A 72,089-nucleotide genomic window follows, 5' to 3' on the forward strand; every position below is an offset into this window, starting at 1 on the left:
GTTATAGTTCGTGCGCGCGAGCGTGTGAGTACGTTCTAAAGGGGTGAGCTAGTAAAACATTTCACGTTTCTGAATCAATGTCCTTGATAATCTATCTATCTATCTTTATACGTCTCTGTATATGTGTGCGCATGCGTGTGCATGTGCGTGTGGGTGTCTCTTTGCATGTCCATGCATTGTAATTTTTCTTCCACTACACTCAAAAGATGCGCGCTGGAACTTGCTCCTATTTTTACCAAACTCTGTAATCTCTCACTCTACGGAGATATACCCTGATATTTATACGTGCATTTCACTATGTTCCATTTCAAAGAAACACAATTCTGACCCAACCAACTGTCGCCATATTGCTTTCACCTCTGAGATTTCTGAGACAGCCAGTAACAACGACATTCTCTAATATCTTGGACAGCTCTCTCCTCAATGAACATCAGAGCTGGATTTACTAGAGACCTATTCACTTAAGTCACTCACCAGTGGGCTCTCGCTTAAAGGAAGTTTGGTGAAAGTAATGGTGTTAATGTAGATATCAGCAAAATTCAGTATACAAATCTATCAAATCTTCCTGCATATAGGTTCCACCAATCGCTCATCTCTCTTCTCTTGGTTCGGTTGCTTCCTATCTGATTGTGTTGAGCTAGCTGTCTCTGCGGCGGACTCAATCAACTCTGATTGTCCCCAGGGTTCGGTTTTGTCTACCACTTTTTCTTTCTATGCATCAATGACTTACTCGCTGTAACAACGCCCATTCTTATGCAAGTGACATAACCTTTCCGTTCTCCCTAGCTTTCTCCAACAATGCATCGTCCACGCACAGCCTAGACACTGCACGCCTAACCTGAACTGGGTCCATAAACGGGGATCTTGAGAACGTTATTCAGTGGGGCAATGCCAACCCTGTTTATTTTAACAGCAAGAAAACTCAATCACAACTCATTTTAAGAAAACATTACTGTATCACATCCCCATTAAACATGAGAGACATTCAGCTATAGTCATAACTGTCGTTGAATATGTTGGGCCTCACTGATACTAAGGATCTTTCCCAGTGAAAGCACATCCTTATCATTGCTAGAAATGCATACCAAAGGCTAGTTCTTCCCTTCAATTCTAGAAAATATTTCAGCACCCACAACACAGCTGACGCTCTACAAGGTGCAAGTGATGCCCACATTGAGGTACTGTCCCACATCTGGGACGGTGCTGTTTCAACGCACATTATCATTCAGGATCGCCACTTGACAAATAGAATTTCAGTCACTGACAGGCACGCTCCGACCTCCTTTAACATATATATGTGCTTTCTCTCTTTCCCGTTACCCTCTATCTCTGTCTCTGCCTGCCTGTCTCTCTCTCTCTCTCTCTCTCTCTCTCTCTCTCTCTCTCTCTCTCTCTCTCTCTCTCTCTCTCTCTCTCTTCTCCCGCTACTATGATAGTCCTTGTTCTTCAGAGTTTGTTGGCCTCATATCTCCATCACGCAGGCACTATCGACCCACTCGCCTTCTTATATCCCATCATTCTTGGTGCGTCCAAACTGCTCGGTCCCTTAGTAACCATTTATGCCACTATGTTTTTCACAGAACCTCGGCCCTATGAACTCTTCTCCCTACTCATGTCTTTCCTGCATGTATTAACCTGAAACAGTTTAAAAGGAACATTAATTGCATTAAATTCACTAACCTCGGAAGATTAGTGAACCCCTTTCTCATTCGTTCGACAAAATTCAGTGCTCTGGGTATTAGAATGAGGCGTTAAGAAATAATGGGTTTTCCGATAAGATTAGATATATAAAAACCTGGGAGTGCACAGCATAAAGATAGGAATAGAAAAATAATTTTATTGTTGAACTCAATATTTAACCTAATATTAATATAGCTCGGGAATTCCTTAGTTTAATAGATAACTATTTTCCGCCAGGGCATAAGTATAGGAAGATATTAAATAAGAATTGTGTTAAAGTTAGTCCTTCAACTTATATGAATTCCAATTGTCATATAAGCTGCAATGCTGAATGGAAAAGAGAGGCAAATAGTTAGCCATCGAAGATCATGCAGCTTTAGAATTCATCAGAACTGCCCGCTAGATGGTAACTGTCTGGCAAAGGCAGAGACGAACAGCAGAGATAAACCTAAAATCTATATTGGGGTATAATTCACTTGTCAGTCCTATCAAAATACACTTCAGCTATGTCGAAATTTATATCGTTCTTGCATGAACTCAGATGTATCTCACGAACTCAGATGTATCTCACGAACTCAGATGTATCCAGTCGATTGTAGATAGGGCACAGCCATATATAAGAACAGTAGCTTCAAATAGAAAATGCAATATAACATTTGTTAAAGCGAAAAATTAAGAATTTTGACTCAAAGCAGTAGCAACTTGAACAAAAGAACGGAACTGTTAACAGCTTGTATGCATAGATCAAAGTATCTCTTATGTAAATGCAGCTTCCTTGAACTTCGTCCTGGATTGGAAAAAAGTTTGATATACGTATATGTAACTAAGTACGTGGAGGCGCAATGGCCCAGTGGTTAGGGCAGCGGACTCGCGGTCATAGGATCGCGGTTTCGATTTCCAGACCGGGCGTTGTGAGTGTTTATTGAGCAAAAACACATAAAGCTCCACGAGGCTCCGGCAGGGGATGGTGGTAAACCCTGCTATACTCTTTCACCACTTTCTCTCACTCTTACTTCCTCTTTCTGTTGTGCCTGTAATTCAAAGGGTTAGCCTTGTCACACTGTGTCACGCTGAATATCCCCGAGAACTACGTTAAGGGTACACGTGTCTGTGGAGTGCTCAGCCACTTGCACGTTAGTTTCACGAGCAGGCTGTTCCGTTGATCGGATCAACTGGAACCCTCGACGTCGTAAGCGACGGAGTGCCAACAACAACATAACCAAGTACATATGTATGTCTGCGTGTGCATGAATGCGAGTGTGTGTGTGTGTGTGTGTGTGTGTGTGTGTGTGTGTGTGTGTGTGTGTGTGTGTATATATAAGCGTATCTATTCAATTTGCATATATATTTATATATATATATATATATGCAAATTGAATATATACGCTTATATAACTCTGTATGTATATGTACATAAAAGAGAGAGAGAGGGGGAGAGACAGTGCGTGTGTGCGTGTGTGTGCTTATGTGTGTACATATACATGTGTATAGGTCTATATGTATATTCACATGCAGCTGTAAAACGCACATTCGATGTTTTAAAAATATTATTTAAAAGTATTAATTTAAGATATTACACAACAACGCATTTTCATGAAGGAAGTCGTTAGAGTGACTCTTGGTCCAGATGTAAGCGGCTCCACGGTTTTTCTGGTAACATCCATGGGTGAACTGGAGGCTTAGATGGCTGCCTTTGATGTTCGTTACACGAATCACATCGTCGACTGGCTATCTCTATAGCAGCATCGATACCAGGCCAATAAACAGCAGTTCTTGCTAGTTATTTCATGCGTTCCATGCCAAAATGTCCAAGATGCAGAAGATTGAGGATCTTTGGCTGCAAGCTATGTGGAATCACAACTCTAGATCCATGTATAAGGCATCCATGACAGATACTAAGTGAGTTTGATAACTTACGGAACTTGTTGACTTCGTCATTGATCTCCATGTTCTTTGGTGGCCAGCCTTCACGGACGTAGCGCATCACTGTAGATATCACTGGATCTTTCCCTGACTCTTGACGGAGGACGTTAGCATCCACAGGTTGGACTTGAATACTAAGAGCTTTGATGGCACACACCATGTCTATGTCTTCACCATTTTCCTTTCTGTCAAAGTCGTTGTCATCACCGAATGGCAAGCGATTGAGGGCATCAGCATTGCCATGATCTGCTGATTTCCGATATTCAATGGTGTAGTCAAACTGGTTCAGCCACAGGGCCCATCGTGCTAGTCTGTTAGCAGCGAGAAGTGGCGTCCCTTTCCTCGGACTGAATAGTGATGTCAGTGGCTTGTGGTCAGTCACGAGTACGAATTTACAACCGTACAAATATTGGTAAAACTTCTGCAAGCCAAATATGATAGCTAGGGCTTCCTTTTGAATTTGACTGTAGTTACGCTGTGCAGAAGTGAGAGTCTTGGACATATTGGATATTGGGCGCTCGCTTCCATCAGGATAGCGGTGAAACAGGACTGCTCCAATACCAACGTTTGATGCGTCGCAAGCCAGTCCCAAAGTTTTGTTTGGATCGAAGTGTATCAGAACTTGACTTGATGAAAGTACATTTTTCAAGTGATCAAAAACTGACTGTTCCTCATCTCCCCACTTCCAAATAGTTGACTTTTTTGTAAGGCAATAGAGTGGCTCTGCTATACTGGCTAAGTTTGGGATAAACTTTCCATAAAACTGAACTGAACCTAGGAAAGATTTCAAGCTTGATTCGTTCGTTGGAGATGGCATCTTTAAGACTGCTTCGACTTTGGATCCCTTAGTGATCCCTTCAGCCGACAAAATGTGTCCAAGGTATTCTACACTGGGTAGTGCAAACTGGCACTTTTCACGGCGACATCTGAGTCCATTGTCGCTTAGACGTGTGAGCAGACACTTTAGGTTGTTTAAGTGACTGTTTGCATCTTTCCCACTGACGAGCATGTCATCCTGGAAGACGGCCACTCCAGGTAGATCATGGGTCAGGTTTTCCATGATCTCCTGAAAGTAACCAGGTGCTGACTTAATTCCGAAAGGGAGTCGTTGTTGCAGGAGTACTCCACGGTGAGTGCTGAGTGCGAGTCTGCGTTGACTTTCTGGAGCCAGTTTGATCTGATTATAGGCATCAGCAAGGTCTATCTTTGTATATCCGAATCCACCTCCGAGTTTCTGCATCAGTTCAGCAGGGAGTGGCATTGGATGACGGTGATCAGCAAGTTGGTCATTAATTCCCACAGAGTAGTCACCACAAATCCGTAGTTTGGGCTTCAGGTTGCTTGAAGCGTGTGCTTTACGAATCGGTACCACTGGCGTTCCGTATTCATTGAATTGAACAGGCTTCCAGATTCCCTTGGCGATGCCTTCTTCGTAACCTTTGGCCAGGTCATCACGAAGAGCAAATGGGACCGGACGTGCCTTGTGAAAGACTGGTGTTGCGTCCGATTTGAACTTCACTTCCAGTTCAAAGTTCTTGAGACATCCCAATTCTTGCTTGAAAAGATCTGGAAATTCATCACACATGTTGTGACAATCTTGCTGCAGGGAAACATAGGGCTCGCTTGAGGTCTTTGGATACATCCCTTCTGCACCTTCCCTCTTAGCTTGGTTGTCTATGCTTTTCAAACCTAGAGCAGTGTCTACGGAAATTCCCAGAGTCTGGATAGCATTCCGACCCAGCAAATTAAGATCAGAGATCTTGGTGACTATGTAAGGTATAAGATCCTGCTTACCAGTTGTTGGATCCTTGGTTTGGCCCATGAAAGTTCCTAGAACAGGCAGGTTGTGCTTGCTGGCAGATTCATAGCGATGCTTGACATCTTGCAGCTTTGGTCTTCCAAGTTGTTTCCAGACTGACAAGGAAACAAAATTGCCTGTAGTAGCAGTGTCCAATTCCATTGTGAACAGTCTGTTCTGGATTGTTACTGGCACAATTAAACTATGAGTGTCTCGGGAAACTTCACCTAGGATCGCCTTGACTAGCTCAGCTTTTGTGATTCTTTTCACGGGAGTTTGTGAATGACCATTGCGTTGCTGATGTTGTTTTTTCCTACACACCGCTTGCAAATGACCCTTTTTGTCACAAAAATGACATTTGGTTTCCCTGAAAGGACAGTCTGTTGCTTTGTGGGCCTTTCCACATCGGTAGCATTTCTCCTGGTTTGTGGAATAAGACTGCTGATGTTTCTTTTGAGGACTCTTATTCCTGTTCTGCTGGACCTTGTACACCTGCTTGGTTTTGGAACCGTATACAGTTTCTTTTGCAACCCTTGCTGCGTCTTCAGTCTCAATGGCAACCTGGACAGCACGGGCAAAATCTAGTTCTGAGTCTTTTATCTTAAAAAGCGCCTTCAGAACCGCTTCATTGTTAACCGAACATATGAATCTCTGTCTCAGAGCTTCATCCTGTGGGTTGGTGATCGCTGGAAAATCACAGGTAGCTGCATCCTGGCGTATACGTGCTGCCAGCTCCTGGAGAGTTTCGCCTGGCTTCCGCTGCATATCACTCCAAAACTTGAAACGCTCTCTCACAATGAAAAGTTTAGGGTCGAACTGTTCCTTCATGAAGTCAACGATTTCGTCCATTATCAAGTTGTTGATATCTTTAGGCGGATTTTGTTGGGTAGCCAGATTAGCAAGTTGTTTGTAAACAGTAGCAGTCTGATTGGTCAGGAACACTTGTGCCATGCGTTTTTCAGGTACAGCATTAGCAGCCACAAACGTACGGAATCTTGACCAGTAATCAGGCCATAGTTCTGTCGCTGAATCAAATGCAGTAAATGGTGGAATCGACACTGTTGTTGAAGCAGCTGAAAAATAGCCACTAGAATCGCCTTCAACTTGTCGAGCACCAAACAGTTTTAACAGAGCGTCCATATCTCTCTGATGTTGTTGCATTTGCTTGTCCATTTGTTCCCTAAACAATTTAATAAGTTCTACTGTCTGTTTTTCAGCCATTGTTATTACGATGAATAATTTTACGGTAAAGTAAGCATGTATCCTATCGGCGACGCCAATAAACTCTGTTATGTTTCCCTCGGGTGACTCGCAGAGATAACATAACGAGTTATACAATTTAATTATTACATTTATTGTTCAATTACATACAAAGAACGCACTCACCCAATGTTTGTTATGAATAAACAAAAGTCATGTCCGCCATATATATATCAATGACATTATACTACGACAGTCCCACAAGACAACAACAATGAAACAATGAACTCAGACGAACCACATGACACACGGAACGTCAGACGAATTACATATCTAACAGTCCATATAACATGAAGCTTAATGAGAGTGGGATATTCCTACGAGTGCCAGAAATAAAATGAAAAGCGTGAGCTTTAAGCAACTGTTTTTTTGTGTGTCAGTCGCAAGGATTTTTATTTTTAAAGGGCATAAAAATAAGCATTTTCTTCATAACCTTCATATATTATTTCAAAAATACATTAAGACTATTTTAAAAGGAAAAGCAGGCTCGGATTACCAGCTGAATGATTGGAAACGTCTAAATCAGAGTACTGGAATTCGGAGCTTTTCTGTTATAATGTATGTATGTATGTATGTATGTATGTATGTATGTATTTGTATATATCAGTAGTTCCCAACTTTTTCACTATCAAGGACCTCTTTTATTTAAATGAGTTTTCCCGCAGACCCCTTTTAATATGCTTATCCTTATGTATATATATATATATATATATATATATATATATATATATATAGGAAATTTTGAATTTAGTCCACGGACCACCAGTACTACCTTTGTAGACCACCATAGATCCGTGGACCATAGGTTGGGAACCACAAGTGTATATATATATATATATATATATATATATATATATATATATATATATATATATATACACACATATATATATTCATATACACACATGTATATTTATATATAGTTCAGATTTATAGAAAAACAAAGACGAAGAGAGATATAGGAACAAGTGTATTAGTTTGACGCTCGGGAAAAATGGAAAAATTTTTTACGTTTCGAGTCTACGTTATTCGACAGAAAGGAATAAGAGGATATAAATAGAAAGAAAATGAAAAAAAACGTGTTGAGTTCAATGGCCCAACATGGTGAATGATTGGAAGAAAAGACGTTGAATGAAAGAGAGATAATAATAGAGAGAGGTTGAATGAAGGAGGGATAATTCATGGTGATCCCAACAGGATGAGGTGCGCAAACGTGTGTGTGAGTGTGTAAGTGCATATGTGTGAATGGGGGCGTATGAGTTTGACGTGTGTGTGTGTGTGTTGTGCGTAGCAGTTGATGTGTGCCTTTACACGTGGTGTGTGCACACATGTATGTATGTGTGTGAATGTGTGTGTGTGTCACTGTGACCAAATAGTGTCTATGCGTATTGTGTATGAATGTGGGCGAAAGTTATCTTCGTCTATGTGTGTTGCATGTGTTTATGCGTGTTGCGTGCGTGTGTATGTGTGCATGTGTATATATTATCTGTGTTCAAGTATTATGTGCTTGTGTGGGTTAGGGAGTATATATTGTCTGTGTTCATGTATTGTGTGCTTGTGTGGGTGTGGGAGTGTGCATGATGGTGTGTGCTGTGTGCACTGAGTTAAACAGTGTGTGTGGCTGCTCATATAATGATATGTGTGGTGACGCTATTGAAGATTGTGTGCTTCTGTGGATGATGGTGTGTTGTATGGGTGCTGAGAAGTGTGTGGAATGGGAGCGTGTTGTTAGTGTGGATGTAATGGTGTGTGACGTAAATGACGGGTTGAACAGTGCGTATGGGTGTGCGTATGGGTGTGCGTATTGTGGCGCGTGTAGGTAAGGGTACCGAGGTGGGCGGTATGCAGGTGTGTATGTGAAGGGTGTGGGGCGTGAGTGGGAATTCGTGTGGGATTGGTGTCAAATGAAGAGAAGAGGCGAGGTTGGTGTCAAATGAAGAGAGGAGACGAGGTTGGTGTCAAATGAAGAGAGGAAGTGAGTTGAGCCCATGTAGCGCAAAGGAACGAAGAGAGAAGTTAATTCCGGTTCACTGCGAAGGTGGGAGTGCGGGTAGTCCCTGTGCAGAGACAGTCTGAATACATACAGATGTTGTAGCGAATGCCTATTAGAACGGAAATGGCGCGAGACCGGGGTATCATTGCTGAGTGTGATGTCCCGGAGATGCTCCGAGAACCGGTCAGCCAAGCGGCGTCCCGTTTGACCAATGTACAGGGAAGGACACAGAGAGCAGGAGATGCGTAAGTGACATTACTAGAAGTGACGTGATAGGGACGGTGATGGGTGCCTGTGAGGATGGTAGTATTGGGCAGGTGTGACAGGGTGGGCAGGAGCTGGAGAAGGAACCAGGCTGGGAAGCGAGGGTACGGAAGAAATTGTGAACCAGAACATGCATCACCTCGTTTGAAGGAGGGATGGGTTAGGTTAGGGAAGATGTGAGAGGTGGAGTGGTCGCTGGAAGGCTCGGAGACTGGTGCGTTGGAGGGGTAGAATGGCGAGGTGGTAGGTGAGAGGAAACGAAACACGGATAAGGGTTGGATGGGTACTAGGAGAAAGAGCAGAGGTACGGTCTACAGATCGTGCCCGGGAAAGAGCAGTATGAATAATGGCGAGGGGATATCCACGTAGGATGATGTGGTGAGCCATGAGTTGAGACTGAATCTCAAAGTCACGGTCGTCACTGCAGAGCCTGCGTAGACGGAGAAATTGGGAGTAGGGGTTGGAGATCTTGGTGTATGTAGGGGTGGGAGGAGGAAAAGTTAAGGTAGGAGTGTGAGTGAGTGTGTTTTTAGTGGATGGAAGTAGTGAGAGCGGAATGGCGGATGCTGACAGAAATGTCGGGAAATTCGATGGAAGAGTTAGAGACAGTGCAGGAGAATTCGAGGAGAGGATGGAAGGATTAGATAAAGGAGAGGAATGAGTCTAGTTGTTCGCGGGAGAGTGAGGTCGCGCCGATAGTCATTGGTATAACGACCGTATAAGCTCGGAGGTGGGACCAGTTAATTGTGAGAATATTTGAGCCTCAACGAAGCCAACGAACAGGTTCGCATTGTTGGGGCCCATTCTCGCCCACATGGCCATTCCCGAGACGTGTTGGTAAAACTCTTCCGTGAACGAGAAGCAGTTGAAGGAGAGGGCAAGTTCGGCCCGACGAAGAAGTGTGGAGGTATCAGGTTGAGGGTCAGACCGAAGGTCTAGAAAGTGTTTAAACGCAAGAAATGCTTCGTTGTGTGGGATCACGGTATATAAACTCTTGATATGAAGAGTGAACAGAAGTTGAGAGGGGCCAAAAGGGAAGGAGAAAGAGTCAGATAGACGGAGAGCATAGTTGGTGTCATGGATGTGGGAGGGGAGGAAAGCCACTAGGAGGGCAAGGACACGGTCGAGGTATTTGGAAATCATTTCCGTGGGACAGTTGCAGGAGGAGACGATGGGGCGGCCAGGGTCGTTGATCTTGTGGATTTTTGAAAGGAAATAAATAGTGGGGGTGCGTGGAGTACGAACAATCAGATTGGAGGCGGTGGGAGGGAGACGGGAGGAGAAAATGAAGTCCTGGCATATTCCAAGTTAACCAATATTCACGCGCGCGCGCACATACATACATATATATATATATATATATATATATATATATATATATATAGTTATCTTTCGAGATGATCATAGGTCATAAACAAAGAAAGAATGATCATCCCGAAATAAAACAATATTTGTTTCAATGCACGATTTCACATCAGGAATCTTGCAAAACAAGATGTATAAACGTATATATATATAAAACAAATAATAAATGAGTATATGCATATATACGTACAAGTATGTGCATACTTACATCTACCTGTATACATAGGTGCATATCTGGGTACAGGACGTTGCAAACAAAACGTAGACCAAAAAATAATAATAACCAGAGTACAGAAAACACACAGGCCACATAGAGAACATTTTCCTTCATCAGCTGCCACCATTCTAACACAGGCGTTTCGAAGAGTTAGGGCAGATAGCTTAAAAGCCGTGCTAAGCCGCCTTGTCGAGCAGCTTTTAAGCTAGCTCCTTTGAAGGGCTCTTCATTGGGCCTTGGACATTGGGCCTTGAGTACATATTAAATTCTAAACTTGACCAATATTTTTCAAGCAATGAACAATTTTCATCAGGACAATGATATAGTTTGTCGACTTGGAACTTATCGCAAAGCTGCATGATAAACAACATTTTTGTCTTCCCATTCGAGGGTCAGTACAACTTTTTCTTATGCCTACTATTACTCTCATCCTCAACATGAGGAATAGTAGAAGTGTCACTGAATAGTGTGTGTCACTGAAAGTGTGACACATTGACACACAGAAATTCATTTTGGCATTTATTAAAGATGTGTGTGTGTGTGTGTGTGTGTGTGTGTGTGTGTGTGTGTGTGTGTGTGTGTGTGTGTGTGTGTGTGTGTGTGTGTGTGTGTGTGAGCATTTGCGTTTACGTTGTATCACTTTTTATCGCATATACTGGCAGTTCAACGATCAGGATCCGATAAAAAGTAATAAGTAGCTGAGTCAATAGCAGAGCCAGTATGATCGAATAAAACTCTTGATGGTAGACCTGAAGACTCCTTGCATTCTCTCTCTCACTAGCCAGTGAGTTGGCTTAGACAAGGACTCGCTGCGATACTGGGCAATTACTTAAGCATTTCTCGAGCATATTGTCGCATTTGCTGAGTTCTGAGGTGCTCGTTTCTTTCTCTTTCTCTTTCTCTCTCTCTCTCTCTCACTCATTCACTCTCTTGGTAACAGGAGGTGGGATTTGAACTCAAAGCCACACAACTGAAACATTTGTCTCCATTTATCATAAGGTATCTCGTTTATAACTTTAATATGGCACCAATTAACCGCCCTCGATTGGTTTATTTTTTTATACGAAAGGATAGAAAGTAAAGTTGACCTGAATTTTAAAAAAACGAAATGAATACCGCATAGTATATGAACCAATGCTCTGCCTACTCATCTAAAAGATAGTATACATACATACATACATACATACATACATACATACATACATACATACATACATACATGTAATATGATATATATATATGCAGTGGCGGATTGGCCAGGTTGCCAGCTTGCCCGATGGCAAGTGGGCACCTGCGCCATTAGAATCCATATATGGGGCGCCATGTTAGTATCTCAGGGGCCCATCCCCTCAACTTTGAGAATTTTTTATTCACTCCTGGAAGAATGCATTAGTTATTTCAGCCTAGCTGTGTTTGTAGAGAGTTGAAAAGAATACTTTTAACAAAATAGATAAATAAATAAATAAATGATAGCATTGTAGTTGCGGGTGGGCCCCCTTAGTCTTCTGGCAACCAACATTTTTGGACCCAGTCCGCCACTGTATATAAGTATGTATGTATATATGTATGTGCATATATATATATATATATATATATATATATATATATATATATATATATATATATATATATATATATATATATATTTACACACATACATATATATACATATATGCATATATATGTATGCGTATACATGTATACATATGTGAGCACGCGCGCGTGTGTGTGTGTGAGCGCACATACACATTACACTGGGTCGAGTAGCCACATACATATATGCATCCAATTCTTTGAAGTTTGAAACCGTCGTATACGTCTGCACACGCTATATATGAAAAGCAAGGCAATACACATATGTTCAATGAGGCGTAAAGAGACTCATTCATCGGGCATTTAGGTATAGTTTCATTAACAGTTACATGAAAATCCTACACATGCAGATTAAATTATGAATACGTATAAAATTGTATAATCAAACTGATATATATATACAATATAGGCTAGATTACTCACACATACATGCACAATGATTCACACTTATTTAACAATATATTTAATTTCATACTCAGGAAACATAATCCAAAACGTCTGGTAGTGACTTACGTTGGCAAAACCTGAATTTGTTGGTTTGAAATACATACATACATACATACATACATACATACATACATACATAGGAGTGTAGTGTAGTTCGCTTGAAGCATTGTGTATTGTTTGTAAAGAATAAAAAGTTTAGAATGGTACAACAATGCACTATAGAACAAAAAATGTACTATATACCTGTTGTAATTTGGTCATCTATAGTCCGATGATATTTCGGAATTACAATTTCTTCTTCAGATCTTAGTTTTTTTTTTGTTTTTTTATTTTAGAGAAGTCCTGAGGTCGCAGTTCAATGACTGAAATACGTAAAATATATATACATATCCATTACACACACACACACACACACACACACACACACACATATATATATATATATATATATATATATATATATATATATATAGGTTCAAAAAAACACAAAAAACAATAACAAAAAAACAACAAAGTGAGGGCGTGATACGGATAGTGTTATTGGACGCTCGGGAAAGAAGGAGAGAGAGTATGACGTTTCGGGCGGAGCCCTTCGTCGGAAAGACAGAAAGTTCGAAGAATGGAAAAACGGAAGAAGAGGAAGATGGCACCGATGCCCACGAGGTTACATTGTGAAAGGACCGGAAGAGGAGGTGGTGGGGGAAAAGTTCTTTCTAAGACAGGAGAGTGAAAAAGGGAGGTGAATATGTGCGCGCGAGAGAGTCTGCGAGTGTGTGTGTGTAATAACAGAACGTGTGTGTGCGTATGTATGTGTGTGTGTTTGTGTGCATGGTTTGGTGGTTTGTCTGTTAGTGTGTATGTGTGTTTGTGTGTGTGTGTGTGTGTGTGTGTGTGTGACGTAGTGGAAGGAATTAGTAGCAGGAATAGTTAGTGGGTGCTTATGGACAATGGTTAGTGGAAGGTCTGCAGGCAGTTTTTGAGTATGTGTGTGTTCGTGTGTGTGTTTGTGTGGGGTTGTAGGTGTTGGGTACGTGTGCGTGTGTGTGTGTGTATTTTGTACGTGCGCGTGTGTGTATGTGTATGTTTTTGTGCGTGTTTGTGTGTATGTGTATGTTGTGTATATGTGCGTTGCTGTGTACGTGTGTGTACGTGCGTTTGCTATTGTATGTGCGTGTTGTTTATGCCCATGTGTGTGTGATTGTATGCGTGTTTGTGTGAGTGTGTTGTGTTGGTGAGAAGTGTGTGCGTGTGTGTGTGTATGTGTGTGGATGTGCGTGTGTGTGTGGGATTGTGATGTGTGTGGGATTGTGATGTGTGTGGGGCTCTGAGTGTTAGGTACGGGTGCGTGTGTGTGTATGCGCGTGTGTGTTTATGTGTGTCTGTATGTGTGTGTGCGTGTGCGTGTGTGCGCGTGTGTGTATATTTTTTGTGCGTGCGTGTATGTGTATATTGTGTATGTTTTCGTGCGTGCGTGTGTTGTGTATGTGAGTGAGTATTGTGTATGTGAGAGGTGTGTGTGCGTGTGTGCATGTGTGTATATGTGTATGTGTGTACGTGTATGTGTGTGTATGTGTGTGTTTGTGTATGTGAGAGGTGTGTGTGCGTGTGTGTATGTGTATGTGTGTGTTTATGTGTGTGTGCGTGCGTATGTGTGTGAGAGCGTAAGGATGTGTGCCAGGTATGTGTTATTTTGTGTGTGCACTCCTGTGTGTGTGTGTGTGCATGTGTATGCGGCTGTGTATGTACGTGTATGTAGGCATGCGCGTATATATGGGTGTGTGTGTTATTTCTTTACTACCCACAAGGGGCTACACACAGAGGGGACAAACAAAGACAGACAAACGGATTAAGTCGATTATATCGACCCCAGTGCGTAACTGGTACTTATTTAATCGACCCCGAAAGGATGAAAGGCAAAGTCGACCTCGGCGGAATTTCAACTCAGAACGTAGCGGCAGACGAAATACCGCTAAGCATTTCGCCCGACGTGCTAACGTTTCTGCGTGCTAACGTTTCTGCGTGCTAACGTTTCTGCGTGCTAACGTTTCTCTGTGTGTGTCTGTGTGTGTATAGGGCTGTGTAAGGTGTGTGTCTCTACCACTGTGCGTGTGTGTGTGTGTGTGTGTATATATATGTGCGTTCGTCTATATGAGTGTGTGAGGGCGCGCATGTATGTTTGTCATGTGTGTGGGCGGTATATATGTAAGGTGTGTGGGAGGTGTGTGTGTTAGGTGTATGGGAGGTATGTGAGGTATGTGTGAATAGGGGTATGTATGGGTTGTCAGGTGTGTGGGAGGTATGTGTGAATGGGGGTATATATGGGTTATGTGTGCAAGGGTGTGTATGCTTGGGTGTGTGTGTGTATGTTTGCGTGATTGTTAGCGTGTGTGTGTATGCGCAAGTGTGCGTGTGTATGTGCGTTTGTATAAGTGTGTGGGCGAGTCTGAGTGTGTAAGTGCATGCATATGTGTTGTGTGTGTGTGGTGTGTTGGGGTAGGTGTGCTTACATGTGTGTGTATGGGTGCGTGTATTTTTTGTGTGCGGGTATGTGTGCGTGTAGGAAGGGATGAAATAAATTGTAGAAAATTGTAGTGATTGTAATAAAAAAGTGAATAATGGATATAATGTAAAGTGGATGAGGGGGTGGGGTAAAAAAAAAGAATAATAAATAAAGAAAAGTGTTGCATTGTCGTAAAGGGGAGAGTCATAAGGAAGAGGGGGGCTGTGTTGAGTCCGAAGGGGAAAGATGATCTAAGGTTAAAAATATAGCGCTGTTCCAAGTGGAGTCGCGAGGGAGTGGACCCATGGTGCAGGGTGAGGCCAAAAACGGAGATTTTAGAGGGGGAGTGGTTGGCCAAGTGGAAGTGACGGGCGAGTCCGAACCTAGCCGAACGTCCCTTAGGTGTTCGGTGAAACGGTCGGCCAGCCGGCGGCCCGTCTGCCCCACGTAAAGTTGGTTGCATAGGTTGCATTTGATGCAGTAAATTAGGTTGGAGGAGGTGCAGGTGATAACATAGGCATGGGCTGTTGCCAATTTTATCGGCCCTGAAGGATGAAAGACAAACTCACATCTTGCTGACGACCAGTTCTTTCTGGTGGCACAAACGGCAAAGTGTAAGAATAAATACTGCTTTCCTTTTGCTCAACGTTCAAATCCTGTTGAGTTGATTCTGTCTTTTACTTTCGCGAGAGAAAGAATTGAATCGACCTCCATACCTAATGGCTGCTCATACGTAGCAATTGGACACACACACACACACACACTATAGATAGATAGATAGATAGATAGATAGATAGATAGATAGATAGATAGATAGATAGATAGATAGATAGATAGATAGATTAGTGACTTCTTACTTTAGCACAAAGTCCACAGGGCCCAGTGTATTCATTTATACAGTATAATACTGGTACTTTTCTATTTAATCAATTTCAGAGAAACGAAAGTCCAAAGTTCAATTTGGGCAGGATTTGAACACACAATACGTGGGAATGTTACTTAATACCGCAGGCTAATTAACTTTGTCACTCGACCACTCTTATCGTATAAAAAATACAAGTCAATGAGAGAGACCCTCAATATGATCGTTCGATCTGTTAAAATTAGCAGCCGAATCTCTCTTAAATTACACCCCATTGCTTTGGGGAAATGAAAGAATATTCTGCATAATGTAGTCTTACATACACTTAAACAAACAGGATGGTCATGATGGTAATGTGTTTGATTTTACCAATAGCTTATACAATTAGGGTTCACCTGAGTCTAAGCAACAATAGCAAGGGGCTAATATGATGTCAAATAAATTAAAGAAATATTAAAAGCTTAAAAGCTTGCTCTGGAACCACCTGGCTTCGAGTTCAGTCTCACTACGTGACACCTTAGGTAAATGTCTTGTATTATAGCCCCGGGCGACCAACGCCTTATGAGTGAATTTGACAGAAATTGTGTGGAAGACCATCGTGTGTATATATATATATATATATATATATATATATATATATATATATATATATATATATGCGTGTGTGTTTCCCCAACCCATTGACTGACAACTGAAGTTGATTTGTTTATGTTCCTTAACTTAGCAGTTCGGCAAACGAGAACGTTAGAATAAGCTTTTCACAAAGAAAAAGATATCACCAAAAATTTGAACAATTTAAAATATTTCTTTTGTTTCTTATTTGTTTCAGTCATTGGACTACGGTCATGCAGGAGCACCAACTTGAAAAGTTTAGTTGAACAAATCAACACCAACACTTATTTTTTAGTGAAATCTTTTTCTTTGTGAAAAGCTTCCTGAAATATAAAACCCACAACTTTGTTTATATTTCGTCATCTCTATTTCAAAGATATTTAATTAAATCTGTCTACCCGGTTTACACGTTTTTATTGTTGTTTACTGTCAAACTATGTTGAATCTTACTGAGTGTCTGTTTATGTGTTGCTTTCAATTAATGCAGTGTTTTACCGTGTTTGACATCTTATATGTACTAAGTTCGAAAGATAACCAAAAATGCATGTAAAGAAAAAGTTGTTTATATATTTTAGCTAATATATCTTACCATAATGGGTGTTATTTCAGTCTGTTTGTTCTCTCTTCACGATCAAACGGGTGGATCAATGGTCACGATGTATTTCGGGATTACGAAGGAGATAATCAGGAAGGTTTTTAGCGAAAAAAATGTGAAAAAGTATGATTATTTCGTGGATATTGAGTTGTTTTGTATTAATAAATCACCTTTGATTTTTTTTTTTAATTCCGGCGACAAGGATTAACTCTGGATTCCCCACCCCGTATTGTTCGTGAATTTAAAGAGTTTAGATTTGTGATACTACCCCTCTATTTCCCATTGTAGATGGGCAGATTTGTTATCTTACTATAGTGGGCGTCATGTCCGTCTGTCCGTCTCTTTTTCACGGCCAGATGGCTGGACCAATGGTTACGATATTTTTTGGGATTACAGGAAAGTTTTTAGCACTAAAAAAATCAGAAAGTATGGTTATTACGTGGATATGGATTTTTGAATTGATAAACGACCTTCGCATTTTTATTAAAAATTCACCGACCACGATTAACTCTGGATTTTCATTGGATAGCTTGTGGGCCCATCGTATATATGAAGAGGGTCGTGAGGACGGTTAATAGCGAAAATAAAATGGAAAAAGTGTCTGTCAGTATATTGTGTGTGTGATTATTTAGCGGTTATTGAAGTGTGTCGGTGTCTAGCAGGATTCGAAACAGCTAACCGAAGCGGCTGTTGTTTACATCTCAGTTTTGTCAATCAAAATAATCCATGGTACCAGAACATAAAGACATTATTCGTATAAAGTAGTAAAGTGGCGAGCTGGCAGAAACGTTAGCACGGCAGAAACGTTAGCACGCCAGTCGAACTGCTTAGCGATATAACGGCTCTGTGAATTATTGTGAAAACTGCTGTGTTACTCTGTGAACTACTGTAAGTTGTCTATGAATAATTGTGATTTTTGTGGAATTGTTGTTGTTACGTTTCACGCAAGCCGCTGGTTTTTTTGTGTGTTTTTTTGCCCCAGCTGTGGCGAGTGGTAGTGTCTCCAGTATGGAGAGCTACGCCAGGGCCACTGCGGCGAAGAAGCCAGTGCCGCTGGAAACCAAGTTGATCAAGTTGGATATGGGGGAGGTGAGCAGAAGCAGAAATTTGATAGAAGTAGAGGGAGACTCATTCAAATTGTCCCCCCAAAAGAGACTAAAGAAGACAAAATTCTGAGGACAGTTGTGTATCGTACACAGGCTGTCGAAACCTGTAAAATTGAAATAGTGACGGAAGAAGAAATCGAGGAGTGCCTGGGTGAAATTGTGAATGAAGCCACGTACATCAGCAGAGGAAGAAAGTTCGGTACGGTAGAGGTGAGTTTCGCCACTATAGAAGAGGCAACCAAGCATGCGACCAACATTTTAAGAAATACAAAAATAGCATTACTACCAAGTTATAGAGGAAGAAGAAGTGTGAGAATACGTATTCCCAGAGTTCCACTAGAAATTAAACTGGAGTGGTTGGTTGCAACAGTGCTGGCTGCAACCAAGGAGAATCCGGAATTGGGACCAGTGGTGGAATCAAAAGTGCACAACTGGTGGAGATTTGGACTCGAAATGTGGCTTTTTGCAACGCAATACGTCCAGTTGTTGCTGGCCCACCGTGTGGAGAGATACTGAGCTTCATGGGCCGAAATCTTGTCGAAGCACGGCACTCAGCTGATAATTGCAGCCGGACGAGAAATGGAGCTCTGGGACACACCAGTGTACCGCGGAGAACCGTTTGGAAACCTGTGTAGTAGGTGCAGTAGGGTTTATTTGAAAGAGATCTGATATCTATTTCCAGCAAGTCGAGTGACTATATAGTGTCCTCACATAGTCTTTTACTTTAGTGGTTTTCCAGGCTATTTGTTTGTACCTTCCTGAATGTAAAAATATATTTACATTTTTTTTATTTGGACTTTCTGCTCTATTTTTCTTTCTTTCTTTGAATACGTGTTCATAAGGTTTCGAATGAGTGGAGTAGTTATAAAATTCAATTGACTTCACGGTGGTGTTTATTCCAGCTTTTGCCCGTGAGTTCAAAATCCTACTGAGGTCAACATTCCGTGTACAGATACAGTTAAAACTCAAGTCTAGCACTGGGTTCTATTCTTCTTCCTTTTAACTCAATTATGCTCTTCATACCGCCTACCGGGTTCGATAAAATACGTATAGTATCAAGTATTGGCCTTATGTCCTGTGCAATATTTATTTCTCCCGAGAGTAGTAGATAGTCACACTACTAAATGCCTTTCAATTTTTACCCTCCTCTTTCTTTGTTCTGAGTTCAAATTGTACTTAGGTAGACTCATCTATTCGAGGTCTGTAAAAAAAAAGACCCTAAGAAAGTTGCTCGCTTACGCCAATTTTAGAAATCACTTCTGATTTCTCCGGTGGACACATGGACCTCATCTCAATAGAACCGAAGAAATTATGTTCTTCAGAGAAATTAGCAACGAAAGTGAAATGCCGATGCTACAGGCTGGAATCGAAATCAAGTTCCGATCTCAGCTTAGCGAGAGCTTACCTTTGTCGTATGTGAGGTGTTTTTTGGTTATTGTCTGGGTATGAATGATAAACAACACGCACGAACAATTAACAGAAATTTTATTTACTGAGCATAGTACTTACTGTGTTTGATCCTTGAATGAAGAATAGAAACAACTACTTACACACACTGGGAGAGACAAACTCTGTAGTTTATGACAAAATAGCTGCTACGAATAGGTCTGTGGATCTTTTTTAAAACGGGGGGGGCCACATTTTTCATTAACGAAACACTTTGAAACTTGGAACACTGGTAGAATGTGTCATATAAAACATCTTTTTCTCTTAGTCTTCTTAAAAAAAAAAGAAATCCCTAAGTTATTCCACGTTAAAGTTGTCGTATTTCTGTAATTTCAACCAATCACTGACGTCCATTCAGCCGATATACATTAAGTGCCGACTACATAAACAAACGATTCTGAAACAATTCTATCGGTGATAGGGTTAGGGTTAGGGTAAAACAGCAAATTTAAAAAGAAAAAAGCAAATAAAACGAAGAAAAAAAAAGAAAATGAAAAAAACAAATTTAAAATGAAAAAAGCAAATAAAACGAAGCTATGGCTTAATCAGCCAAAGGAGTAAATGTAAACAACTGAATATTTGTCAGTGATTGGTTGAAATTATCGAAATAAGACAATTTTTTACATGAAATAAATTCGAATACAAAAATATTTTTCTGTTCTATAACACAAAATAGATAAGTATACGAAGTTTGAAAGTCTTTCGGTACCAAAAACACTACGTAAAACATTAATGAAAAATGTGGCCCCGTTTTGAACAAGATCCAGGTCTGTGACTAACTACGCTGTCACAACTGGAGAAATATCGTGCTAAATCCATGACGATAAATTTGTACCTTCTGTCTGCTCGGCTGGAGAATGGAACATGAGTATGGAGTTGTTAAAACAACAGTTCAGTATTCTGTATCTGAAAACGGCTGGTAAATGAGAATGGAGTTGTCACCGCAGCAACCTCAAAATTCTGAAATTTGCGCCAAAACTTCGCCTATTTATAAGCCTTGTTAGAAAATTCTTGAAGGTTGAATCACGTGATGGCTCGATACTGATAAGTTCGTTAATCAGCCGATCACGTGAACTGACTATGACTAAGCCGTGATGCTTATTCGGCTATACAGCGACTCGGTTTCGAATCTGCTACACTTTTATTCTACGGTATTAATTGCACTCAGAAAATATGTCTGTAGAGGGAAGTTGAGTGTTAACTCTTGAGTACAAGGCCACAAAGATTTTGAAGGAGAGAACATTCAGTTAAACTGGCCTTAATAACTGAGTGGTAATTATTTTATAAACCCTGGAGGGATGAAAAGGAGAATCGATTTTGCAGATTCACCGCCCAATCAGAATGTAAAAATAAGAATACAAATAATTCACTTCCAACTATTCTATAATGTTATTCAAGTTCATCTTACAATCAGGAGATTCCTCTTTCAGCTGTACTGCTGCGTATCTTGGACAAGCTTCTTTGTGTGTGTGTGTGTTTTAATTATTATTATTTTCGATCTAGCAAAACCTTTTGAATAAAACCGGGTTGAAGGAAACTGTCCGGAAACCCGTCGGATGGATTTTATCGGGAATTCAAGGGGACAGTCTTGACGTACATCACCACGCGGACTATTCCTGAGATTTACGTTAAAGATATAGAAGTCTGTGGAATACTTAATCTCTTTCGCGTAAATCCAATGAGTAGCCCGTTCTATTGATTGAACTGCCGATTGCTCATCGTCGAAATTGACTGAGATCCATTTACACCATGTATCCACTCACTGTTACACCAAGCTCACTATCTATTTACTCTTCCTACACCGACAAACATAAAAATTGCAATCCAAATTAGAATTTACTGTAAACGGTATAATTAAATCCTTTGCTCTTAGATACCGCTTTACCTTCTCCTTGAACCTGTCTCTTCCACCACCTCCAGTTACACGGTAAGACACCTCTACTTATCGGTGAACTAAGGAGACAGACCCCTTCAACGAGAAATATCTAGGTGAATTTTAGGTTATAGAAAGGTCAGTGAGACAGTTTCAGTAAGACGGCGCCTTTTAGTTTTATTTATTACATCTCTCCTTTGAGAATCATAACAAAAGAGTTATTTTATAATAGTAGTACTTAATTCTGTTCCTTTATGAAGTCTGTCTGGATTGAAAATTTTTCATTACACAGTAAAATCACTCAAAAATAGTTTCAGTCAACAGAGGACTCGACACGCTATATATAGCAACTGAATCTTTCTCAAATCACATTCTACTGTCTTAAATACTAGTAATACATATTAGAGAAAGTGATTCCAGACATGACCATCTCATCATTTTTGGAGACAAAATGGATCTTTTCTGTTTGGTTGCGCCTGTGGAAATTTTAAAGTTTAGTGAAAATTTTAAAATTTGGTGTATTGATGTAATTTTCCTCACTGAGTCTCTTTTTCCAGAATATATATATTTTTTTTTAAGTTACAGGGATTTAAAGTTTGATTATTTTTACTCAGTTAGAAAACATGATTTGGAAGCTGTCCTTGTGTGCAGGACAGCACATGTTGTCAACTGTAAACAAATGAAATATTGGCGGAATTCTGCTTTACGCACGCCATATAACTCCTCATAACTTTGTTTTATTTGGGGGAATTTTCGGAAAATTTTTGCGAATTTGTATTCTGCACACGGAAATTTATACGATTGTGAGGGGGAAAAAATCGTACGTGATTTAAGGCCTATTTAGCTGTTATTTTTAGCACACCACACACCCCATGTGTTTTAAGCATTTAATAAGCGACAAAAAGAACACGTGGTAAGTAGCTTGGTAACAGCTTGGTAACAGCTTGGCTTGTTACTATGGCACCTATATCTCTGTGGCTTTCAACTGGCTAAAATTACTCAGAATTTACAAACTTTAAAAGCTATTAACTTTTTATTTATTGATTTATGGCGAAAATGAATTTCATGTCAATGGCTATTTTACAAAACTACACCAGTACATCAAATATGAAATTTATTGGAACAAAAATTTAAGAAATTGAAAAGTGACAACCAAACAGAAGAGATCCGTGTTTTCTTTTTCTTCTTCTTCTTCTTCTTCTTCTTCTTCTACTTCTTCTTCTTCTTCTTCTTCTTCTTCTTCTTCTTACTTAAATTTGGAAAATGCACAAAATTTCTCATCATTACTTCGATATGTACGACGAAGACAATGATAAAAATAAACTAAAGCATGACTGGAGTTGTTTCCTGTGCCTAGTCATTGACTAATATTAAATTTCCACAGGCGCAGCTAAACAGAAAAGATCTGAAAACACTTTAGACCGTGACCTAGAGTGGTATATAAAACAATGAAATATTAAGGGAAGACTTAAGACTTAAGACTTGGGAAAAAAATGCATGTACTTGACTAAATTATTACGCTGTTTGGTTTGTAAACAGAGAACGCAGATACTAAAACTAGCAAGATGAATTTGTTGATATGTATGTTAATTTTCACGCTAAATCAATGCTTAAAAATAGGACTCCCAGTGACTATTGCAACAATGTAAATAATACAAGCAGAAAGATATATTTTTTTCAACGCGTAAATACTGACAGAACAGTATACATGGGATAATATCCCTTACAGAGCAGAAAAATATGTCAGCAACCAGCCATGACTGGTTGCTGACATATTTTTCTGCTCTCTAAGGGATATTATCCCATGTATTGATTGCTGACAGATTTTTCTGCTCTGTAAGGGATATTATCCCATGTATACTGTTCTATCAGTATTTACGCGTTGAAAAAAATATACCTTTCTACTTGTACTACAATACATTTCAGCGCTTCAAAAACAAACGGAAGTTTGTTTACATATGACGTATTGTAAATAACGTCACCAAATACTTCAAGCGTAGTGTAGAGGTTGAACAATTCTTCTTTACATTTCCAAGTTCGTAAATGATCGAAGTTGGTTTCAGCTATTCAAATTCAGTTGTAACAAAAACGATGACATGACTGAACCCGTTAGAACATGTAGATTACAAATAAACTACCATGTTTTTTCAATCAAATATCAATAGTCTTGCTAAGACACATCATACATACCCTTCCTATTAATGCCAGCTAATTCAATAAATTTAATTTTTATGTATTTAATATTACTTACATTATTAGCACGCCGGTTAAAATGCTGAGCAACATATCGTCAGTTTTTACATTCTGAGTTCAAATTCCGCCGAGGTCGACTTTGCCTTTCATCCTTTCGGAGTCGATAAAATAAGTACCTCTACTCCGAAGCCTTGTGCCAGAATTTGAAACCAATATTACCTACATTGTTTATGTAATATTTTCCCTCTCAGTGATATTGTAATTATTGTTTATAATTATCAGTATTAGTTTCATTATTTTAGATATCAAGGATTCCATGAAGGGAGCGATAAAAAAAAAATTCTAAGAGCCCTATTTTAAATTAATCCTTCTTACAATAGGCACAAGACCTGAAATTTTGGGTAAGAGAGTTAGTCGATTACATCGACTCCAGTATTCAACTGGCACTTATTTTATCGACTCCGAAAGAATGAAAGGCAAAGTCGACTTCTAAGGGGTTTGAACTCAGAGTGTAAAGACGGACGAAAATACCTCTAAGCATTTTGCCCGGCGTAGAGAGAAAAATGCTAAGAGGCATTTTCGTCTGTCTTTACCTTTGTTTTAAAAGAATCCAATGACTATTAAAAAGCCAACTAGAATTATTTAATGCGGATTGTGTCTTTGAATAATTTATGGTCTAAACAATTCTGTTTTCTTACGACAACCAATGAACAAATCTGGTACCTTTATTTAGTGATTCTTTCATCACCAAGTACGGTGAAGGCTTTACTTCACCGATGAAATCAGTGTTAAAACCCAATCATGCTTGAACGTGTCTGGTGTACTTGCTGAAAACATAAATATATATATATATATATATATATATATATATATATATATATATATATATATATATATATATATATATATATATATATATATATATATATATATATATGTATGTATGTATGTATGTATGTATGTATGTATGTATGTATGTATGTATGTATGTATATATATATATAGCCACTGATTAATTACATGTGTGTCCTGGAGGGATATCTCTTTAGTTCACAATTATTTCTAGCTTGCTAGAATATGTTAATACTAAAATTTTATTCAACATAATTGACTTAGTTAAGTGAGATAGCAATATTTTCTTGCTATGCTTTCTTCCTATTCCAGTATTAAAAAATAAGAAGAAATAATAGACATTGCAGTGAATTGGTTGAGTTGTTAGAGCATCTGACTGTATGTCTTATGGCATTCGTTCCAATTAAATGTTTTATGAGATCAGGTTAAGCTTGCTTTTTCATTCGTTCAAGGTCGATAAATAATGTACAATCGCAGTGCTAAGATCAAGTCTTCTCTATCTGTCTTCCTCGCAGGGAAAAATAGGGTGATGCAAAGAACAGGACGAGTCAGATGATTGCTTTACGAGAGCCTTTATTCTGCCAGGAACCCGTACAAATCATCATCAATCATCATCATCATCATCATTATCATTACTACTACTACTACTATTGCTACTACTGCTGCTGCTGCTATTATTAAGCTGACGGGCTGGTAGAATCGTTAGCACGCCGATCAAAATGCTTAGCAATATTTCGTCCGTCTTTATGTTCTGAGTTCAAATTCCGCCGAAGTCGACTTTAGCTTTCATCCTTTTGAGGACGATAAATTAAGTACCAGTCAAGTACTGGGTCGATGTAACCGACTATACTCCCTCCCACAAAACTGTTGCTCTTGTGGCAAAATTTGAGACTATTATTATTATTATTATTATTATTGTTCAGTAGTTTTATTTTTATAACGTGCTTTCACTTCACTACCGAGCGCAGCTCTGTGCGCCTTGGGTATGTGCTGTGGTTTGCTGTGGTGCTCTTATGTTTACTGTATTGAAAGTGTTTTGCGTAGAGTGTGTGCAGTACCCAGTAGTGCAATTTTCTGTATGTTGTATATATTTGTAAGATTATTATTATTATTATTATTATTATTATTATTATTATTATTATTATTATTATTATTATTATTATTATTATTGTTGTTGTTGTTGTTGTTGTTGTTATTATTAAGGCGACGAGCTGGCAGAATCGTTAGCACGCCGAACAAAATACTTAGCAATATTTCATTCGTCTCTACGTTCAGAGTTCAAATTCCGCCGAGGTTGACTCTGCCTTTCATCTTTTCGGAGTCGATGTAAACGACTAGTCCACTGCCCCAAAGTTTCAAGCCTTATGCCTTTAGCAGAAAGGATAATTTTCATTATTAAGGCGGCGAGCTGGCAGAATCGTTAGCGCGCAGGGTAAAATGCTTAGCGGTATTTCGCCTGTCGCTATGTTCTGAGTTCAAATTCCGCCGAGGTCGACTTTGCCTTTCATCCTTTCGGAGTCGATAAATTAAGTACCAGTTGCATACTGGAGTAGATCTAGTCGACTAGTCCTCTCCCCGGAAATTTCAGGCCTTGTGCCTATCGTAGAAAGGATTATTATTATTATTATTATTATTACTATTAAATTTTCCGAAGAAAGCTACATTTGTCCGGCACAATTTGAACTTTTATCATAAAGTTATGAAATTGAATATAATAAACGATTTAATCTACTGTTTCTCTGGCAATCAATGAGAAACGCCGACGTTCTTGCAAATCCTCCAATCTACCGCGCTAGATTGGTGTTTTGTTTTATCGACCGCGAATGGATATGGAAGTGCGATAAACGTGTTAAATGATTGATTTCAGTGCAACTGCATTTCGCAAATAAAACTTAACCTAATTCACTCATTATTTTGGGGGTTTTATATCCATTGCCCTCTTTTGGTCACCCCGTTATCGTCCAACTTTTCTTCAACGCACCCCATTGGATCTTTCCACCACCTACTTTGGGAACCAGTGTTCAAGATCGTTATATAAGCTTCATTCCAAACTAAACCTAGTTACTATTTTACTAAACTCTCATGAACTTGAGCCATTTTATGAAACTACCATCCATAATCAGGAGAGCATTTATTATTTTCACCAGTGTTGTTAATTACGCGCGCGCGCACACACACGCACTCTCTCTCTCTCTCTCTCTCTCTCTTTCTCTTTCACACACACACACATGCAGAAGCACACACGCCGCCATGTACTTACTCTTATATTTACATATACGTATTCATACATGCAGACATATACGAACATACACATACACGTTATAATTCATTGCTACTTGATAAGCCGACTTAATCAGGAATGTTATAATATGGTTGTCAAAGCCTGTCTAGGTCAACCTGTTCTTTCGCCCCACCATGAGAAAAAAGTCATGCAGACAGTTTTCAAGTCGGTAAAGAATCAATCAACCGAGTAAAGAACACTTAGTTCGTATCTCAACACAATATGACTAAGGGTCACGAACGCCAATTAGCTACTCATTCATTCTGTCGCTTGTCAAACACACATACATCATGCGTATACGGGCGCGCACGCGCAAGCATGTGTACGTGTGAGGAGAGAGAGAAAAAGAAAGAGCGGAGAGAGAAAATACTTATACACTTGGTGAATGTAGCCTTGACTAGCAGTTGATACCATTAGACACTGTCCAACGCTGAATGAGAGCTTCGACCTCGAACCGTATAATATAGTACAATAAATATAACCTAATGTAATAATCCTATCTACTAAAAGCACAAGGCCTGAAATCTGGCAGGAAGAGAGAAAGTCGATCACTGGTACTTAATTTATCGACGTCGAAAGGATGAAAGGCAAAGTCGACCCCGTTCGATTTTGAACTGAGAACGTAAAGACGGACGAAATACCGCTAAACATTTCGCCCGGCGTGCTAACGATTCTGCCAGCTCACCGCCTTATAACCTAATGTAATAATACAATATGATATACCTATCCATCTGTGTGTGTGTGTGTGTGTGTGTGTGTGTGTGTGTGTGTGTGTGTGTGTGTGTGTGTGTGTGTGTGTGTGTGTGTGTGTGTGTGTGTGCGCGCGCGCTTTATATACAGCTTTAGCGATCACACTAGCGTGAAACTCCGAGGTGGTATGGCATGAATCATCATTACACATTAAAACAATATGTATTACTATCTTATCTGCGATATCTATATAAGTAGCGTTATATGAAATAGTAGCGTTATGTCTTCTACAAAAAGTACGCAAATGACATCACGGCGTTTTGAAAAAGAATGAATATCGTGTATCAAAGTCTACATAATCTAATTTGAGCTTTATTTTATCGAAAGGAAGAAAGACAAAGTTGGCTCTACAGGGATTTGGGTTCAGATCCTTAGAGAAAAAGTACTGCAAGAAGTTCAGTCTTTCATTGTAATGATTCTGCCAATGATTTACCATTCTAATGCATCATAATAACTGCGGACCTTTGTGATTTGACGGGCAACATTTTTTTATGTAGTGTTTTTGGTACCGAAACACTTTCAAACCTCGTATACTTGTATATTTTGTGGTATAGAACAGATAAAAAATTTTGTATTCGAAGTTATTTCACGTTAAAAAATTGTCTTATTTCGATAATTTCAACTAATTACTGACGTCTATTCAGTTGAATACAGTAACTGCTGTGACGGTGTATATGGTATTAATCCCCGTTAGTTCTGACATTTCCGATTAACTAGACTGTTCGTCAACTAAGGGGGAAAAGCCATCAAAATACTTGAATAGTGCCTGCACTTGTTATTGGAGCTACCAGAATTATTAATGCACCTCCACCAAGTGCTTCATTTCCTAGAAATAGCAGCCAAATCTTCTTCAAATCAAACTCTAGTTTAGGATTAGGGTTTGGGTTTTAGGGTTAGAGTTATGAGTGAGGTTATGGGAAAAATATACACACACAGATACGTACAGCGTAATTTATTATATAAACAATATATACGTATAAATTATGATTAAACCCGATGAAATATGTCACAGGGAATAACATTTTTATGACCGGCCAGTACTGACTGTATTCAGCTGAATAGACGTCAGTGATTGGTTGAAATTACAGAAATACGACAACTTTAACATGAAATAACTTGCGATGTACATTTTTTTGTTAAGAAGTTGTTTTGTATGACACATTCCACCAGTGTCCCAAGTTTGAAAGTGTTTCGTTAAGAAAACAAGTGTTGCCCGTCAATTCACAAAGATCCAAACTGCTTCTAATTTTGGTAAATGTTAATAATGATCTCTCACATAGGCATAAAGCCAGAAACTCTTTTGTGGGAGTGCTGTCGATTAAATTAATTCCAGAACTTGATTAGTACTGTAAGGCAGGATTCATGCCAGATGGACTGTAGACAGAATCTGTGGGCATGGCAAACTTTTACCATCGCTTCATCCCTTCTGTAGCTAGAGTGATGAGACCCCTATACAAGGCACCGTTAAAAGATGATTCAAAAGGACAGGGGGAGTGGGGGTGCAATAAACTCAGCCTTCGAATCCACAAAACAGGCCCTGGCTAAGCAACCATGCTGTCCCATCCTCATATGTCAGCTTGGACTGCACTCACAGTTGATGCATCTGACACAGCCATTGGGGGCGTTTTGGAACAATGCATCAACAGTCAGTGGCGACCACTCGCCTTCTTCAGTCGACAGCTACCTAACAGAAATACAGTGCTTTTGACAGGGAACTACTGGCTGTCCATCTAGGTGTCCGCCACTTTCGCTATTTCCTTGAAGGCCGTACGTTTAGTGTTCACAGACCACAAACCACTCACCTTTGCTATGAGCAAGCTCTCAGAGCCTTTATCTGCACGCCAGCAACGGCAGCTATCAGCCATTTCTGAGTACACCACGGACATCCAACACATTGCCGGCAAGGGCAACCCAATCGCCTACGCACTCTGTCGTGCTCCTACCTGCTGTCACACCTACCTAGCCCCAATAACGGAAGGCCTGAATTACTAGGCTATGGCTGCAGCCTAACAGACAGATGATGAGATCAGGGCCTATCGCACTGCCACCGCATCACTTTCCTTGCAGGATGTGCACTTTGGCTCCAACAGCACAACCCTATTGTGTGATGTATCCACTGGGATCCCACACCGATCGTCCTATCAGCCTGGCGCAAGAAAGTTTTCGACGTCATTCACGGACTGTCCCACCCAAGTACTAAAGCCAAACGGCACCAGCTGTCAAGAAAATTTATCTAGCAGGGTATAGCTAAGCAAATTGGAGAGTGGACCAGGACATAACGACATCAACATCGACTTTGTCGGTACCCTACCACTTTCACAGGGTTGCTCGTATCTGCTGACCTTGGTAGACCGCTACACCCATTGGCCTGAGGATATTCCTCTCCGCAGCATGGAAACACAAGAAGTCATCCGAGCCTTCATCACGAACTCGGTCGCCCGTTTCGGTATCCCAGACAGCATCTCATCCGATCGGGGTCCACAATTCACCTCAAAGCTGTGGAATGACATATGTGACCTTTCTGGAATCACAATGAACCGCACAACAGCCTACCATCCATAGGCCAACGGATTAGTGGAGAGATTTCACTGCAGCCTGAAGGAATTCCTGACAACCAGACTTAACGGGCCCAATTGGATTGTTCAACTACCATGGGTGATGCTGGGAATCCGCACCGCCCCAAAAGAAAATTTCAACACTTCCGCTGCGGAAATGGTGTATGGTGCCCTTCTTACAGTGCCAGATGTCTTCCTTCCGAATACGAAGTCAGACCCGGATGTCAAAAGATACCTCGCTCAACTGAGAGACAGCGTGGGCCAGTTGCGCCCTATTCCCATATCAACACACGGTGCACCCAGTTCATCCATACCGAACGACCTCTGCACGGCTAACTTTGTGTTCGTTCGAGGTGACACACGACGAAAACCCCTCCAGTCATCCTACGATGGTCCATATGAAGTCATACATCCGGGAGACAAATCATTTCAACTCCTAATTGGTGGACAAAAAGACACAGTCTCCATCGATAGGTTGAAACCGGCCCATCTCGATATTGACAGCCCCGTTTAGGTAGCTCAACCACCAAACAGGAGCCGTTCCAGGAAGACCACACCAACCTATGACAAGGAACAGTCACCAAAGTGCCGAGTAAACACACGCACGGGCAGAACAATTAAAACGCCTTCCCGGTTCCAATGGCAGTCAACAGTTCTAGCGGGAAGTTATGTGGGGTAGAATTCATGACAGATGAACTGTTGACAGGAACTTCGCTGTGGGCTAGCTTGGGAGCTGGTCTGCAGCGAAGTGGACTTCTGGTTGAGAAGTAGAAGCAAAATAATATAAGCAGTAAACGTTAAATGAATATGAATTATTTAAACAGAAGTAACTGGCGGCTATTGCTCTGATGTACTTACAGGAATAAACCTTTGATAAACACATTCTCATCTCCACGAGTTTGTGTACAGCTTAACAAAGCCATAGTACCTTATTTTATCGATCCTGAAAGTATGAAATACAAAGCTGATCTCATTGTCTATAATAAGCATAATGATTGTTGTGGACAGGATTTAGGACGTCAAATGTTAACTACTCCTCAAGTGTTACTACTATTCAGGCGAGTCAACAAGAGAACCTCTACGTGGTCGCTAGAAATGGCAGCCAAATCCATATCAAAGTACACCCTACCGTCTTAGAAAAGAAAAACAAAGATACATTGAATTATGCAGTTCTATATAGATAGACTGCGTTTCAAAAAAAAAAAGAGAGAGAAAAATAAGAAAAATAGCAAACGGACAATCATAGCTGTAATACTTTTTAATTATAGATCTGCTAGGTCAGAATTGAACTGGGACTAAATAATAATATGAGCAGGATGTAGGAGTGTTGTATACGATTACTTGAGTGAATGACACGAAATAATTTACTCCACGTCCTCTATTAGAAGTACTTCTCTATTTTGATGGCAATTGATTGGTTGCTTATCCAGCTATTCAGGTCAACAATGTTACATTGTCCTTTGTATACGTAACATTGGTTTCTCTGATATCATCGCTGTGGTTTTGTGATCAAATATTCTAAAAGTTTTAAGCAGATGAAATTATTTCCCTTATCTTCCATCAAAGAAACGCTAACTCGTTTTCTACTCATTAAATGGTTTAATTTCATTGGTTATACATTTTTTTTGTGTCACTACACTATGTATGCTATCCCCCACTTAACTGCATGCATTTCGTGCAAAAGACAAAGAAATTTTTTCCGTTGTCAAAGATTCTAAAAAAAGTATTTGTAACGTTCACAGTCAACACACTCCCTTCAGAGTGGGGAAATTAAATAACACATATCTGTCTGAAACTTATATCGGAGCCTCAACGTTGTCGCACGTGCAAGAAAAGTAGCCTAATCTTCATAAAACCACACTTTACTATCTTAAATAGAAAGAACAAATAATAATAATTTAATCCTAAATATATTATATTTGAAAATAGAGGAAATGGACATAGTTGGAAGGACGTTAGTCATAGATCAGATCGATCAGGGCAAATCCAGAGCGATGCAACAACGTATATCATTCAGTTGATCGAATCACTGAATGTTAATCGTCTTGTCCGATGTGGAAGTCATCTTTAAGAGAGTGCGAATGGTGAAGTGGACAGGGGACAAAATAACAGATGAAACACACTCAAGTTACTTAGTCTTCGAGAAACAGCAGCTTAATCTCTCTTAAATCGTGTCCTACAGTCTAAAATGGAGAAGTACATTGGATGTACCACATCTGAAAATGACGTGGTATTTTTCGTGGCTGGAACTCTTTCAGTGGAGTAGGATTAACCTGGAGCTAAGCAGCAAGAACAACATTTATTATACAGAATTGCTTAAGGCGGCGAGCTGACAGAATCGTTAGCTCACCGGGCAAAATGCTTAGCGGCATTTCGTCCGTCTTTACGTTTGAGTTCAAATTCTACCGTGGTCGACTTTGCTTTTCATCCTTTCGGGGTCGATAAAGTAAGTAGCAAACTTGATGGCCTTGTACCAAAATTCGAAACCATTATACAGAATTATTTTATTTTATTTTTTTGAGAGTGTGCAAGTAGCCAAGTAAGCATCCAATAAAGAAGCACTTAAAAGCAATTAGAGCATCGAATAGAATGACTTTCATAACGGTTCTCTACGCCCTGAATTCAACGTTGCTGTCTCTAACAGTTCTCTACGCCCAAAGTCAACGTTGCCGTCCATCGTTGAAGTGCTGGTAAACAAAGTACAAGTTGAATACAGGGGTTGTGTCTTCTAATACAAATATCACTAAAATAGTGCAATTGGTTAATTTTATAACATTTGTCATCTTGATAAAAGTGTATTTTTTTAAAAGAAAACAGTTATGTTTTAAATGTGATAGCGGCACAGAAAGAAGTTAGCTCTATCTAACTGATTGAAAGATTCAGTTTCAATTTTTCATCAGTTAATATCATTTCCTTTCTCTTATCCCATAAATGTCTCCGGATATCAAGAACTCCGACCGGTCTAATTCTTCTTTCTGGTAGCTTTCATTGTTTTGTTTCTTCGTAAGAAATCTTTCTTTCTTTGAGATAATTTAGAAAAACAAGAGTGGGAACAAGGGAATAAAAGAAAAACATAACATGTTCTGTGAATGGTGGTATGACCTTCCACATCATTCTGCTTTTTCATTGGATGCTTACCTGGCTATTTGCACGCTCTCAAAATAATAAAATAAAATAATTCTGTTTAATGGTTTCGAATTTTGGTACAAGGCCATCAAGTTTGCTACTTACTTTTTGTTTCTGTTTGTGTTTGTCCACCACCACCGTTTGACAACCGATGTTGGATTGTTTACGTCCACAAAATTTAGTGGTTCTCCAAGAGATACCAATAGAATAAGTACCAAGTTTTAAAAAAAAGTCCTTTGGCTGATTGGTTCGACTAAACTCAATGTGCCGCAGTCCAATGTCGGAAACAAGATAATTTTTAAAATTTAATATATGTATACACATCTCTCTCTCACTCTGTCTCTCTGTCTCTCTCTCTCACTCTGTTTCTCTGTCTCCCTCTTTCTCACTCTGTCTCTCTCTCACTCTGTCTCTCACTCTCTCTCCCTATGTTTCTCTCTATACACACACACGCACACACACACGCACGCACACACAAACACACTCACACATTCATCCACACTCACAGATACATACACACACGCGTACGCACGCGCGAACACACACACACACACACACACACACACACACACACACACACACACACACACACACGCACATGATGACACCTCCCATCTGATTATTCAAATTTTATGTTCTTGATCATTTGATCATCAGATTGGATATAAAGCGTTACTTTAAATACCGTCTGGTGGTCGGAAACGTGTTATTGGAATAACTAAATGAGGAGTCCAGGTGTTACGGTCATAAATAACACGCTCTCTCTCTCTCTCTCTCTCTCTCTCTCTCTCTCTCTCTCTCTCTCTCTCTCTCTCTCTGTGAATGTGAGTGCTGTTTTCCATTTCCTCTTTGCATTTGCATTCTCTCTCCTTCTCCGCGCGCGCGCGCGCGTGTGTATTTAATTTTCCATGTGAAATGCGCCAATAATTTTTTTATTTGATCGCCAGTGTGCCAGGAAGTCATAAGGACTGAAAAATCATTGGCTAAGGAGCCTCTCGGTCTAAAATGACTTTCTAAGTTTAAATTTTCTTTTCATTCGTTATAGTTTTGTTTGTATTAAGTAACGATTTGGCTCACTTAACCAAATTTATAAAATTAACATTAACAAATTAAGCCAAATTATTAACGTAGATCATTTTTTACTGCTTTTTCTTGGATTTTGTTGTTATATAATCATAATTAAATATGAATTATTATTAAATTTTACATATAGTTGCTTTTTTTTCTTTTGATACTTAAAGACGGGTATTTTGCAGGGGAAGTGATATAAGCAAACCGATGATGGTTTGTTTATTTCACTCACCTGCACTATACTTGTTGTTAGGAAAATGCACGCATATCACCCATCTCATTTACATACCCTATAAAATATATGTTAATTTGGACCATTTCAAAAATGGAACAGTATTTATATTAAACGTGAGCTCCCTTGCAGTAAAAAATAATCCAAGACGCTTGACTATACCACATGCTTTCGATTTGATCGCCTTCACATAAAGGGGATCAACTTCTTAAATTGGCGAAAGGTATTTCACAGTACGTACGGACGCTGATACATTGGTCTCCATAAAAACCTAATTGTCGTTCATCGTCATAATCTTTGCTATAGTGTTTTACAAATCATTGATTTTGATGTACAGTTAATAACTCTAAACGTATGTATTTATATATGTTCTTCAGTGTCGCTTCTAGGGTCCTGCTTCTGATCTATTTATGCTTTACCTTACTGTCAATAAATATATACTATAGGGTCCAGTACATTGATTTGCTCGGGGCATACAATGCTGCTATGACGGCCTTGTTGTTCTTTGTACTAGTTTAACACTACTACTTAAACCCGTTGGTGTCTTTAGTTATTAAAATTTTGGTAAGCTATACTCAAACAAACTAGTGGAGACGAGGATACATTTATCAAAGGTTTATTACTTTGCGTACATCGGGGCTTAAGTCATCAGTTATTTCTGTTTAGTTCATTCAAATTCGTTTCACACTCACTGTTGACATTCTTTTTGTTTTTCTTCTACCGGAAGTGCTTTTTGGTTTTCTGCTGACCAACTTCCTAGCTAACCCGCAGCGAAGTTTCTGTCTACAGTTCGTCTGTCACGAATCCTGTCCTACAGTTGTTAAGTTAATTAACCCTCTTTCTAATTAATAACAGTCAAGCATATATTAATATTATTGTACTACGTTTATCCCTCTCTTGTGAGATAGATAATTAATGTTTCATAAAATGATAATAGGATACGAAGTAATGCCCACCTGAAAAGGTTCAAAATCAACATGTCGCTTGTCCTGCGGTAGATTAGTCAAGAACCAGCTTAGAAAACTAGTAACTACAATACTGTTATGCGATACGCTTCTCCTTCATGAGAAGCTACCAGAGTATTCTGGAAATACTGAAGTGGCACAACAGCCCCAGTAGCTGCTACATTACCTTAACGCTGATGTCATTTTAGTGTACAGATAGTGAACCTATGACGTGTCACAGATTTTTGGGTGACTTTGGTATGGATGGACTTTGAAAATAAAAATCTTCTAGCAATACTATGTTGTAAAAGCCTTATCTACAAATATAAATCTATATATGTGACACTCAATATATCAGAATTATTAAATAAATTTAAAATTTGACACGCTAGGCTTAAAAAAGAAGTTGACCAATATCGCTCCTGTGAAACATCCTCTCAGGAGTTGTCATAATGACCTAGAAACTATCACATCAAAGTAGGACAACATATTCAGGAGCCGTCATATTATCTTAACATTCTAGTGATTTACATTTAACAGAAGATGCACCTACTGACTTCCCACCACCAACAACACCGCATTATATTTGTGTTGTAAAGAAGTTAATTCACTGTTTCGCGTTTATATATCTTTGTAATGTATATTTATTTGTCTATATGCAGTCTGTATACTTTGTTTATCTTACTATCTAGATGTTAATTTTACTTTGTCTCTCTTAAGGTCGGTTTCTTTCGTAGGTTACAACGATTCATATTTCTCACACGTAGTGTTTTCTTCATATTCCATCAGAAGGACGAGTGGCGGCCGTACTTTGTAGATAAAGAAATGGAAAAAGATAGAAAAAAAATTATTGCAGCGCGACCATAAAACAAGTGTTCGGTAGTGCTTTTAATTAATGCACAACACAAGCAATTTTGATTAAAAGGGACTAGTGGACTACATCATCTCTAGTACCTGAGTGTTACTTTATTTTATCGACCCTAAAATGATGAACGCAAAGTTTACCACGGTGAGATATGTTCTCAGAAAGGAAAGAACAAGAAGAAATGAAGCAAGGTGTTTTGTCCAACTATCTAACGATTCCACCAATATGACTTCCCTTAGTGATAAATCGGTCGAAGAATACTAAAGTGCCTGTAGATATCAAAGCCGTCGATTTCAAGCCTTTCCTGGATTTTTCATGCGAACAATGTTCAATGTCCGTTCAGAGAGGACTTTCTCGTGATTCTGATGCTTGATATTTTCGGCAAGATAATTCTTCCATTTATCCCAGAAAAAAGGAGGATCATTTGGCAAGCAGTACAATAAAATTGTACAAAATAGCTCTCGTAGATGAGGACCAAACATAAACGATGACGCTTCTTCAATAACTGTCTTTTTCTCCATCATCATTCAGTAGGCCAAATTTCATGCATGCTTCTTGAAATGTTTGGTATTCAATACCATCAAACGTCCTCAAATCCTTGAATGAAGTAGCACCAGCTTTGAGATGTAGAAGCATTCGAAGACAATGTAATTCGGATTAGTGTCTACTGAGGGATTTTGTTGGAATACGTCCCAAAGAAGAACCCATAAACTCATGTCCTCTATGTATATGACCCCCTTTTTCTTCTTTGTCATTTCTTTTTTGTCCAAGTAAAATATTTTAGAACAGCAGGATACAAAAAATGTCTGATACTGGGGTCTTTCATGTTTAGTTGGAAATATTCTGTCAATTTTGCAACGAGCTTTCCTCTAGCAACAGCATTTCCTTCATCTCCTTGCTTATATATAACAGTTTGTTCTCCTGGCAAATGGCAAGGTAATTTCTCGACTGGTGACTTTCTTTCATGAAGTGGAAATTTGTAAATTCACCAAAGCGCTTCACTGACAGATATATAGCGTATATTTACAAAGGTCTCAATCTCATCTTGTACATGGATATCATTTCCATCATTGCCTTTGATTTTGAATGTGATCATATCTGAACCTTTAGTGATGTATTTGTACAGATACTTCATAGTGGTATCTTAGAGAAAGTACTGGTATCTTAGAGAAAACAAAGGGTTGTAAGAACCACCCATCGATTGTCAACTATAAATTCCTGATCTCTAATCTTTATCTTATGGAAGTAACCACCATTCTGCAAGTTTCTCCTTCTATAAGAAGGAAAGGAATTTTCAGCCACAACTGTTGTCTGTTGAAATGACTTGGGATAACCTTTTGAGCAATGGCGATTTGCTACCATACTTTCCATGCATAAAGAAAGCATATTAGCCTTACCACATGGACCATGAATATTGCAAGATATGATAATTTTACGCAGTTTTGAATTCATCTCTTTATGAGAGGTCCCACAACACACTACTTGATCAATCCCGTCTTGGATTTTTGTCGTCTGTACTCCTGCTGTAAATATTCGGTTTCGACTCTCAGCATCCTGTTTGTTGGCACTGGTATTTCTGTTTGTATCTCACTGATGTTTGGAAAGCTTCCCATAGATACTAATTATCAAAAGGCAGCTGAACAGTTACAGACGGTGAAAACTGACTCAGTGTCTTATTTTGAAGTAGAATATCCTCTTCTAGCGTTCAATATCAGATTCGCGTTTGGCCCTACGGCTTTTTAATGTTTTCACTGTCCATTTTTTCCTGTCTTGGTTTGTGTTTGCCACCTCGGAATCCTCTGTTTAGTGGGTCGATCCACTACTCAGGTAGAGACTATTCTAGAGTGCGTTCTGCCTTATCTTCGAAACGCCTAGTTAGAATAGAGGCAGCTGATGAAGGAATAATTCCAAGTGGCTATCTGTTTTCCTATGTATTCGTTCCGTTGTCTGTAGTTCATTTTTCTAACGTCTTGTACCCTGATATGCATCTATATACACATGTAGATGTAAGTATGTACATATATGTGTGTATACATGCATATATATATTCTTTATATATATATATATATATATATATATATATATACACATGTATATGTATGTACATATGTTTGTATGTCTTTATATATACATATATATGTATTTTTATACATACATACATACATACATACATACATACATACATACATACATATATACACGTGTGATCTGCGTATGTGGGAGGCCCTGCATGTTTGCAAGTCTCAGTTTTCTGTCAGTCTCTCTCTACCTATTTGTTATGACTCATTGTCTGTCAGTAATTTCACATATCAATCGGTGTTCTGTCTGTAACCTTAATTGTCTGTCCTTCCTCTGTCTTGCCTGTTTTCCTCACTGACTGCTTGTCAGAACATTTATCTAACCTCTCCGTGACTTTGTTTTAGGAGCACAAATACATAACATAAAATTACCTAAACAGCAAATGTTGTTCACTACCACCCTATATGTTCTCCCAGTAATACTTGCATGAAAAAAAGCAGCCGAATCGTCAAGGAGTCTTCGTTCACGAGTTATAGGTGTCCGAAACTATGGTACAGATTCTTTTCGCTAGATTACAAGGTATATTAATTTGGAACGCTTTATATCTTAGGTCTGCTCAGTCAGAATTACACTGGCTACATACCACCACCGCCGCCGCCGCCGCCGCCACCACCAGCACTACAACAGCAGCGGCGGTATCTTTAACAGAAATGTGAAAACTATCTTCAACCGCAGTCTGTGCATGTCAGTTGATCTTGAAAAACAGAAAATTCGCTATGCTATAAATCCTGATATGTCAGAAATCCTGAGAAAACTTACTACAACCCATTAGATATCGACATCGGGTTATTTGTGGTATATGTTATTATACGTAACTGTAGGAAACATGTAAAACATAGGAAGACATAAGCATAGAACAAGACTGTCCTGGGATAAATGTAGAGACCCCAACCTTGTTATTGGACACATACATATGCATCAACACAAGGAATATTGGTGGAACATTACTATCAAACATCTAAGTGCAAACATAACAGGCCGGATATCGTTGTTTCGGACGGGCAGACAAGAAAAAGTATCTATCATCATTCAGATCAGCTGTCTTGCTTATATGAATATCTCTTCGGTAATCAAAGTGAAAGAGGATAATTTTGGACAACTGCTTCGAAACCTTCAGCTTTTATAACCAGATAATATATTCACATGTATACTACTAATATTTGGGGCACTTGGTTTTGTTTGTAAATGCCTAGGAAACGATTTGGATTATCTGGGATTTAGAAAAAAAAAAACAGAAAGAAATCAACCAGCTAAGACGCACATTATAAATACAGTTTATAAGTGGAATAGTAAGAATATGCAAGATTCTCTCAAGTTCAAAATGTGAATTTGTTTTTGATGTCTACATTCCAACGATGGAGCTTTGTATCTTTGTTAGGAAGACTTCAACTAATTAAAAATTGAAGAGAACATACGCACACTTCACCTAGACTTTGTTTTTGAACCAAAATCTTTTCCAGTGCTATGGAGTAGGCCGTGGAGACCTCTTTCATCGACTGCACGACGCGATTAAAAATTACTGGAATGGAGATTACAAAAACTTAAACAAATATTAATTCACCTACCGTGATATTTGTCATTATTGGAAAAAATACAACAATGAGTCAGCATTAATAAGTTTGCTTGTCTATATGTTCGAAGCGATAGGATAAAAAAAATAAAGAGCCATTTTACAGGAAGATCTGAAACCAATGCAGTCTAGATTAGAGAAAGATGTTCGATTTTATTCCCCACACATGTTTACTAAAGTGCTGCACTTAGTAAAAGTACTTGTTATAGCTAATGCCGCTGAAAAGCTCACAAAGACCTGGTCAACAATCTTCATATTTGTTACTGAAAGCGAAAAGATTGTTTCCAGAGCATTATAATTATATAAGTATATGTATATATATATATATATATATATATATATATATATATATATATATATATATATATATATATATGCATATATGGGTACAGGACGTCATAAAATGTAAGCAATATGAAATACGAAAGCAACATGAAATACGTAGGCAAACTTGGGTATGCAAACAACGAGAGAAACAAATGGAAAACAAGACAAGTAACATAAAGAACGACCCTTCATCAGTTGTCGGCTGTTCATCTACTCTACATTTTGAGCAATTAATGACAATATGAGACTTCGAAAAACAGTTGCTCTCGCGAACCAAAATAAACTTGGGATTATCCAAGGATAACATATCTGTACTTTTGTTTATTTTGGCACTAAATCTAGTCATTTCTATGATAAAAATCCAGTGGTTATATGCTACCAATTTCTTTCTGGATTATCAAAAGATACCTACAAGAAACATATTTAACTATGACAAAAACTAGATTTGATAACAGCAATTTCAGCCAATATAGGGAGGAAATGACCAAAAGAAATGTTCATGTTTAATAGTTGAAATAGTTAAAAACTGACTTCCACATCTAAAACTTATACATCAATAATCTTTCTCTATCTTCCTTGTAATTCACAATGAAAACTATAAATACCTGCTGTGAAAACAGACAAAATCTTTTCTACTCTAGGCCCGAAACTTTTTTTGGTGTGGGCAGTCGATGAGATCGACATCAGTATGCAACTAGTACTTAATTTATTGACCCCGAAAGGCAAAGTCGACCTCGGCGGAATTTGAACTCAGAACGTAAATTCAGACAAAATACCGCTAAGCATTTCGCCCGGCGTACTAAAGTTTCTGCCAGCTCGCCGCCTTGTGAAAGCAGATATAATGACCAAAGAATATTGTACCAGACTTTAAAAAGTATGGCAGTCGGAGCTTTTCTTTTACAACATGACAATATTCCATAATGCATGTAAAATAGTAGTAATGATACCAACATTTAGGATACCTGAGTGGCCTATAGAAGAAATTTACTTCATAATATTAATACCTGAAAAATCCCGTCACCAACGAAAGCTTCTACAAAAAGAATAATAGATGACTGGCTCAATCACAAAAAGAAAAAAAAAAGAAACGAACGGGAATGTTTAAAATTGTACATCTAACTTCACATCTATTATTATAAGTGCACCTGCTTATCTTTGTAAATGTCTAAACGGTAATCTCAAAAAGATCAAAGTTTTAAAACTAAGAAAGTGACAAGATAATATGCACCGCATAAATAAAATCTGTAAGCAGGGCTAAAAAAAAATCTAAACTTTCAAAGCATTATATCTTTTTTTTTTTTTTTTTTGCTCTATTCAAATTGTAGTGATGGCGCGTAGTTTATTTATTTGAAAATAGCCCCTTTCTTATAGGAAGAATTCGAATAATTAAAAAAAAAGATACCATTTATACATTCTTATATACATACATCTAAGTATATGTACATATATACAAACACACCTATCACACACACACACACACACACATCTATATGCATATATATATATATATATATATATATATATATATATATATATATATATATATATATATATATATATATATACGTACACATATTTATGTATATGTATGCACATAAATACACACACACACACACACATATATATATACATATAGGTATAGATGCACATATATGTATGTACATACACATACATGTATACACAAACACGAATAAACAAACATACATACATACATACATACATGTAAATCACACATGTATTTGTATAAAAGCAGGATCTATTTTAAAACGGGGGCGCCAGTTTTCATTTATGTTTTATGTAGTGTTTTTGGTACGGAAAGACTTTCAAACTTCGTATACTTATCTATTTTGTGTTATAGAACAGAAAAATATTTTTGTATTCGAATTTATTTCATGTAAAAAATTGTCTTATTTCGATAATTTCTACTAATCACTGACGTCTATTCAGTTAAAAACAGTTAGCGCTGTAACGGTGTATATCGTATTAATACCCTAACACTAACCCTAACTAGACTGTTAACCGTAACCGCAACCCTAACCCTAACCCTAAAACTAACCCTAACTCGAGAATCCGAACTCTAAAATTGTTACACACATAGATACGCACAGCGTAATTTATTATATAAACAATATATGCGTATAAATTACGATTAAACCGGATGAAATATGTCACAGGGAATAACATTTTTATGACCGCCCAGCACTTAATGTATTCGGCTGAATGGACGTCAGTGATTGGTTGAAATTACAGAAATACGACAACTTTAACATGGAATAACTTACGAATTCCTTTTTTTTTTGTTAAGAAGACTAAGAGTAAAAGATGTTTTATATGACACATTCTACCAGTGTCCCAAGTTTCAACGTGTTTCGTTAGTGTTTCGTTAAGAAAATACTGGCGCCCCCGTTTGTGTGTGTGTGTGTGTGTGTGTGTGTGTGTGTGTGTGTGTGTGTGTGTGTGTGTGTGTGTGTGTGTGTGTGTGTACAAACACACGCAGAAGATCGCTGCACGCGTGCACGCACATATTCACGTACATGTTCACGCGCGCGTGACGCGCTTCCGGGTCACAAGTATGTCAGCCGACTGTAAGTTTAAAAATATCGGTGGAGGTCAGTGACGAAGAGGCTTGGTGGAATGTTAACTTTATGAATCATTAAACTAGAAACAAGCAATATATAACAATAACTAGCCATTAATATCAAAATAACAATGAATAACCAAGAAATTAGTGTTTTATCCTAAAACGACTTAAATATTTTTTTCCATTACTTCCGCTCTCTACACACTGACCCCGCAACCGCTCCTATCTTTCCTGAAACTCCACTCCTCTGTTTCAAAAGGCTAGAGATTGACATAACCTAGTTTTTTGATAGACTCAACCCGGTCTATTTCCTTCCTTTCAGAAATCAATGCCTAACTTGACCCTTAATAATTTAGCCCCTTGCCTCACACTAAATTTATAAATAGATAATTGCATAAATAATATTAGTTTCAAATTTTGGCATAATGATATTAGTTCCAAATTTCGGAGGAAGACATAAGTCGTTTACATCAACTTCAGTGCTCAAGAGGTCCTTATTTTATCGACCCCGAAAAGATGAAAGGCAAAGTCAACTCTGGCGTCGTTTAAGCTCAGAACGTAAAGTCGAAAAAATGCCGCTAAGCATTTTGTCCGACGCGGTACCGATTCTACCAGTTTGCCGCCTTAATTACATAATATTATGAAGCAGAAATACGTATTTAGCAATGTCACCACTGTTGTGTGACGATTTTGTCTGTTGCTTATATATTTATGTGTTTTTAACACAACAACTCTATAAAGGATGCCTTCTCGGGATGAATACCGTAGTTTAGCCATCTTTCAGCAATATAACTGCTTTAAGTATGATATAATGATTGCTATTTGAAACTAATACTGCTTCCATCGCTAATAATGCATTTTATATATAGACGCTGGCGTGGTTGTGTGGTAAATAGCTTGCTTACCAACTACATGGTTCCGGGTTCAGTAGCACTGCGTGGCACCTTGGTCATGTGTCTTCTACTATAGCCTTGGGGTGACCAAAGCCTTGTGAGTGGATTTGGTAGACGGAAACTGAAAGAAGCTCGTCGTATATGTGTGTGTATGTGCGTGCGCGTGTGTCTATGTTTGTCCCTCTGTCATTGCTTGACAACTGCCATGTTTCAGAGTTGGTTGAAGTCGTTTCAAATCAAATTCTTGACTGTCTGAAAATAATGCAAATCTGGATTCATCTGAGAAAATCGCTCTATCTCAGAATGAACTGGATTTTTCTGACATCTCCTTAGCCCATTTCTTTATTTTCAAGATATTAATTGGTTGAAGGAGAGGTTTTCTTCTAGCTGCTCCTCCATAATACCCAAGCTTATGCAGATATGTAAGACGTTCTTGGACTAACTTTTAGCTGCTTTGCAATGTCAGAAGCTTTCGAACGGGGTTCATTTTCCACAATTCTCTTCAAACAGCGAAGTTTCTTTTCCGAGGGCCCAGGTCGGCTGGAACGAGAATCTGTTGATTCTTTTCCTTGGCTTTTGAATTGCACTATAATTCTATTAACAGTAGCAAGAGGAATTTGAAGATTTTCGGCAATTTTTCGCTGGTTAAGACCAGCCTCATATTGCCCAACAATACGAACTCTTTGAAAATTTGTCAGTTCTGCTGAATTTTTTGTGCGTGGCATGGTTACTCTTCGCAAATGTTTAATATAATGGCACCTGGAATGAAAAAGAATAATTACATTTTAAATTCTACACCGCTGAAAACATATTAAGACGTTTAGATAAGAAATTTTGAAAATTAAAGTTGTCTATTTACTTCCTGCATGTCTGTGTATGTATGCATATGTACTGAGTGGCTGAATGTCATGTCCAGTTGTGTATACATTGTTCTTATCATTGTACGTATTATGTGTGACACATGTGCAGTATATACAGTTGGATTTTGACGGTACACCTACGTTTACTTTATATCTAGACCTCGCTCACCTTCACACTTCTTATTGATTTCACTCCAACGCATTTTCCTTACAACTCTTGATCTTACTGATCTCTGCAATCTATTCCGACCGTTTCCTTCCCTTTCTTCCCCTTTACTCCTTAGCGCGTGAATTTGTGTCCCGGTGTGTGCATGTGTGTGCATGTGTGTGCATGTGTGTGTATGTGTGTGTTCTTTTGTCCCTATGCTATGCGATCATATTAAAATATGCCAACCTCACATGACTTCGCTTCCATTGTATACAACCCTAATCTTCCGTCCTCCTACTACCCCTCCCTCACTCTTTACTTCCTCTTCTATCTTCACACCACACACTACATAAAATCTTTTACTGATTTTCCCTCTGTTCTCCCACATCACTTCAATGTACCTTCTTTATTGCTTTTTGCAATCTCAAGTTTGCGATCTCTGTCTGTCTGTCTGTCTCCCTCTCCCCCTCCCCCCCTCTTGAAAGGCGAATGTCTGAAACGTTAGATTCTTCCATTCCTCACGATAGATCAATTTACCGAATTCATATGGATTCATTTTTGTTGACAAAGACAACTACAAGTTTCTTTGAATTCTAGATTTTAGCACACCTCTGATTAAAATTATTCCCCTTCTAGTGTTTTCTTCTTATACTCTATACTTTCTATTAAACTGTGCAGTGTCTGAACACAGCTGGCCTGTAGAGTTATGCCGACAGCTGTTGTCGTAAGTAGGATGTATCAGGTTATCAACTGAAATCATCGTGAATGAGCAGGCAGTTTCCTTCCATCTAGCAACTCTAGCAAAAAAAGGTAGTGTTGTGGACTGAGGACAAATACTCTTTGGTCAATCAACTTCCTCAAGTACCACTTTGAGAGAAATGTTAAGGGAAAGAGGAGTCTACTGACTTCGATTATATTAGTAGAAACGCGTCAGAGAATAGTGAGTATAGCCTTCAGGAATAGGCCGGAGAAGACGGGGTAAGGCGAGAGAACTTCTTTTGGGGTTCTTCGATTGAATCCATGTGGATGTTCCCCTCCTGGGACGCGCTTTTCTTTCACTTCTCTTTTGTTATTATATTATCTTATTCCATGTCTGTTTATCCATGCTCGATTCCTTAAATCGGCCTCTACCTTGTAATGTTCCCTCATGCATTGCACTTGCAGCAACAATAATAAAAGATTATTATTACTATTATTATTATTGTTGTTGTTGTTGTTGTTATCATTATTGTTATATATAAGACGGCGAGCTGGCAGAATCGTTAGCACGCCGAGCGAAATGCTTAGCGGTATTACGCCTGTCACTACGTTCTGAGTTCAAATTCTGTCGAGATTGTATTTGCCTTTCATCTTTTCGAAGTCGATGAATTAAGTACCAAATGTGTACTAAGGTCGATCTAATCGACTACCTCCTCCCCAATTTCAGGCCTTGTGCCTATAGTAGAAAGGATTATTATTATTATTATTATTATTATTATTATTATTATTATTATTATTATTATTATTATTATATAAGTCGGCGAGCTGGCAGAATCATTAGCATGCTGGACGAAATGCTTAGCGGTATTTCGCCCGTTGCTACGTTCTGAGTTCAAATTCCGCAGAGGTCGATAAAATAAGTACCAGTGAATCACTGGAGTCGATATAATCGACTAGTCCCCTCCCACCAAATTCCAGACATTGTGTCTTTAGTAGAAAGGATTTTTAAAATCTTGTTTAATACAGCAACCTCGCTGGAGAATGCAGCAGTGTCAAGTATGCACAACCAGTGGATTGAGGTGGCACTTACTCTGAGGATGATTCGTGCAGTTCCAAGCAACAATGTTTCCTGTAGAAGCTCTATCTTCACACTTACTCTTAGCTTTTACATTAGGTTTGTGTACTTGGTAAACATAGTATCCAAGGCTCAGGCAACATAGATATAACACTCACCTTCTTCAATGAACCACGTTATTTTCAATTCCCATTTCAAGTCATCGTATCTGATCTTCAAGTTCTAGTCTATAAGTGCCTTTGGTGTAATTTGTCTATTTCTTCGTCTTTCCCACCTAAACCCCAGTTCTTCCTCTTTTCCCTTTAAGGTCTTGCGCATCACATAGTTTAGAACCAGCACAAACAAATAGACGCTGCCACACAAGAATGTTAAGAATGGCTCAGACTGTTATATGGAGAGCTCATTGAAGCATGAAATCATTGAAGCATCCGGGAGGATAGCTATACTAAACTAATATCTGACCTACTTCTCTTTCCGATACCCTGCCATCACTAGGGAATGCAACATATATGATTAAGCAGATTTTTTTCTCTCTTTATTCACATCCACTATATCCGGCTTTCAATGTTCACTTTCATTATCCCATTGCACCATCATCATCGTAGTCATCACCGTCGTTGTCGTTGTTGTCATTGTTGTATGTTGAAGGGAGTGTGCCACGAAGAAAGAAGTTTTTTAAGAAGATTATTTTATGCAAAATAATGAAACTTAAAAGAGAAAGTATATTGGTCTATGGAAAGTGACTTTTAAAACAGATATGCCAACTACTAGTATTCTTTGCGACACGTAAATAAGAAGAAAACCACTAAGTTTGCCAGCCATATCTGGGACCTGAACGTCAACAATACACCACACGACATTGAAATGGAGCATCGTAGAACGATCCACACGATACGGTTATAGGTCAAAGAGGTGCTGACTTTGAATAGCTGAAAGAACTCGTATCCTTTTTAAATCTAAGAATCTCACTTTTGTACTGAATTCTAGATCCGAAATTTTCACAAAATGCGGACATTTGGTTAAGTTTCTAAAATCGAACTGGATAACACAACCCTCTCTGCATTAAGCATGCAATCTCACAAACTTTAACAGTTCCCTGTCGAATTCCATTTCTAACGGACCGAAAGGGCAGAACACTTATCCCCTTCCATCCATGCTTTTTTTCGTTAGGTTTTTTATTTATTTTTTTTCTCTTGTCTTTTCTCACTCGATCCCGTTTTTTTTTTTTTTTTCGCAGAGAGCAGCCATGTAGTTGAAGCCCAAATAATTGCCTGATAACACACGGCACATTATACACGCTCGTTCGACTATTTTATTGCCAGAGACATGAAAATTATAGTAGCTCACATTAAATCATGTATATATATATATATATAAATATATATATTATTAAGTAAGAAAATAGAGATTTTAAATGGATATAAATTAATTTATTAACATATTGTTAAGCCTACAATTGTTTCAATTTACACTCAATACAAATTACACACCTATAAAATATGTTTACATTTTGAAGATTTTGAGTAAAATATCATCAGGGCCAATGGACATTAAAGAAACTACATATTGATCATTTGAGATTATCCAACAAACTAAGTAGATTTAAGAAAATATGATAAAAATAAAAATAAAAATGTATAAACAAAGTAAAAATAAAACTGTTATAAATGTGGATGCCTATTGCCTATGTTAATTTGTGCGTGTGTGCGTGTGTGTGTGTGTAAGCGTGTTAGAAAAAAACGTATGAAATCAAATCCGTTTATTTATAAGTCCGTGTGCGCGTAATTATTTGAAAATAAAATTCAACCATTATAATCTTGTATTATTAGGTTTATATTCGTGTATGTACATGTATGTATACATGAAAGAAACTGAAGAAAATACTACTATTAGACATCTATATCTTTATCAATAAATATAAGTTATTAATATTTTCAATATATATATATATATATATATATATATATATATATATATATATATATATATATAAAGACAAAATTATGATTAATCTTAATATTATTTAGAATTTTCATATCAGTTAATTTTAATTATTAGATTTAAGGATCATTGATGCTAATGATAAATCTTATTAGTGCTAAACAAGAGAGTAGTATAAATTGTGTATCACGTGATTACGTTGAATGCAATTTTTGTTTCGTTAGAATAAAGATTTAGTGTATTACGTATCAAAATTAGTGTTGTTAATAGATTTACAATATTTACTATCAAAATATTAAGTATTATCTCAGTTAATTAAGTTTATCAATTGAAATAATCAATATTATTATTAGACTTTTGAGTATTATATCATATTATTTATATTGTTTTATATCATATATATTTTTATATATTTAATTTTTAATCTAGTTATACGTAATATATTATACAGTTATATATTGTATTCAATTTTATTTATTCTAATTATACTTCCTAAAAACATATTTAGAGGAATGTGTACGTGATAAAAATTGTCTCTTGTCTGGAATGAAAGAGTTTGCTTAGATGTTAGATTTTGAAAAAAAAAACTCTTCTACGAATAATTCACATCGCCTATCAGAAATTCTATACGATCCGGCGTGACAAATTATCTCCAATTCAAGTTTATAATTTTTATTTTTATCTTTTAACATCCATATAAATTTGCTTAGACTAGTATTTTTCATTTTTTGTCTGTTTCTAAAATTATTTTCGTGGTTAGCAATCCGTCGCTTGATGGGATTTTCGGTTGATCCAGTATAAAGTAGTTTTTATCTTCTGATTCTACTATACATCGATATACTAGATTATCTTGCTTACAAAAACTATTAAATTTACATTCATCCTAAATCCTACAATCAGAAGTATTATTTACATCATTTATTATAGAATTTTTACCAATATTATTTCCGTTTATTATTCTATTATCATTATTCATATTAGTGTGGTTAAAAAGGGAGATAATAAGGGTTATTTCCCTTCTATCATTACAAAACATATTATCATCATTCCTACAGCAAGATTTATCACGGTAGTCATTCAATAAATCAGTATTATTAATATTTCTACTGTTATAGAAAATATTCAATTTTTTGTTATTTATTGAAGATATACTTCTAAAAACATTTTTAGATAAAGAGAAACCAATTCTTATAGATTTATTGTTAATTATTTCACTATATTTATTATCTTTAGTGAAGTGTTTAGAAATAGATCTATAAAGAGAATTGATTAAGTTATTTCTAACCTGCTTTTCAAAGGGGATAATCAACCATATAATATTAGCTTTATCAGGACAATTATTATCCATATTTGATTTAGCAGAATTTACGTAAAGAGTATATCGGTTAGTTTTATTTTTACGAATATCATAAGTATTATCTTGGATATTCATATTCGTAATAATTTCAGCTTTACTAGATTTGTTATTTGTGATAGTGATCAAAATAGTTATAATTTTTATATTTAGTATTAGGTTTCGTGAATTCATAATTAGACTTAATATTTATTTTTCCAAAGTTATTATTATTCTTATTTTATTCTTATTCTAATTTTAAAATTTATGTTTGTTTATTTTAGGGTTTAAATAATCATTGTTTATTATTATATTCATATTATTTTTATTTATAACATGTTTATTAATAGTTCTAGTTTTAGTCCATTTATTATAATTTTAAATTGTTTTATTTCGCATTTTATCATCTCTATTTTTATTTATATTGTTTTCATTAGGCCTATAATATTTCATCGTATATTTATATCCTGTTTTTGCGAGCGTTATATTATCGTATTCTATATTATCATAGAAATTCTCTACATTAGACGAAAGGTAAGAAATTCTTTTTTCGACATTTGATATTAAAGTATTTGTTATTGATTTAGGATGATTACTTTGAAAATAATACAAGATTATAACGGTTGGATTTTATTTTCAAATAATTACGCGTACACGCATATATAAACAAACGGATTTGATTTGGTAAGTTTTTTCTAACACGCTAACACGCATGAGCGCGCGCACAAACACACACATGCACACACATACATACACACACACACATAAAGTAACATAGGCAATAGACATCCACATTTATAATGGTTTTATTTTTATTTTGTTTACACACTTTTATTTCTATTTTTATTTATTTTCATTTTTATTATATCTTTATTTTTATTATTTTTTATTAAACATATTTTCATTTACTTAGTCTGTCGGAGAATCTCAATTGATCAGCATGTAGTTTCTTTAATGTCCATCGGCTCTAATGACATTTTATTCAAAATCTTTAAAATGTAAACTTATTTTATAGATTTGTAATTTGTATTGAGTGTAAACTGAAGCAATTGTATGCTTAATTAACAATATGTTAATAAATTAATTTATATCCGTTTAAATTTTCTATTTTCTTAATAATATTCGATATCTATAATATACCTATTTATATTGAAGAGATATTTCTCAACAATATAAGGTATTAAACCAGTGTATCTTGGATGAAATCATCCCTTTAATAGGTTGATAAATCTTCGCAGTGACTATATATATACATACACACATAATACATACACACACACACACATATATATACACATACATACAAACATACATATATATATATATATATATATATAGATATATATATATATATATATATATATATATATATATATATATATATATATATATGTACAAAACCAATGATCACTTTGTGACCGGCCATAACAAACAACTTTATATATATATATATATATATATATATATAATAAATGCGCCCTTTTAAAGCCTAGTCAGACTCATAGGTCCGGTTTCTTGGTTTCAATGGCGTATGTGTTCCCCAGCTGGACGGGATGCCAGTCCATCGCAGCGTTACTCATTTTTGCCAGCTGAGTGGACTGGAGCAACGTGAAATGAAGTGTTTTGCTCAAGAACACAACGCGCCGCCTGCTCCAGGAATCGAAACCACAATCTTACGATCATGGTGCTGACACCCTAATCACTAGGCCACGCGCCTCCACATACATACATGTGTGTGTGTGTGTGTGTGTGTGTGTGTGTGTGTGTGTGTGTGTGTGTGTGTGTGTGTGTGTGTGTGTGTGTGTATGTATGTATGTATGTACGTATGTATTAGTGATCAGATACAGAATAGTATAGCTAAGAAGATTCGGGACTGAATCCACATTTTTAATTGTCAAACAAATTTCCGGTCTTTTGTTTTTTCCTCATTGCACTTAGAGATTTCTGAGGATGAGTTAACCTCTTGATCTTTCTCTGGTCATGGAAGTATCAGAAAGATAACTCTGAAGAAAGCTATTGTTTTAAAATGACCTCTTTGAAGCGCTATACTTAAGAAGTACATTTTGTCGGTCAATTCAACCGCTGGTCGAGGAGCAAACTTTTGTTTCGTATGCATGCAAGGATAGAACTTTTATTATCTCAAGCTGCTATATCACATTTACTGTTTCTCTTTTTCTCTAGCGGCACAGGGATGAAACTAGCTCCCACACAGAATGAATCATGAAGCCACAGAAAATATCTTACTGCATTACCAAACAACGTGTACACACAACACGAGGATGTCGTATATTTTATATTGTAATTCATATGAAATAAATGGCCATCTTCATAATTCAGAATAAGATAGCAATCAAAGGAGTTTAAACTATTTTGTATTGTTTACTATGCTGTTTGCATTGCGAACTTTTGTTTGTTAACATATTAGCATGTTTATAAACTCCAACACAATTATGTTTCAATTTAATGCTAAGAGGTCGAATTCTTCGAAGAAATTCACGTGTATCTATTTTTCTCATTGGCCGTTTGCATTGTACATTTCATGTACACGTATTGTTCACTGCATTTTCATTGCGTGGTCTTCGTCACATGTTTTCTTTTGAATGTTTGCAGTTTTCACAGTTCTACTTAATTTTTTGCAGGTTGATCAGTCTTCGCATTATTCTATTACATGGAAAAACACGAGCAAGAGAAATAATATTCTTAAGATTATAAACATGGAAAATTATAGGACAAGTTATTACACTTGGAAAAGTTCAGGACAACTTATTACATCGGATAAAGTACAGAACAAGACAATTTTTACTAAAAATATTGCAGCTAAGGATAAAATTTCAAATAAAAATAAAATATTTAGATTTAGAAAATATTAGCTTTTATTAAAACTAAAAATTTTATTAGCTATTACTTGTTGCTTCTATTAAAAATTTAAAAATAACTAAATCAAAATATTTTTTGCACTTTAAAAAATTCATTTTTTTAATTAATAATTAGAAATTGAAAATGGGTTATAAAAAATAATAGTAGTATATAAATAGTTAGTACAATAAATAGAATAATAAAAAACATTAGTTATATATTACAGCAAAATCTACCTATAACAACAAATTCACAGTAAAATTTGCTTCAGTTATTGCCTAAGTTATTGCCAAGTCTTTACATTTTTAGTTTTGACCTAATGCCTATTTTTGACATAATGAATTTGCCTACCATATATACCATTCTTCTTTGCATAAAATGTTAGCTATATTAGTACTTTTGTCTCTCATTTTTTAAGTATTCTAGTGTACCACTATTTAACAAAATGATGGTACCTTTTTTTAATTATAATGTTACTTTGAAAATTAAAATCAAATAATTTTTAATATCCAAATTTTATCCTTAGCTGCAATATTTTAAGTAAAAATTGTCTTGTTCTGTACTTTACCAGATGTAATAAGTTGTCCTGAACTTTTCCAAGTGTAATGTAATTTTCAAGGTTTACAATCTTAAGAATATTATTTCTCTTGCCCGCATTTTCCCATGTAATCCATGATTTTTCCATGCTATGCTATTATGCTAATTAATAATGTGCAAAATATGTCAATTAGCGGTGTCATTGATAATTTTTTTCCTTACTGCAATGACGCCGGTGATATATATTAGAAGTCCCCTTATAGAACTATATTCTTTAAAAAAAGTATAGAACTATATTATCCCCCTCGAATTTGAGAAACAGACACTCATAAATTTTTCTTTTAAAACTTCATTGCATGAGATTGATACCATGAAATTCCTCGAATTGAGCTCTATCATTTTAAGCTTAATTAAGATATAGTTTGTTTTTAAAATAAAAAAGTTAATTATACTAAAATCCAATTTTTTGCCTTACTTATATTTGTTCATGATATTTTATCTCACAACCATTTTGATACAAATTTTTGTTGCATAGAAACAAAACTATGAAATTCTTCATGCTTTCTTCTATCATTGAAGCTAAGATATATATATATATATATATATATATATATATATATATATATATATATATATATATATATATATATATATATATATATATATATATATATATATATATATATATATATATATATATATATATATATATATTGCCTTTAAGATAAAAAAGTTATTTAAATCTAATTTTGATTGATGGCGTTACTGACTCTCCTATAACGTTGCTACAAATTTTGATGTAAACTTTTTTCTAATAGATCAAATCTCAATTTTTTTATGCCAAAATGTAGCTAGTCCTCTTCAAAAATGTTAAGTTTTCAATTTGGTTAAGAACTGAATTAGCAACAAGCTCTGAAAGATGTTGCGTGTGAGTAAATTGCAGTCTTAAGAACATTCTTTTCTACTCTAGGCACAAGGCCCGAAATTTTTGGTGAAGGGGCCAATCGATTAGATCGATCCCAGTCAACAACTGGTGCTTAATTTATCGACCCCGAAGGGATGAAATGCAAAGTCAACCTCAGCGGAATTTGAACTCAGAATGTAAAGACAGACGAAATACCGCTAAGCATTTCGCCCGACGTGCTAACGTTTCTGCCAGCTCGCCGCCCATAAGAATATTATTCAACTACTACCGTAGTTGAATGATATATATATATATATATATATATATATATATATATATATATTTATATATATATATATATATATATATATATTTATATATATATATATATATATATTTATATATATATATATATATATATATATATATATATATATATATATATATATATATATATATATATATATATACCGTAAATCCTCGAGTATAATCCGCATTTTTACCCAACATTTAAAGGTCAAAATCCCTAGTGCGTACTATATACGAGGTTAAAAATGAAAATAATATTTTCTAAACAATGTCCGAGTCTCTATTTGTTGTCCGGCAATATTTATTCAGACGCATTTTGTGATGTCAGGCGCGAAAATACCTTAAGCTAAGCCTGAAAGCAATGAAGTCATAAAGGAATCATCCATAACTTGCAGTAAGCAACATTTATTAAAATAAAAGTATTCAGAACACAGAATAACATGTAACAAAAACAATTTGCAAACATATTTACATTGCCATATAACAGTTAAGAACATTACCATTATTGTATTACGCATGCACGGAAGTGTTTGTTCGACTAGGTGCTACTGGTTTAATTACGCACGAATTGTGCTTAATAGTTTAGCGCTAAATAGTTCATCCTGCTGTTTGTATTGGCAGTTTGCACCATTACTGTGGCAAACACTAGAAACTTAATTAAATACCGGTATTAAATGTTTGAACTACTGTGGGTCTTTACTAGGGTTTGTTATAAGCGGGACTTAAACCTGTACATTAATCTCCAATAAAACATTTTATACATTACATGCCTATAAAATGCCTTGTAGAACTTATTCAGCTATGTTAGATCTTATTCAGCTGTGTTTAAACTTGAAGCTATATCATATGCTGAAGAGCATGGTAATAGGGCCCGGTTATAACCATGGTAATGGTTATACTCAAGGCTGGACTATACTCGAGGATTTACGGTAAATATATATGTATATATATATATATATATGAACAAATACAACGTACATCCATACATCTCGTATACTCACATCCAGTTACACACATGCGCCACAATATTGTGTCGTCATTGATGTTTTCCTATGTCTGCGCCAACTCAGCTATTTTCTCAACTCAGCGCACGTCAGGTGTCTCATCGTACTCTCTGCACCCTTGTATCTAGACAACTTATCTTCGTAGGATCCTGTGTGTACCGTGAGATAGTTGCTTGTCCCACTTTGCCGTCTTGCAAATGTACACGAAACACAGCATGTACACTTCTATCTGAAAATTTTCAAATTATACCATGGATTGAGGATGCACTCTCTCGCCTCAGTTCCTTTAAATGAAAGTCTGCAGCTGCACGGTTCTCTCGTACATGTTAGTTTTAAGTTTGGAGGGGTCGATATCTTTGAGTCTTGGGAGCTGCTTGAGGAGTTTAGAGAGGAGCCAAGAAATCTTATAGAAAGGACCGTTAATTCCTGATACTGTGCGTGCGTGTGTGCGTGTGTGTGGTAGCGTGTTTGTGTGTGGTAGTGTGTGTGTGTGTGGTAGCGTGTGTGTGTGTAGTAGCGTGTGTGTGTGTAGTAGCGTGTGTGTGTGTGGTAGCGTGTGTGTGTGTGGTAGCGTGTGTGTGTGTGGTAGCGTGTGTGTGTGTGGTAGCGTGTGTGTGTGCTTGTGTGTATCTGTGTGTGTCTGTGTCTGTGTGCATGTGTGCGCGCGTGTGTGTGTGTGGTAGCGTGTGCATGTGTGTGTGTGTGTGTGTGTGTGTGGTAGCGTGTGCATGTGTGTGTGTGTGTGTGTGCGTGCTAGGATCTGTGCCAGAGGTAGGATCTATGTACATGCATGTTAATGTCACTTTGAGAGGTCAGCACCTATAGTGATAGGTGTGTGAATGGATGGGGGTGGCCGTGTATGTTTGCATGTGTGCATAGATGGAATGGTCAGTAGTGAGTCAGAGACAAACTGAAGGGTGTGTGAATGGATGGCGTGTGTGTGTGTTGGCATGTGTGCGTAGACGGCGTGGGAATGTGTTTATGTGTGTGTGTGTGTGTGTGTGTGTGTGTGTGTGTGTGTGTGTGTGTGTGCACATGTGCATGGGTGCAGAAAGAATGAAAGGATTATAAGTATGTGTGTGTTTTAAGTAAACGCTTGGTAGTCTTTTATTCTTTCAACGAGTATATCTGTGAGTAAGCAGTCTTTATCTGCGAAAATATGCTTGAAAGCTTATGTTTGTAGCTGTTCATGATTCATTGTGTGTATGAGTGTGTGCATGTGCTTTAGCATTCGTATGTATGCATGTTTTAGCGTGTGTAAATGTGTGTATACAAACTGTAGGCATTCAATTAATTTCCTGATGTTTTCTTTACAAATGAAGAACACACAAACATATTTCCATAGAGCTGTGCATGCATAAATATATATATGATTGCACTTGTGCATATGTATATGTATGTATCTGTTTGAGTAAGTAATTCTTTACACATGCATGTATGTATTTCTCTCTATCTCTCTCTCTCTCTCTCTCTCTCTCTCTCTCTCTCTCTCTCTCTCTCTCTCTCTCTCTCTCTCTCTCTCTTTCTCTCTTTCTGTCTCTTTCTTTCTGTGTATATGTGTGCGCTTGTGTATGCGGGTGCATGTATATGTATGTATGTATGTATGTATGTACGTACAGTTACACACGTGCACTTATACATTGCGTAAGCCGCAAATCGCGTTCGTTACAGTAGAATGCCTATACACGCGCGCGCGCGTGCATTTACATGTTTCGAAATCTTTGTAGAATCGTTGAACGCTTTCTGTATAATTAAAGTTTTACGTACGTACAATTATACATACATAATACAATGTGTACGTGCTTGTGCATATATGTATACATAATGATATACTTCAACACACCCGCAAACGAATCCGCATATTCATGGGCACGTGTTTCCACTCACACACACACACACACACACACACACACACACACACACACACACACACACACACACATACACACACACACACACACTTGAGCAAGCATGGCCACCCACAGTCTCAAACTCATTTATTTTCAACCATAGCTTATTCCTGCAAGCAAAAATCCATCTACGTGTAGTGTTGATTACTTTCCTGCCACGAGTCAACGCGAGAGCTTCTAGTTTGTCGATGACCCCGCGAGAAATAGAATACCATCTCTCTCAAATAATACTCTATCCCCTTAGAAAAGGAAGGATTTATCGAATAATACAGTGGTAGATGTACTGCATGTGAAAAACTAAAGCAAAACATTGATCACAGGTCAACAGTAATAACGTCTAAAACGTACCTGAAGACACATCTGTACAAATCTCCACGCAAAATAGTTATCTAAAACACATTAATCCTTTGTCGGTTGCGACGAGGAATAATTCCAGTTGCTTGACCAACTGAAGTACCTACTCATTGAATTGTAATTTAAGTGGCTGAGTATTCCAAAGATACTTCTGCACATAAGGAAGCTGAATCAGCGTGGCACAATGATTGACAAAGCTACAGCTTTTGGATTACGGGTACATTCTTTCCGACGGATTTCCACGCAGTTTGTCTATCCAGTTTAATTCACAAGGCTCGGGTCGATCTGAGCCTATAGTAAAAGACATTTGCTCACGATGCCATTCAGTAGGATTGAACACGAAACCTCATGATTGTGAAGTGTACTTCTTCACAACTCGTCCATAAACTGTATTCATTATACGCACGCTCACAAAATGGTGAAACCGTGTGGCATATTACCAGTCAATGTACGCCACTAGCCAGTCAGAAAGAGACGTCATGACAATATAGCAAGGATTGTCCATTGGACACTTTGCAGCAAGTATGGATTTGACAGAGCAAAAAAGTGGTACAAACCTGAAGGTATCATCGAAAATATTAATGCAAAGATCCTACGGGATTTTATGATTCAGTGCGACCATGAGATAGAGAATAAGAAGCCAGACATAGTGTTAATTGAGAGCTTGGGAGGTTAAGCAGTTGTGGACGATGAAAAAGGTGCTAGTAGTACCAATAATTGTCGGGAACAGTGAATAAAAATTTTGAGAAGTATTGGGTTGTCCGGAAAGTTCGTGCCGATTTTTAAAGGAAAGAAAAAGGTCAATTAATACTTGCCATTACACTTTTAATCAACCAAATATGAACAATTTTGCTGCACAATGCGTCTCCATCTTTCCTTTAACTTGAAAATACCCTCTTCCCAGAATTGAGGTGTTTTCATGGCAAAGAATTCATCAAGGTATCTTTTTATGTCATCCTAGGAATTGAAAATTTTACCATTAAGACTATTCTGCAGAGACCTGAATAAGTGGAAATCCGAAGGAGCAATATCTGGTGAATATGGAGGGTGGGATAACACATCCCAGCCGAGCTGCAGCAATTTTTGTCTGGTTCCCAAAAAAACGTGCGGTCTTGCATTATCATGTTGGAAAACAACACCCTTCCTGTAAGCCAATTCTGGACGTTTCTCTTGAATTGCTGCTTTTAACTCGTCCAGTTGTGTGCAGTATTTCTCAGAATTAATTGTCTAGTTACTTGGGAGAAGCTCATAGTATAGAATTCCTTTCTAATCCCACCAGATACAAAGCAAGACTTTTTTTAGGGATGGCTAAGGGTGGCTCATGTCGCTTACTCCAGGATCGCTTTCTCTGAACATTTCGCTAGATAATCCATTTCTCATGTGGTACCCAAACATCGTAGCAATTTGTGTACTCAACTTTCTTATCTTCCATTTTAAAGTGTTACAGAATTAACACAGGTTATAGGAACATAAACCTTCTTCCACTAAAAGATAGCTTAAACTGTGCTCTAAATGGAGGTGTAGTCAAATCCTATTTTATGGACTTAACCATGTTCTAAAATAAGTCGAATGGTAAGCTACTATAAATCGGCACGAACTTTCCGGACAACCCAATACATGGAACAAATAGGGGTTGCAATAAGGGTGGATCACTTGCAGAAAACAATACTGCTTGGAACCGCTCGAATACTCCGGACGGTGCTCGAAAAATAAGAGTGAACAACTGGCACCGTAATACATCTCCAGCGTTAGAAGCTGTGCAAAGACAATAAATAATGATGATGATGATGATGATGATAAGTCCCAGTAGTTATAGACGTACTAAGTACCGTTACCAGCAGATTTGGTAGTTTTCTCAATGAAATCGGTGTAAGTACGAGAGTAGCATCATACAGAAATCTCTATTAGCAACAGCAAGGACGAACAGCAAGGATTGTACGAAAGGGCTTCGATATGTAAGGAAACTGATTAACTCGTTATCAAGGACATTGATTCCAAATGTAACACTTCTGGACATGCCATTTAATAATAATCAAAGTAGTAGTAATGATGATGAAGAAGAAAAGAAAAGAGGCAGAGGAGGGAAGGAGGAGGAAGAGGAACAAGGGGAGGAAGAGGAACAAGAGGCGGACAAGGAACACGAGGAACAAGGGGAGGAAGAGGAACAAGAGGAACAAAGGGAGGAAGAGGAACAAGGGGAGGAAGAGGAACAAGGGGAGGAAGAGGAACAAGGGGAGGAAGAAGATTATAATGAAATATAATTGACTAGGCGTCTGCAAAATGGTAGGAAGGTGCAAGGAGTTTGAGTAGAAATTGAAACAAATGGAAAGTTAAGTAAAAGAGACCGCTAGGTACATATATTATATTGGGCAATGTAGCTCGGGATAGATAAAATTATTGTTAATATACATTAATGCAAATTAACATTGAGTAAATTTTCTGGGGGAAAATAAATAATGAAGTAAAAATAATTAAAGAGAGTAGGGTGTTGAAAATGTTTATGTATTGATTGTTGAAAAGTAAATAAAATTACCAATACAAAATCAAAAAGCAACTAAATAGAAAGTCAAAATATAATAAGATTGATGTGTTAAATCAATTAAAGTACGAATAGGAAATATTATTATATAAAAAAAATATTAAGATGTTAAGTTACTAAATAATAAAAAAAACTCAGTCGCCGTAAGTAAAGATCCAGTAGATTAATAAAAAATTCCGGTGAAAACTGTATTAACCCGAGAAAAAGCTATAGGTTGAATTTCATGTTATCTTCAGATAAAGATCTGGTTTTGCCGCAGATATAAGGTTTTGGAGGCTCTGTGTTTATACGAGAAAATCATCTCTTTATGTCTATTCAGTGGATTGCCCTAAGCAAATATAATGGCTAAGCTTTCTCACGAACATAAATTGATAGGTCTGCTTAAGGAGCCCTTATTATCCATTTGAGTGTGTAGTTAGTATTTTTAACATTCACCAAATAAATTTCGTGCGTGACATTTCATTTTTTCTTTTTCTATTCGAGTTTCTAAACTTGTGAGTGTGGTAGCTGTGGTTTAGTTTAAAAGGTGTAGAAGTGGAACCTATTCGTATATGTGGATTGAATTATTATTGGTAACTTTATATTGGTAGATTATATCATTATCTAAGCATTTATGATCTCAATAGCAATTACACAAATTAATGCAGTTACAATTAGTATCATTGTATATATTACAATAATTGGTGCAGTTACGTTTATCTTTAATTTTTTTCGTTGGTTAGAGGACGCCAGTTTTTGTGCAGAATTAAATGTAGTGGAGTAAGATCATTTTATTGCATTTTTATTAAAAATTCTGTAGCATAGTGGAAATGTTTTCAAAGGAAGTGTAAGAGAGGTATAGCTATAGTTATCTACAGCTTTGTTAAATTCTGAAATATATCAGAACAAAAACATCACATGCTGTGTCTTGTTCTGCTTTTGTTTTATTTCTACTGTTAATATTACTTGTAATTGCTTGTTGTGTAGGTTGTATGTAGGTTCTAAGTAGGTTCTGTGTAGGTTGTATGTAGGTTCTAAGTAAGTTGTATGTAGGTTCGAATCTTTCTACAGCCGTTCCTAACAAAGGCGTCATTATAATAAGATACTGCTTCATTAAAGATTTGCGTGGTAGCGGAGAGGTTTGCGATTTTGAGTGAAATGTTCTTAAAATTATTAATTATACTTTTGGGAGATTAGAAAAAAATGTATGTATTTTAACAACTTGTCTGATTAGTAGAATGATTTAGAAAGATCGAGTGTTACATCTAGGCAGTCAACTTTGTGAAAACTGGTTTCATTAATAATAGAAGATCCGAAATCATTGAATAATAAGTATAGGATTGGCGACACTTTTTATTTAACAGCAGTAGTTTACAAAGTCAAAACATACCTCTTACTAAGTGCACGAATTTAAAAATAAGAAATGGCTGACGAACTCGCTTATTTCTACCGAGTCTGTTGAACCCATATTCACATCAGATTATGGTAACTTTTTCACCCATAAAGGATTAGTAATTTAAAATCATTTTCCATATGTATGTGACAATGTCAATGTCCAAGTCCTTGATTAAGATGTTTTACACTTCTACCACCCACCCTCTTCTAAGCAAGGCCTTCGGCATTTCAAATCCTTGTTTCAAGAGGGAGAGTGATAGAAGTGTAAAATTTCTTAACTCTCCCTTCTACTATTGGTACAGGGTTTGAAATTTTGGAGTAGTGGGTAAATCATGGATTACATCGACCCCAATGCTTGACTGATACTTATTTTATCGATCCCGAAAAGGATGAAAGCAAAGTCGACCTCGGCGGAATTTGAACACAGAACCTAACTTCTACCTCGGCGGAATTTGAACACAGAACCTAACTTCTACCTCGGCGAAATTTGAAGTCAGAACGTAAAGACGGACGAAATGCCACTAAGCAGTTTGTCCGGCGTGCAATCGCTTCTGCCAGCGGGCCGCCTCCTCATTATTAAAATGTAAAAACCTATGATAATATGAGGAATCTTGTTGAACAATCAAATCGTTGTTTTTTTTTAAAATTTTTAGCTATTGTGTTAAAGGGGATACTTCTATAATCTTAGGGATGTTTTAAAAGAATATATTTGCTGCATTGTGATTTGATTTAGAGACATAACAATTATAGTACACTATTCATGTCTGTGGTAAAACATGTAGATACATAGATAGATAGGAAGATAGAGAGGTAGATCAGTCCCAAATAATGGCATAACTGTCTGTCTGTCTTAAACTATGTGTGTGTGTGTGAAAAGTTATTTTAATAAGTAGCTGAAACAGTTAAAACTTGAAGAAACGCTCATTGTATATTTTATCTTGTTAATCCTATTGACTCACCAGAAAGCTGCATCATACACACCTACACACACACACACACACACACACACACACACACACACACACACATACATATATGTTTGTATGTCTATGAGCGCATGTTTGTGTGTGCGCGTTTGTGTGAGAATCTATATATAGCTACTTCCATTGAGTCAATAAGCTTAATACACACACGCGCGCACACTAACACACACACACACACACACACAGAGTCTGAGATATCTCCCTATTCAAGGATAGTTGTGTGTGTTAAGTCGGGATAGATGGGGTGGCAGAGAAATAGAAAAGAGAATAGTTAGGTATTTGTTTATCCTGCAACGCTATTCATCTCAACCCGCTTCCAACACTTTAAATACCATCAACGTTACTATTACCACATCCACCACCAACTCTAGCACCATCAACAGTAATAACAACACCAACACCATAACCAATGCAGCACCTTCACGGCCAGCACCCACACCACAAACCCCACGAAAACCACGACTTCAAGACCACCACCACGGCTTAGAGCCTAGCTCAGCCATACTTCTTCAGATGCCTGCAGCTGTAATTGATGTCTCTATAGTTCTGCTGCGAGGGAAAACAACATAAAGATTATACTCATTACACACACGCGTGAGCGAGCGCGCACGCACACACGTACACGCACGCACACACGTACACGCACATACACACAAGCATCTTTACACGCATGCGTATGTGCACGCATGTATGGAGATAGATAGATAGATAGATAGATAGATAGATAGATAGATAGATAGATGGATGGATGGATGGATGGATGGATGGATAGATAGATAGATAGATAGATAGATATGTTTAAGTGTGTCCGTACGTGTGCGTGTGTGTATGTATGGATATATGTGTGTGTGTGTGTGCGTGCGTGTGTGTGTGTATCCTGTTTATAAACGAAATAAATTATCACCAAATACATGGCATAGTGTTTGAAGAATCAGTAGCTGATTCATTCTATAGTTACTCGGAGTTTCACGTACGTACGGTAAACACGTGACCAACCTATATATATATATATATATATATATATATATATATATATATATATATATATATATATATATATATATATATATATATATATATAATACAAGATGGGACAAGGACGCAAACATCCAGACAGGTGACACAAAAAAGGGACAACAAAACATCCAGATAGACGATACAAAGAAAACAAAGACGGGTCATTCGGAGTTTTCTTTCCTCAGTCGAGTTCCAGATTATCTTTGCAATTTCGGCTGGTTATACTCGAGATTGTTCAGAAAAAGAGATTACACAGGATAAACTATGCTTATGTTATGAACTTCATTAGCTCACAGCTGTTTCTGCTATAAGACGCAGTGGACTCGCAGTTGAGTGCCTGAATAAAACCCTATTGCTTCATCAGAGCCTCGAATATGAAGTACAGTTTATTTGGTAAAATTGTATTACATTTGTATAAAATAAAGGGCAGGCATTACCTGTGAGAAAGTCATCGAGTGAAAAGTGCAGAGTTGGTGATGTAGATGTGTTGCTACATTTCATCTGTTTGTAAAAATATTTTAGGTACAGCTCGCTTCCACGAGCTGTTCGATGTATTGAACCGGTAAACAACCATATGTCTTTTATGTCAGCACACACACTTTTTTGAGAAGTATCCTTCCAAACCTCCAGCCCCATGCAGATTTAATAGAGTAATTTCGGAAAACAGTGGTCTTCAGAAGTAGTGTAAGCATCCCTTCTACTCGATACGCCATAGTTATCATCAGCCACTGCCGTATTGCTTTGTAAGTGAGTCCAACAAGGCAAAGTCTTAGGAAGTACACCTTAACTGGAAAGTAAACTGTGAAGGTCAGTTTTGAGGCAGTTTCCGACAGAGTGGATTTCTTACACAGCCTCCCGCAGCTGAGAGAAAATACAAGTCATTTTAAAGTCTCTTTTGCCACTGGGCTGATCACCTTCACATAGTTACAATGAGAAATGAACACCCCTAACCTCACTATAAAGCTTGTATGCACGGATATCTTTTCAATCCCTAGTGTTTGACGGCGATAGAAAAGCTAACGTTAGGAGCAGGTTTGAATGTGTTGTCGGCTTTTGATTAGAACTCTACACTTGAACAGCTCAGAGCAGCAGTTTCTGATAGCTGGTACTGAGTGGGGGCTTCTTCCGACAGACCTCTGTGCAAATGAACAACCCTATTTAGATAAATGCTGCTCACCCCAACCGGGCAGGCCCTAGAGAAGATGCCCTATAAATTATCCACTAAGCTGCTTTGCAGGACAGGAAACCGTACCTGCCAAGACATTTCATAAAACAGTCACAAATAAAGGAATGTCACACACTACTTAGGTTCCTAGCTTGTGGTATACAGGCTCAGCTTGATATCGACAATTTGACAAACGGGCCCCAGCGAGGAACGACTCTACAACTCAATCAGCTGAGATGCTACAGTATAGTTACCGCTGCACCCAGTGAGCTCGGGCTACTGAGGGAAGATTGGTGAGTTACGCTAATTTTTCAGGAAGTCATCTCGAGAGTAGACATCACAAGCATGGTATCAGCTTTGCTGTGAAGAATAGCCTGTTTCCTAACTGACAAAGACACCAGCCTTAACTAATATCAATTCATATTTTCTTTCTACGAGACGTTATGCTGCTTGCTATATGTCAATGCATCAATTCTGTCATCTAATATTCAGGGATAAAACTTGCTTCAATCAGATACAAAATCACAACAAAAGCATTCTTATAGATTTTTATGCAAGAGCTGGAAACTGTACATTTGATCGAGTACTCGAGGACCATTGTGTTGAGAAAATAACAGCAATGGTTTCTATTTTGGGAAATAGTTGTCATCAATCATCTTGACAAGCCACTGGATTTTGATCGAAGTTATTACTTAACGCTTGAAATGACTTGAGGTGGGCAGCATTCCACCAAAGATATCGAAGGACAATAATTGCTTAAACACGAAAACTCTTCATCTTTACATCACAAGTGTATGGAAACAGTAATATGTACCCTAACGCTGGAAGATGCACGCGCGCGCACGCGCACACACACACACACATACAAGGGCATGCGCCGTTGCTTTTATGCCTGTAACTAATAAATACCTTGCTTCATTGAAGTATTGGTATGTAACGGTTATGTATAACGATCAATGAATGTTGGAGTTACCAATTTGTAACGGTTAAGTGTAAGATCCAATTTTAACAATTTATAAACATTGGAGGAAAGCAATTATAACATCATGTGTTGCAGATAAATGCACCGAATAAATGAGAGAATAAGATATTAATTGTTAGTTGAAATGGCCCTTTATTTAATATAGTCATCATTACAATGTAGAAGACCACTTATTATACTTGTAAATGTACAAAGATTATTTATAGTCCATCGTGTAGATAGTTAACTTCATCTTTGGGTGACTACTAGAGAGAGAAAGGATAATAGGGTTTAGTCAAGTGGAAAATGTAAGAAATGTGTTGGAAAGCTATAAGCAAAAGGAGAAAACTAGGTGTTCTCCCTGAGTAGGTACCAAGTGACCAGAGAGTAACCAAACTAAGGCTAAATAAAGGACCTTTCTTCCCTATCAGCTTTGATCCATGTATGACTCGAAAAAGGCTAAGAGGTCAGTTTACTCTCATAAATTTCCAAGTGTAACAGGCAAGAACAATAGGCAGAGAACTTGTAGGAAAATATAGATTCAGTTTCGAACCCTGGCTTAGAAATTTAGTAGCTATTCGCTACAAGTATATAAGCAAGAAAGAATTAAGTAAAAGAAAATTAAAATAAAAGGAACATTTAATAGATCAAAATACTTTTAAATTTTTAACATCATCTAGTGTCATAGAGTAGATTTCCATCTTCTGTTGCCATCTTCTCATGTATTGTCTCTAAAGAATCAATTTAGTTCACGCGTTCTCTCCTCTCCCCCTTTTTGTCTTTCTCTATATAATAACACACGTATATACAGGTACAAAGAGATACATTCTTACGAATATAACAACTATTTTATCTGCTTGTCTTTCAATACATATGAATATATGCACACAGATAAACCTAGATAAGGTTTTCCGTTTAATCGTTAAAATCATTTAGTTAAATTATGAAGCCAATACTTTTAAAATAGGATTTTTTTATTTTTAACAATTACATCTGGAATGAATTAAATGTCTTTAATGATCCTCTTGTGGAATGTGTGTTTGTGTACAAACACATACATACATACACACGCACACACACACACACACACACACACACACACACACACATATATATATATATATATATATATATATATATATATATATAAAGGAAAAGAAGGTAGTTAGGATTTTGGATTAAAATTATTTATTTAGCGCTTTCATGTCATTTGAGAGATTCATCATGAAAGTCATATTTATAGAAAATTCATGATATATATATATATATATATATATATATATATATATATATATATATGTATGTATGTATGTATGTATGTATGTATGTATGTATATGAGTTAGTTGAAAAAATCTGGAGTTGAATTGGGAAGAGGATGCTCTTAGTATTACAATGACTAAAAGAAAATTGACTTTTTGAACTGTCATCAGTTTCAACCATCTTAGAAAAAGACCCATTTCTTTAGTTTTTAAAATTCTTTCTTCCCTTTTTTTTTTCCCTTTTTCCTTTTTCATCTCTCTAACCAAGCCCCCAAAAATTCACCACACACATGCATACTCATATATACATACACACATATACACACGCATACAGATTCAAAATAACCAAAAACATCTTCTTCACACTTCAGCCTATGGCTTATAAATTAGATAATTAATTCATTAGTTACGTACCTAATTGATTAAGTGGCTTACTAAAGTGCTCTGCTCACACCTTGTGACCTTATTTTTGAAAAAAGGAGCCCTCTTACACCTCCATAACTCACATACTCTTTGTCCTATTCTCTTTGTCGTGTGACCTATATTTATCTACTTATTTTTATGCATAATTACACACGTATGCACATACATGTAGGCATGAATACGTGTATGTCACGCAGTAAAATGCGAAGCAATTTTCATCGTGCTACTTATGTTTAACTTGTTTGTGTGTGTTTGTGTGTGTGTGCGCGCGCGCGCGCGCGTTCAAGCGTGTGCGTATGCATTACTTTTAATTAGGATGATACTTATGTTGTGACAGCTTATGTATGCGATCGTGACCATCTGTGTGTGTGTGTGTGTGTGTGTGTGTGTGTGTGCAGGAGTTTGGTATGTTGAACTTGTGTTGAACTTCTGAACTTTGAACTTCACGCTTACACATATTTGCGCATGCGTATGTGTGTGTATGTGTGTGTTTGTGTTATATATATATATTTGTGTGTGTGGTATATTTATGTATATTTGTGTGGTGGGGAGTGGTTATGTGTGTATGCATATATGCATAGTTGAGCGCGTGTGTGTGTGTATTTTTTGTTGTCTTCATCTTGTTTTGTTTGTAGCTTGTCATTTGTCTTATAATCCATTCATGAGAGTTGGTAACACTCATTGGCATGTCTCATCACAAATATTTATCCAAGTTAATTTTTATACATACACATTTCCATTCGCTCGGACGCTTGCACATACACATGCATGTATAATAGGTTAATCCTTTATTTTACATTATTGTAGATTATATATTAAATATGTAATATTGTTATTTTTCTTGTTAGTCAGTTTGTGTTTGGGCTGCTGTGTCAGTGATGGAACTTACGGTTGAGGTGTGGTGATGAGGGATGTTATTCTAGTTATATTTCCCCTTCAGGGTTCAGATACCACGTCTAGTATGTGTATTAACTGTGTAACTTGTCTTAGTATCGTATCGTGCAGAAATGCAGAAATGATTGTTTTAATTCACTGTTGTTAATCTAACAAATATGTTTGCTTTTGACATATTGCAGGAGTACTGATGTTGGTTCCTTTTCGTTGTATTTACATACGTGTTCTTCTATTCTTTCACCCATACTCTGCAAAAATTTCTTTATATAAGTTGTTATAGTGTTTTTACAGTGACCTTCTATGCGTCTCACACGATATTAATACATTTGTATTCGTGGGTTTGCTTTGCAGACTCTGAAGTTGTCATCAATACATAGTTGTGTTTTTTTTTTTAATGGATTTGTTCTACTGACTAGTGATACAAATAAGGCTTCCCGGTTTCTTTTCTATATAAACTCTAAGCTTTATATTGTCTAAAAACTTCCTAAAATTGTGAGCTAATTTGCTTCTATAGTCACTCGCATTGCTTGCACTGATTCTCGCGACTCCCTGTCGCCATCAAATTCTATTATTTGCAATGGGAGCTTGAGTCATAATGAATCTTTCATTAGCTGATTACACAATCATGAACGTTCCCCCTTTCGATACATTGTAGTTATTCTCTTAATAGAACTTTGTGATCCTGACCGTTGATCTTCCAGGATTCTTCTGTTCATCATCAATGTAAAAATCGTTGTTATCTCAGAAGAGCTCTTCCGCTCCCTCTTTACATTCCGCTATACTGCAGTCCCTTGACTTCGCCGTCTCCCTGGCAGGGTGGCTGAATGGGTGCTATGCCTTGCCAAAGAGAATCCCGTAACTTAGCAAGTATTTTCAAAATTACTACATACCCCTCTTAGAGGTAACCTCAGCAAACACTCCTTGGAATTTGTCGTTATCATACCGTGAATCTGCTTTACCTAGTTTCTTCTTTATCCTTCCCAATCTGTTCCAAGATTTGCTCTGATACGTAGTACACACTCCGTTAGCATTATCGTTGATATTGGTTTGAAATGTATTTTGTTTCCTTTCTACTCTTTGATTTCTGTCCTGTTGGCTATATATGGAGAATTGCTTTCACTGGTTGAAACCTTGCATATACTTTTGTGATTCACAGAGTTGATAAATGCGAGTTATGTATTTCAATACTCTCACAAGGCCCGGTACTGGGCGGTGGCATTGAAGTGTGGTTAAGACAGATTCTTCATAATCACGTGATACCGAGTTTGGATTCCACTGCCCGGCGCCTTCCAAAGGGTCTTCTGTTGCAGCCTCAGATCCGTTCATGTTTTGTGAGGGGAATAAACTTGGGTTGAGTAAAAGCATACCGAATCATTTTGAATAGACAGCGCTTGATATAAAGCTGAGTGTACTTTCTTGCAGGCATCCTTACAAGTTTCTTGATATGAAGATAGCTCAATATCTTGACATGTTGCTTTTCAGCTGCAGCTGTCTACGTATCATCGAGTATGCTTTTATTCTCAGTAGCCTCAGAGGCTCCCCACCAGCAAAAGCAAAAGCAGAAAGAAAGAAAAAGCGGGTTATGGACGCTGTATTCCCCTTCCGACTAAAACATAAAAACAAACAATTTAAAAAATGTACAAATGAACCAAGCTATTGTTTGACGTCTAAATATATTACTGCATTCCCCCAGTGGTACATTGGGAAATCTAATATTCTTTTTCAATAAAATGTAGCGTTAGCTGTAAATCACAAAATAGGGAAGGTTACAGAAAATATGTCGTGTATGAAAAGAGAAGAGAAGAGAGAGAGAGAGAGAGAGAGAGAGAGAAAGAGAAAGGGAGAGAGAGAGAGAAAGAGAAAGGGAGAGAGAAAGAGAAAATAGAAACAAAAAAGAATAGCCAGTTCATATATATGAAATCTATATATACTGAGGTTTGGCCAGCTCTAAATGTATGCTATCTAAAGAAACGTGTGTTGTTGACTGAATGAATATTTCTAGTAGCAGTAGTAGTAGTAGTAGTAGTAGTAGTAGTAGTAGTAGTAGTAGTAGTAGCTGTTGTTGTTGTTGTTGTTGTTGCTGCTGCTGCTGCTGCTGCTGCTGCTGCTTCTGCTGTTGGTGTTGCTGTTGTTTAGTTCTAGATCAGTCCTAAACCAGCAGCCCTTAGATCAAAGGCGTTCAAGACGTGATCTTGGATTTTCTGTTTTGTTGGTTGTTTTCCTGCCACTATAGCCGTGACTACATTATCTAATATGTCCTTCTATGCTTTATATCGTCAAATGTGGCTTCTGTTTAGAAGGTCGGGTGACCGCGCAGAGGCTCCCGCGTTGGCTCGGAATGTCTGACGTCATCACCAAATGTATTTTCTCCGACGCTTGAAATGATCTAGCAACTGGAGTTATTTTCTATTTTCATAGCCAAAGATGTGTATGCGTGTCTCAGTATATGTATGTATGTATGTATGTATGTACGTACGTATGTAGGTATTTATGTGTGTATGTATGTATGTATGTATGTATGTATGTATTTATGTATGCATATATATGCAGTGATTGTTGAATAGATATGTGTGGATGCGTTTGTATGTTTGTGTGCATGTTTATATACATGTGTGTGTGTGCGTGTGTGATGTACGTGTGTAAATGTATAAATATCTATCTGTTCACATATACGTTGTGTATACGTGTGTAAGGATAAACATGAGTTAACTAATCTATGTCTTAGTACTTTCGGTTTCGGTTGTGTATTGTGAGTCTCTAAGTCAAATTTTCGTTTCTCTCGTTTATGTTACAACAAACGCAGATGTGATATTGCCTCCATTTAACTAGAATAACAATCATGTTATTGGAAACTAGAGGTTAATAATTTAGATGCTATTGACTTGAATGAAATGTAATCGACTCTTATTGCAATCCGCTTCATGTAATATCTATGTTGACTGAATCATATATCTGTCTGAGTTTTATCTAAGTATTTCTTACAATTTCATCAAAAGCATGGCTTCATGGCAGCCGTGACACAATGAATGAAGTCGCATTCATTTCATATCACTTTTATTTGATTATAGTTTAATTATGACTCCCTCTCTCTCTCTTTCTTTCTTTCTCTCGCTTTCTCTTTCTCCCTCTCTAGCCCTTAATTAATCCATTAGCTCACTTCCTCTTTAATCTTATTTCTTCGCTGCATTTCTTCTGTCTTTATTCTAATTAAGGAGGCTTACACTACTCCAGATATTAAGAATAACATTGTTCCTCACAATTTGTGACAGCATTGTTACAACCTATCCTAGCAGCGTATTTATTCTTAAGTCTTAGCACCCCTCTTTAAAAGTATTGGACGTTTCTCCAATTTAATAGCTTTATTCTTTTAAACATTATTATCAGTCTAAACTCACTACTAATCAATACCAAGTTACATGGAGTAGAGAGGAGTTTCGGCTGAGAATACTCAGAAAGCGACAATTAGCTGTAATCATATTCTCTGTCTCTTAGTTCATTAGTTCATATGAAATAAGCAGTTACACGAATGGCTTCTTGGAATCTGCATTATATCTATATATATATTCGAACTTGGCACCAACAACAGGTTTAAATGAAAATTTTTTACTTTCTGCTCTTACACCACCTCTTAGTACATTAAACCCTTTTTTTATCCTTCAACTCCTCTGTCCCTCTTCTTTTCCCTTCACC

The sequence above is a fragment of the Octopus bimaculoides genome, chromosome 6 (assembly GCF_046866305.1).
Source record: "Octopus bimaculoides isolate indiv1 chromosome 6, ASM4686630v1, whole genome shotgun sequence".
In the NCBI taxonomy this organism is placed as follows: Eukaryota; Metazoa; Mollusca; class Cephalopoda; order Octopoda; family Octopodidae; genus Octopus; species Octopus bimaculoides.